General features: G+C 34.6%; 3 protein-coding genes and 5 long non-coding RNA genes across 20 annotated transcripts; 3 read left to right on the plus strand and 5 right to left on the minus strand.

Moving 5' to 3' along the window:
- Positions 1-3,640: 3,640 nt before the first annotated feature.
- LOC136774127 (uncharacterized) lies at positions 3,641-8,270 on the plus strand. 7 transcript variants are annotated; one of them, XR_010822726.1, is made up of 7 exons: positions 3,648-3,966; positions 4,054-4,176; positions 4,295-4,489; positions 4,865-4,950; positions 5,023-5,192; positions 5,278-5,441; positions 5,535-8,270. It is a non-coding gene; the product is annotated as an uncharacterized lncRNA (long non-coding RNA). The 7 variants fall into 7 exon arrangements; XR_010822728.1 differs by having other exon boundaries at positions 3,652-3,966; positions 4,295-4,363; XR_010822727.1 differs by having other exon boundaries at positions 3,641-3,966; positions 4,054-4,191; positions 4,295-4,950.
- Positions 8,271-11,308: 3,038 nt separating this feature from the next.
- LOC136774128 (uncharacterized) lies at positions 11,309-15,732 on the minus strand. Of its 7 annotated transcripts, none has more exons than XR_010822736.1 (7): positions 15,613-15,732; positions 15,403-15,525; positions 15,216-15,284; positions 14,629-14,714; positions 14,387-14,556; positions 14,138-14,301; positions 11,309-14,044 (listed from the first exon to the last, which is right to left on the minus strand). It is a non-coding gene; the product is annotated as an uncharacterized lncRNA (long non-coding RNA). The 7 variants fall into 7 exon arrangements; XR_010822734.1 differs by having other exon boundaries at positions 15,090-15,284; XR_010822737.1 differs by lacking the exon at positions 14,629-14,714.
- Positions 15,733-28,960: 13,228 nt separating this feature from the next.
- Positions 28,961-30,459, minus strand: LOC136774665 (uncharacterized). The gene is made up of 3 exons (XM_066729080.1): positions 30,104-30,459; positions 29,759-29,996; positions 28,961-29,668 (listed from the first exon to the last, which is right to left on the minus strand). Exons 1-3 carry the CDS (start codon positions 30,457-30,459, stop codon positions 28,961-28,963), a joined length of 1,302 nt encoding a protein of 433 aa, XP_066585177.1.
- A 9,326-nt stretch (positions 30,460-39,785) lies between these two features.
- LOC136774286 (uncharacterized) lies at positions 39,786-41,184 on the plus strand. The gene is made up of 3 exons (XR_010822770.1): positions 39,786-39,911; positions 40,159-40,531; positions 40,630-41,184. It is a non-coding gene; the product is annotated as an uncharacterized lncRNA (long non-coding RNA).
- A 12-nt stretch (positions 41,185-41,196) lies between these two features.
- Positions 41,197-41,799, plus strand: LOC136774285 (uncharacterized). The gene is made up of 3 exons (XR_010822769.1): positions 41,197-41,388; positions 41,478-41,576; positions 41,664-41,799. It is a non-coding gene; the product is annotated as an uncharacterized lncRNA (long non-coding RNA).
- A 583-nt stretch (positions 41,800-42,382) lies between these two features.
- LOC136774284 (uncharacterized) lies at positions 42,383-43,670 on the minus strand. Its single transcript, XR_010822768.1, has 3 exons — positions 42,835-43,670; positions 42,620-42,762; positions 42,383-42,521 (listed from the first exon to the last, which is right to left on the minus strand). It is a non-coding gene; the product is annotated as an uncharacterized lncRNA (long non-coding RNA).
- Positions 43,671-52,138: 8,468 nt separating this feature from the next.
- On the minus strand, positions 52,139-54,541 carry LOC136774666 (uncharacterized). The gene has a single exon (XM_066729081.1). The coding sequence runs from the start codon at positions 54,539-54,541 to the stop codon at positions 52,139-52,141; it is 2,403 nt and encodes an 800-aa protein (XP_066585178.1).
- Positions 54,542-56,921: 2,380 nt separating this feature from the next.
- Positions 56,922-57,893, minus strand: LOC136774667 (uncharacterized). Its single transcript, XM_066729082.1, has one exon. It carries the CDS (start codon positions 57,891-57,893, stop codon positions 56,922-56,924), a length of 972 nt encoding a protein of 323 aa, XP_066585179.1.
- Positions 57,894-68,542: the final 10,649 nt, after the last annotated feature.

Below are 68,542 nucleotides of genomic sequence, written 5' to 3' on the forward strand. Positions count from 1 at the left end.
ATGGTTAATTTAAACGTGTTTAAATTAAATGGTCCTAAAGACAAGAATCACTTTATTATTAAATTAGTTCATATGTCTTAACCGATTGAAGGAAAGTTAATACAATGGCAGTAAAAGAACGGGAAATATATAGTGGATAATATGGTGGAATTAAATGGTGAGTAATATGTAGCTATATATTAAAAATTGGCAAATAGTTACGATAATAATATTCAATTTAAAGTTTTATCAAAGAAATAGATTTACCAAGAGGCTCACCGATAGGTGGAATAATTATTTCTTAATCAATTACCTATATACTTCTTGGTTGCCAAATATCCATAGAGCAATTGCAATTGGTTTTGTAACTGATATGTGGGAACTTCCTCTTTCAACTAAGATTGGGCCAATGGTTGCAATTAATATTTCAAATGTTTCTCTATTGACACGAAAATGAGATTTAAAATCTAAAAAAAAAGCATCGAATTCCAAAATAATTTATAATATTAAATAGCTGATAACATATATTTTTTTACCTCTTAAGGAGTTACGTAAGGCAACATTTGTACAAAAACTTGGAATACGGAAATGGTTTTGCCCTGTTGTTCTAATGATAACTCCATCTTCTTCATCGAATGTATCGAAAATGAAACTAATAACAGCAGATGGATCCATAATCCTCAGAATCTACAAATATTAAGACAAAATTTATTATATTTATCTTATTAAGCACGATAGAAAAATAGAATAAATATTTTATTATTTAATTTAAACGATTTCTTGTATTTTAACTGCTACTGTATTAGCTTTCCTTCAATCGGTTAAGACATATGAACTAATTTAATAAGATAAAGTGATTTTTATCTTTAGGATCGTTTAATTTAAACAAGTTTAAATTAACCATCAGCTATAATTATATAGTTCATGTAATGGAGGCTGCACTTAAATTTCAAATAAACAAATGTTGGACAATTCCTACATTTTTCTTCAAATTGCAGTCCTTTTGTCTAATTTCTTATCCATCCTAAATATCCTTGGTAATCCATTTTCCTCATTTGATAAGCATCTCAAACATTGTGATAAAGAAAACTATCTGAAAAAATCATAGAAACCACAAAGAATCTCGTACTTCAATAAATTTTACATACATAATAGTTAATTTATACTCATCTGAATTAATAACTGCATCAATGTGTATTACAACAGCATAAATAAATTCTGTCGCTTGGAGAGCACCTCTTCATTATTGATTGATTGCTAATATTCTGGTTCTTCCATGTACTGATATTAAATGTCATTTTGACACATCACTTTAGCAGACCATGGGCGCCGCCATCTTAATCCGATCCGATCCAATCCGACCAGGAATCAGCGTTGCCAAGTCCGCCATCTTGAATAGTACTACGCTCTATAGTAAGTGAATTTTGATATAAGGAATGCAGACTACACAAAGGGCGTTTTCCATTTACAGACTTTAGGATGCTTACATTGCTTACGTTCAGGGTGAGATTCACCAAGTCCGGCTTGAAGGCTAGCCGGGCTAATATGGTATACTTTCGGACTTAAGTAGTCCGTTACATGAACTGTATGAGTTTAGCCCGGCTAGCTCCAAGCCGGACTTGGTGAATCTCACCCTCAGTGATCTGATGCGGGTTAGGGTTAGACCCAGTTTCAGAGCTGCAACTTTCGAAAAAACTCTAGATGGATCCGAGTCTAGTGAGGAGGCTTCCGCGAGTGGATCTGATCGAATCCGGGTTAAAGGGGATTAAGGTAGGACGTACTCAGACGTGATCGAAATTCAAAACAGCATTGGTAAAATTTCAATAAGCAAATAAAGGTAAACTTAGTTATGAACTTTTATTATTAACATTTTATCACTTAGTTTTTTAATTTCATCAGGTAAAAATAAAAAATTAAGAAGAATTAAATTATATTTAAAATGATAACCTTAATCTTATTTTTATTGTATTTAAATGGCAATAAATTTTCTGTATATTTGCAATTGATTACTAAATTTTTTCAGAAATAAAGATGGATCAATACTACGCTCACAATAGATATGTAGGTATGTAAAGTTTAAATGTAGTACAGAATACTAAAATAGTAAAGTATTCAGTTTTATTAATTATACTTTAATTTCCTGCACAACCCAAAACATTGGAGTGAAAAAAGTGTATTTGCATTAATTATTAAATCTTAATATCATTAGACTTTATTAAAAGGAAATATTTTAATTAATACTTTCTTTTTTTTGACAGATCTGAATAAATATTCCTGGACAATTGGAAGCACAAAATTGTTGTTGGAACATATAAGAAAAAATAAAAATATAATACAAAATAAAAATATTGGTCAAAAAAAATTATGGGAGGTAATTGCTGCAGAATTAGGTAAAAAAGGATATTTAGTTAATGGCAAGCAGTGTTCAAATAAATGGAAATCCTTTAACTTGTTGGTAAAACCTATTGCTATTGGTCACTTGTCCGTTTTTGACACTTCAATCACGTCGGAATACGTCCTACCTTAACCCCTTTAACCCAGACCCGATCACATCCACACGCGGAAGCCTCCTCACCAAATCCGGGTTAATCTAGGGTTTTTTTCGAAAGTTGTATTACTGCGACTGTAGTAAACCCTAACCCGGATCAGATCACTGAACGTAAACATCCTAAGATTGACAGAAGTTAACAGAAGTCGACACAAATATATAGCCTGTGTGACACACATTATACCAGTTTTTCGACTTCTGGACGTTTATTTTCAGGGATTAGATCCAGATCTCGGATCAAACTTACCGCAGTGTCGCAACTTATGAAAAAAAATACTAGATCACCCTAGACTAATCCGGATCTAGTGAGGAGGCGCGAGAGTGAATCCGGATCCAGATTTAAGTAGAGTAATTAGGGCCTATTCAGGTGTGGAAATTTTAGCTGTCATTAGTGGCATTATTCTAATCAACAAAATGTAAATATTAAATTTCCAATTTGTTTTGCTAAAGATAAAGAAAGAAGTATAATAATCATTAATAATTTTCACTTTTTATATAATATATTAATTTTCTTACATAATTTCTCTTAATAACATATTATTTACAGATTAAACAATGGATTTTATGAATTTATGGAACATTTTATTTGAAAATAATGAGGAGGAAGATAATAATACATCATCTTCCTCCTCATCATTTTCAAATAAAATATTCGATAAATTCATAAAATCCATTGTTTAATCTGTAAATAATATGTTATTAAGAGAAATTATGTAAGAAAATTAATATATTATATAAAAAGTGAAAATTATTAATGATTATTATACTTCTTTCTTTATCTTTAGCAAAACAAATTGGAAATTTAATATTTACCTTTTGTTGATTAGAATAATGCCACTAATGACAGCTAAAATTTCCACAACTGAATAGGCCCTAATTATGGTACATACTAGATTGTCCGAAAACTTTTGTAGAAGTGAGTCGACTACCTATATGACTAGTGAATATGGCCGAAATCTAGTAATATATTGCTATAATGTCGTAAGGCATTTATTGTAGTATTCATTTAGATATCAAGATGAGAAAAAGATAATTGAATAATCTTCAAGATAACGTCAATTTAAAGAAGCAGAAGAAAAAACTGCAAAATAAATGTAATTAAGAAAAACTATGGATCTTAGATAAGTAAAAACGTTTGAATAATTTAAAGTATTTATATATTGAATTTACTAGTGTTACTTTGTGGAAATATATTTTGTACAAATATGATTTAGGTGTTTGTGGCTTTCGCAAAGGATTAAAGAAATGCAGCATAAATGTTTATCAGAATAATAATGAGAGACGAGACAAAAATGACTGATAAGTGTAATTAAAATATTCATGCGTACTTTATTGACATATATGTCATCTGGTATAACTTTTACTGCTACGATGTTCATATTAATTATGATTTTATGATGAGAAACGCATGGGTCAAAGAAGGCAATACTTCTTACAAGGTAAATGTAAACAATTTGCAAATGTATTATACTTTCAATTTCAAATATAAAACTGTGTCTTAACTGTTTAGTTGATTAATTATTTAGATATTACTTTTATCGCTGGAATGATATCTTGCTCATATCTACGATGAGCAGAAATAAGAAGATATGAAGGACTTTCGACTAATCCCATCCATGTAAATTGCTTCCTTTGGCACAGAGTTTATGGTTAGTAATCGCAAGGTATATGTAATTTTTATTACAGTGTTTATTAATTCAAAGTTACTTTTAATTTGCTTAGCTTAATGAGTTTATATATTAAATATGGTCTGCTTTGGTTTTTCAGATATTACTGAGCGACTGAAGTGGAACTTTTATCAAATAACCTATTCAAGGATTATAATAAATATATAGAGTATGGATATATATATAATTATTAATAATCATACGCTGCAAGATTTGTACAGATGACAAGTGTCTTTATAACAGTGATTTTGCAATACTTAATTAGAACAAGTTCAAGCAAAGTTAAATTATACAAGTTAATATTGAAATTTTATCATTTTCACTATTATTAAATATATTTAATAGATATACAATATGCAGGGCGTACCACTTAAAATGCTCCAGAACATAGATACAAAAAGACGCGTACCTCTTCAACTATAAGAGATATTCAATGTTTGCACAGGACTTTTTCGAAACCTTTTGTTATTTGCTTCCAAAAGGGTCATATGAAAAAATTGAATATCTCTTATAATTAACGCAATACACGCTTTTTGTATCTATGCTCTGGGGCATTTAAGTGGTACACCCTGTATGTATTTCAATTTTTTTATATCTTTTTATATATAAAGAGAAAATATAAATTTTGTGTAAGCATAAGTTCTATTATTATAAATTATATATTTTTCAGACAAAATTTTACATTTCTCTTAGTTTTCGAAAGACTACTATGGAATTTAAAAATGTTTGAAAAACGGTTAACAAATATACTTTGCTGTGTGTAACTATGAAAGATTCATAACCCATTATATAAGTTTAGGAACTAAAGTCTTATAATTTATATTATAGGAATGCTTAAAGAATATTATTATTTGAAGACCTCAGCTATTGAAATTATTAACTAAGGCAATTGTACTCTTGTTGATTCTTGTGGATATATTATGTATTCTCGTATGCCGCTCTTAATTTACATAGAAATACAACGAAATCCGAATGGATCATATTATTATAAAACCAAGGTATGTTTTGATGATATTTAACATAGATTTTATTCGAATAAAAAGCATTATATTTCAATTAATTTATAATTTTTAATATTTACAGTTCCCGGATCCTTCCCTTTTGTAATATTTTTACTGCTGATCATTCTCCAATCTGAAATAATGAAACATTAAAAATAACGATACACGTAATAAATAATTGAGAGTAAAGACAAGAAATTGTCTAACGAAAAGAAAGCAACGTATAATTAATTAGGGATATAAAAGGTATTGAATGTTACAATGCTAAAAGCATAGTAAAAATCTCTTCTATACTATTTATTAATAATTAATGTTTCAAATTAAGATGATATTTTTTAGGAACAGCTACGAAATTATGTTTTCGAAGAATAATGCATATAGATTTGTATCTCCAACACAAAGAAAATAAGTAGGAAAAGAGAGCTGTGAAAGAAGTTAAAATTTACCTATGATGAAGCCTTTACCACTCACCTTTTTTATTAAGCATCATTTTTTTTACCAGTTTTAAGAAACTATAATTTCTTAATGCAACTTGAACGAGAAATATAGAAATTAATTCCAGTTGGTTTTCATTATTTGTTTCGTTAAGTATTTTTGAATATTGACAAATAATTTCTTTAGCGTTACTCGCTGCATTGTTTCCAAACTTATGAGGAATTTTTTCAATATAATATATCTTTAGAATATATTGAATTTTAGCTGTAAATGCAATTATGTTAGTTATATTCTTTCTTATAGGTATTTATAAATTAAGCTCCTACAACATGAAATTATACTTATTAGTACTTATTATAATGAAATATTTGTCGTTTATTGCTTTCGCAGGCAGTCTCTCTTTTACAATTATTAATAATTCAGTAGGTTAAATTTTGTGCAATTATTTTTTAACGATACATGCATACCCGAGAAACACGCGGTACACTTAACATTTTCACTAAATTTATATATGAAATAATTATAAAACTTTGTAAAGAATAAAACGATATAGGAAGCGTCTTTAACTCTTTTCGTGCCAACGACGATATATAGTAGCTGATGAAAGAGGTTTATGGAAAAATTGTTAAAAGTTTACTTTAATGGGCCGCATTTCTACCTAAGATTTTCTTAGTTCCATCATATGAAATGTCATTTAAGTCCCTCATTTTCATATCAATTATTTTAACAATGAATCATACAGATACTCTAATAAAATTTGCAAATATTTTTTGTATGCAGTGCAGAGGATGCTGATTCTTTGGATTAAAGCATAATAAATATATGTTTCATGCTGTAGGAAAAGATAAGAAAATTTTTATGAGCTGTTGATCACTTTTCAAGCAAAAGTTATGAAAAAATGAAACTATAGAGTTCACCTTAACAAATAACATAACAGTAAAGGACAATATTATTGTAATATAAATTATTTTACGAAATTGATAAAATAATTAGATGGCATACAAAAATCGTGTAAAGGATGTTTTTTCAATAGACTTTTTTTTAATTATATTAAAATTCTTCTTAGAATATATTAAGAAAACTTCAAACGAAGACACGCGTGAATTGTATCGTATGCTCATTTCATTTCTTAGGTTTTTAAGTTTATAGTTCTTTTTATGCTAAAGACAATAAAAAATTACTACAAGCACGGTTAGGTAGGGTCGATTGTGCTCTAAAAAAATGAATTTCACGAAAATGCGAAGTAAGTCTATTTGAAAAAGCACTCCTCATTTATAGATTTGCTTTAATTTATATATAAAATACTTACTAATAAATTTATAAAAATCAGGGTGAGACCCTATTGTGTCCTTAAGATATCGATTGAATCTTTCAATTTTATTATTAGTAGCTGTACGTCTGGAATATATGGTTAAAATGCTACCATCTACAGTATTTATCCAATAGACTTTTATGTATTGAAACAATCGTTTAATTTTTGAATTAATTTCCTCGTTATTAAATGATTCAGCTTTTTTTCTAATTACTTCGAATCCTTTGGGTATTAAAGCTGGCGGTAAAAATGGCAAACAATGAACTTGCGTCAATATAAATCTTAATTTTAAATGTTCCGCAGTAGACAGCTTCTTCATTAGTTGGAAAATCTTTAATTTGTTAACCCTCTTTTGAATAGCCTGAAAAAGGTTAATTTCTAAATTAATACAATTTCTATTAAGGTGTTACAATATAGGAATTATTACTTCTATTTCATTAATAAAATTTATTGAAAAATATATTAAAGTTAAGTAAAAGTCTAAAATATGTTGGTATGTTACGAAGTAACAAGGCAAGGCGTATAAAGACTAATAGTTCATAGAGAAAATATAATTCATATTTTTAGAAGTGTGAAGCAATTAGCTGATTTAATTAGACCGGTAAACTGTTTTTGTTCAGAAGTTGCAATTCGATGATTCTTATTTACTTTATGATGCTGCATCTAAATCCAATAGCACATATTATCACTCTATTAGGTGATAATTTTAAGATATTTAATTTTGAATAGTAAATAAATTACCCTTTTAAGGAGTTTTAAACTCATATATCTCAGTAACAACATTTTTAAACAATTTTTTGAAAACTACATTATATATATAATGCTATTCTTCCCCTTCAAAAAGCATTGTCGATTTTTATTGCGTCTCTGGTTCGTTGCGTTAATCAAGTTTTGAGGTTCGATTGTTTAGTGCATCTCTACAGAACGTTCACTTGAAAAGCAACTGTCCTTCTGTTTCGTCAAAGACACACGATTGTATAACTTCAAGCTAAAGTAACGCATTTAATAAAGAAATTCATAGTAAAACTCGACAATGAATTTTGAAGGGAAATACAAGTAGCATTATATAATGCAGTCCTCAAATGTTACTGAAAGAATTATGTTACTCAGATACCGGCTCGTGAAAAAGTTTGAAATGACGTGTTTCAACTATTTAAACTGAAATATCTTAAAATTATTACCTAATAGAGTAATATTGGTATCGCATTTGAAATCAGCATACCAAATTCCTTTGTATATAAATTAAATATATTCTGTGTGTATTAAACAGTAACTTTCATTTCGTTGACCATTATATTGTATTTATGTCATAAATCTCTGTACCCGGTTAAGGAAAATAATAAAATGTTTACTACATATGAAAAATATTTGTTATATAATACAAGCATTATATAATTATAATTAAGACAATTATTACCTGTGTATAATGAAAATAACAGCCCTGAATTATGCTGCACGGAAAATTTCTTCTGATTGAATTCTGCAATCCTTTTTCGAAGTCTGATACCCATGTATCAGGATTTAATTTAGGGGATATCTTTAATTTTACCATCTTGAAGAAGTCGTTATACGTGGATTCTGCTTTGCCACTCATAAACCCCCATACAATTGGTATAGCCTTTTATTTCGTTAAAAGCAAATATAAATTAATTGCCTTGATTTTAGTACGTAACAAAAATTTTACTAAATTTCTATTATTAAAAATTAGTGAAACGATTACTTATTACTATCAAGACTTTATTATACATTAGAACTTAAGAAAAGAAACTTTCAATTAAAATATTATTCCATAAATTTTATTTCAAATACTTAAAAGAAATAATGATTTTATAATTACTAACTTGATTTTTGTATTCTGCCATTATAATAAGCAATTGGTAAGCATTTTCTATTTTTGGTACAGTTTCAAATGTACCATCGACGTGACACAATTTCGCTTTCTCTGTCAATTTACAGAGTTTCTTGTCAAATATTATGATTAATACATCTTTTCCATTTTCGTATTGAATAACTTTCAATTTATGTTTTTCTTCCTTTATTTTAAATTTTAAAATATTTTGCCATTGAATAGTTTCTAAAAGAGGTCCTATTTCTTCCAGTCTATCAGGAAGTTTTGGCCTATTCTCTGCATTCCAACTTTTTAAAGTCTTGTGGATTTTTGGGAAGCTTATAGGAGCATCTTCATTTCTTTAGTTTGTAAATAATTATACTTTACTATGCATACTTAGCTTATACGGAAAAGTTGACAGCATAATTTTGTAGAAGAAAAACGCTTACCTTAAAGCGCATGCATCGTAAGCTTCTTTTGATGTGCATGGATAATTATGCATATAACTAAAAATATCTTCTTTAAACTTCGCTTCCTTAATTTTACTTGTATCAACATCGTGATTATGGGCCTTCAAATTTTGTAAATTTTCTTTATCCTTAATAAATTTTGCAGTTCCACGGCAACTTTCTTCACTACACCGTAAATATCTTTAGGAATAATAAAATTTGAAATAATCAAACCATATATACTTTGTTGAATATCGTTGTCTCTCTTTAATTAAAACTTACGTTACTTCGCAGTTATTTCTTTTTGTCAATTTCTTACTAATATTATATTTGTGACCATCCTTGTAAATTGTTTGCATACATTTATATGGATTTGTAAATTTCGGCATTTTGTAGAATAAGTATGCTACACTTTCACAAATACACTTTTACAAATTTATAACAGCTATCACCAGTTCATTGAATGCTTTGGTTTAACTTGCATTGCCTATTATGACACAATACTCGTGCGACTCGCACTGCTCAGATGTAAACAAAGACTCCCCTCTCCCCCCAGAAACATTGTTTTTGGCTATTTCATGCAGAAGATGCCTATAAAATGATATGCCTACAACGATTTCAAATTCAATAACCTATAATAATTTTATTTATCAATTTTAAACATTTATATTTAAAAAATTTGTTTACTATTTTTACACACACACACACACACACACACACACACACACATTATTATATAGTATTCATTTTTACGTTTACCATGACACTGATATTTTGATGTATGCAAACAATTTACAAGGATGGTCACAAATATAATATTAGTAAGAAATTGACAAAAAGAAATAACTGCGAAGTAACGTATGTTTTAATTAAAGAGAGACAACGATATTCAACAAAGTATATATGGTTTGATTATTTCAAATTTTATTATTCCTAAAGATATTTACGGTGTAGTGAAGAAAGTTGCCGTGGAACTGCAAAATTTATTAAGGATAAAGAAAATTTACAAAATTTGAAGGCCCATAATCACGATGTTGATACAAGTAAAATTAAGGAAGCGAAGTTTAAAGAAGATATTTTTAGTTATATGCATAATTATCCATGCACATCAAAAGAAGCTTACGATGCATGCGCTTTAAGGTAAGCGTTTTTCTTCTACAAAATTATGCTGTCAACTTTTCCGTATAAGCTAAGTATGCATAGTAAAGTATAATTATTTACAAACTAAAGAAATGAAGATGCTCCTATAAGCTTCCCAAAAATCCACAAGACTTTAAAAAGTTGGAATGCAGAGAATAGGCCAAAACTTCCTGATAGACTGGAAGAAATAGGACCTCTTTTAGAAACTATTCAATGGCAAAATATTTTAAAATTTAAAATAAAGGAAGAAAAACATAAATTGAAAGTTATTCAATACGAAAATGGAAAAGATGTATTAATCATAATATTTGACAAGAAACTCTGTAAATTGACAGAGAAAGCGAAATTGTGTCACGTCGATGGTACATTTGAAACTGTACCAAAAATAGAAAATGCTTACCAATTGCTTATTATAATGGCAGAATACAAAAATCAAGTTAGTAATTATAAAATCATTATTTCTTTTAAGTATTTGAAATAAAATTTATGGAATAATATTTTAATTGAAAGTTTCTTTTCTTAAGTTCTAATGTATAATAAAGTCTTGATAGTAATAAGTAATCGTTTCACTAATTTTTAATAATAGAAATTTAGTAAAATTTTTGTTACGTACTAAAATCAAGGCAATTAATTTATATTTGCTTTTAACGAAATAAAAGGCTATACCAATTGTATGGGGGTTTATGAGTGGCAAAGCAGAATCCACGTATAACGACTTCTTCAAGATGGTAAAATTAAAGATATCCCCTAAATTAAATCCTGATACATGGGTATCAGACTTCGAAAAAGGATTGCAGAATTCAATCAGAAGAAATTTTCCGTGCAGCATAATTCAGGGCTGTTATTTTCATTATACACAGGTAATAATTGTCTTAATTATAATTATATAATGCTTGTATTATATAACAAATATTTTTCATATGTAGTAAACATTTTATTATTTTCCTTAACCGGGTACAGAGATTTATGACATAAATACAATATAATGGTCAACGAAATGAAAGTTACTGTTTAATACACACAGAATATATTTAATTTATATACAAAGGAATTTGGTATGCTGATTTCAAATGCGATACCAATATTACTCTATTAGGTAATAATTTTAAGATATTTCAGTTTAAATAGTTGAAACACGTCATTTCAAACTTTTTCACGAGCCGGTATCTGAGTAACATAATTCTTTCAGTAACATTTGAGGACTGCATTATATAATGCTACTTGTATTTCCCTTCAAAATTCATTGTCGAGTTTTACTATGAATTTCTTTATTAAATGCGTTACTTTAGCTTGAAGTTATACAATCGTGTGTCTTTGACGAAACAGAAGGACAGTTGCTTTTCAAGTGAACGTTCTGTAGAGATGCACTAAACAATCGAACCTCAAAACTTGATTAACGCAACGAACCAGAGACGCAATAAAAATCGACAATGCTTTTTGAAGGGGAAGAATAGCATTATATATATAATGTAGTTTTCAAAAAATTGTTTAAAAATGTTGTTACTGAGATATATGAGTTTAAAACTCCTTAAAAGGGTAATTTATTTACTATTCAAAATTAAATATCTTAAAATTATCACCTAATAGAGTGATAATATGTGCTATTGGATTTAGATGCAGCATCATAAAGTAAATAAGAATCATCGAATTGCAACTTCTGAACAAAAACAGTTTACCGGTCTAATTAAATCAGCTAATTGCTTCACACTTCTAAAAATATGAATTATATTTTCTCTATGAACTATTAGTCTTTATACGCCTTGCCTTGTTACTTCGTAACATACCAACATATTTTAGACTTTTACTTAACTTTAATATATTTTTCAATAAATTTTATTAATGAAATAGAAGTAATAATTCCTATATTGTAACACCTTAATAGAAATTGTATTAATTTAGAAATTAACCTTTTTCAGGCTATTCAAAAGAGGGTTAACAAATTAAAGATTTTCCAACTAATGAAGAAGCTGTCTACTGCGGAACATTTAAAATTAAGATTTATATTGACGCAAGTTCATTGTTTGCCATTTTTACCGCCAGCTTTAATACCCAAAGGATTCGAAGTAATTAGAAAAAAAGCTGAATCATTTAATAACGAGGAAATTAATTCAAAAATTAAACGATTGTTTCAATACATAAAAGTCTATTGGATAAATACTGTAGATGGTAGCATTTTAACCATATATTCCAGACGTACAGCTACTAATAATAAAATTGAAAGATTCAATCGATATCTTAAGGACACAATAGGGTCTCACCCTGATTTTTATAAATTTATTAGTAAGTATTTTATATATAAATTAAAGCAAATCTATAAATGAGGAGTGCTTTTTCAAATAGACTTACTTCGCATTTTCGTGAAATTCATTTTTTTAGAGCACAATCGACCCTACCTAACCGTGCTTGTAGTAATTTTTTATTGTCTTTAGCATAAAAAGAACTATAAACTTAAAAACCTAAGAAATGAAATGAGCATACGATACAATTCACGCGTGTCTTCGTTTGAAGTTTTCTTAATATATTCTAAGAAGAATTTTAATATAATTAAAAAAAAGTCTATTGAAAAAACATCCTTTACACGATTTTTGTATGCCATCTAATTATTTTATCAATTTCGTAAAATAATTTATATTACAATAATATTGTCCTTTACTGTTATGTTATTTGTTAAGGTGAACTCTATAGTTTCATTTTTTCATAACTTTTGCTTGAAAAGTGATCAACAGCTCATAAAAATTTTCTTATCTTTTCCTACAGCATGAAACATATATTTATTATGCTTTAATCCAAAGAATCAGCATCCTCTGCACTGCATACAAAAAATATTTGCAAATTTTATTAGAGTATCTGTATGATTCATTGTTAAAATAATTGATATGAAAATGAGGGACTTAAATGACATTTCATATGATGGAACTAAGAAAATCTTAGGTAGAAATGCGGCCCATTAAAGTAAACTTTTAACAATTTTTCCATAAACCTCTTTCATCAGCTACTATATATCGTCGTTGGCACGAAAAGAGTTAAAGACGCTTCCTATATCGTTTTATTCTTTACAAAGTTTTATAATTATTTCATATATAAATTTAGTGAAAATGTTAAGTGTACCGCGTGTTTCTCGGGTATGCATGTATCGTTAAAAAATAATTGCACAAAATTTAACCTACTGAATTATTAATAATTGTAAAAGAGAGACTGCCTGCGAAAGCAATAAACGACAAATATTTCATTATAATAAGTACTAATAAGTATAATTTCATGTTGTAGGAGCTTAATTTATAAATACCTATAAGAAAGAATATAACTAACATAATTGCATTTACAGCTAAAATTCAATATATTCTAAAGATATATTATATTGAAAAAATTCCTCATAAGTTTGGAAACAATGCAGCGAGTAACGCTAAAGAAATTATTTGTCAATATTCAAAAATACTTAACGAAACAAATAATGAAAACCAACTGGAATTAATTTCTATATTTCTCGTTCAAGTTGCATTAAGAAATTATAGTTTCTTAAAACTGGTAAAAAAAATGATGCTTAATAAAAAAGGTGAGTGGTAAAGGCTTCATCATAGGTAAATTTTAACTTCTTTCACAGCTCTCTTTTCCTACTTATTTTCTTTGTGTTGGAGATACAAATCTATATGCATTATTCTTCGAAAACATAATTTCGTAGCTGTTCCTAAAAAATATCATCTTAATTTGAAACATTAATTATTAATAAATAGTATAGAAGAGATTTTTACTATGCTTTTAGCATTGTAACATTCAATACCTTTTATATCCCTAATTAATTATACGTTGCTTTCTTTTCGTTAGACAATTTCTTGTCTTTACTCTCAATTATTTATTACGTGTATCGTTATTTTTAATGTTTCATTATTTCAGATTGGAGAATGATCAGCAGTAAAAATATTACAAAAGGGAAGGATCCGGGAACTGTAAATATTAAAAATTATAAATTAATTGAAATATAATGCTTTTTATTCGAATAAAATCTATGTTAAATATCATCAAAACATACCTTGGTTTTATAATAATATGATCCATTCGGATTTCGTTGTATTTCTATGTAAATTAAGAGCGGCATACGAGAATACATAATATATCCACAAGAATCAACAAGAGTACAATTGCCTTAGTTAATAATTTCAATAGCTGAGGTCTTCAAATAATAATATTCTTTAAGCATTCCTATAATATAAATTATAAGACTTTAGTTCCTAAACTTATATAATGGGTTATGAATCTTTCATAGTTACACACAGCAAAGTATATTTGTTAACCGTTTTTCAAACATTTTTAAATTCCATAGTAGTCTTTCGAAAACTAAGAGAAATGTAAAATTTTGTCTGAAAAATATATAATTTATAATAATAGAACTTATGCTTACACAAAATTTATATTTTCTCTTTATATATAAAAAGATATAAAAAAATTGAAATACATACAGGGTGTACCACTTAAATGCCCCAGAGCATAGATACAAAAAGCGTGTATTGCGTTAATTATAAGAGATATTCAATTTTTTCATATGACCCTTTTGGAAGCAAATAACAAAAGGTTTCGAAAAAGTCCTGTGCAAACATTGAATATCTCTTATAGTTGAAGAGGTACGCGTCTTTTTGTATCTATGTTCTGGAGCATTTTAAGTGGTACGCCCTGCATATTGTATATCTATTAAATATATTTAATAATAGTGAAAATGATAAAATTTCAATATTAACTTGTATAATTTAACTTTGCTTGAACTTGTTCTAATTAAGTATTGCAAAATCACTGTTATAAAGACACTTGTCATCTGTACAAATCTTGCAGCGTATGATTATTAATAATTATATATATATCCATACTCTATATATTTATTATAATCCTTGAATAGGTTATTTGATAAAAGTTCCACTTCAGTCGCTCAGTAATATCTGAAAAACCAAAGCAGACCATATTTAATATATAAACTCATTAAGCTAAGCAAATTAAAAGTAACTTTGAATTAATAAACACTGTAATAAAAATTACATATACCTTGCGATTACTAACCATAAACTCTGTGCCAAAGGAAGCAATTTACATGGATGGGATTAGTCGAAAGTCCTTCATATCTTCTTATTTCTGCTCATCGTAGATATGAGCAAGATATCATTCCAGCGATAAAAGTAATATCTAAATAATTAATCAACTAAACAGTTAAGACACAGTTTTATATTTGAAATTGAAAGTATAATACATTTGCAAATTGTTTACATTTACCTTGTAAGAAGTATTGCCTTCTTTGACCCATGCGTTTCTCATCATAAAATCATAATTAATATGAACATCGTAGCAGTAAAAGTTATACCAGATGACATATATGTCAATAAAGTACGCATGAATATTTTAATTACACTTATCAGTCATTTTTGTCTCGTCTCTCATTATTATTCTGATAAACATTTATGCTGCATTTCTTTAATCCTTTGCGAAAGCCACAAACACCTAAATCATATTTGTACAAAATATATTTCCACAAAGTAACACTAGTAAATTCAATATATAAATACTTTAAATTATTCAAACGTTTTTACTTATCTAAGATCCATAGTTTTTCTTAATTACATTTATTTTGCAGTTTTTTCTTCTGCTTCTTTAAATTGACGTTATCTTGAAGATTATTCAATTATCTTTTTCTCATCTTGATATCTAAATGAATACTACAATAAATGCCTTACGACATTATAGCAATATATTACTAGATTTCGGCCATATTCACTAGTCATATAGGTAGTCGACTCACTTCTACAAAAGTTTTCGGACAATCTAGTATGTACCCTAATTATCTGTTAACATCTGTCGATCCGAGTCTATAAATGGAAAACGACCAAAGTATACTGCCAGCGGAAATACGTCAGTCGCCATCTTAAATGCAGAACGTAATATATCAAAAATTATATACAGGGTGTATCTCTAACGGCGGCATATAGGAGATTCGTGTTAGTTGACTATAGCGCTCAGGATGATGGTATCTGAGAGCGCTGATTGGTCAATATCATGTAGTGCCAACATGAAATGGTCCGTTACCAATAGATGAATAAGAAAAATGAGACCCATCCGCCATTTTGGAGTGGAGAAGTGTTTACATGCTAGTTGTAGCAGAAAGAGGTATAAAATAGAAAAGTGTCAAATAGTGAGGTTACTAAAGTAAAAATAGAAAATAATGAATGGAAAGTTCGAATATTCTTACTTTCCATTCATTATTTTCTATTTTTACTTTCGTAACCTCACTATTTGACACTTTTCCATTTTACACCTCTTTCTGCTACAACTAGCATGTAAACACTTCTCCACTCCAAAATGGCGGATGGGTCTCATTTTTCTTATTCATCTATTGGTAACGGACCATTTCATGTTGGCACTACATGATATTGACCAATCAGCGCTCTCAGATACCATCATCCTGAGCGCTATAGTCAACTAACACGAATCTCCTATATGCCGCCGTTAGAAAAACACCCTGTATATTATATTCACAGCCTGTCACCGTGAACGGCGTGAACGAAGACAAATGTTAGTATACTGAAAAATAAAGTGTAATAAAGAAATAAGGAGTAGTGACAGCTTTGATCTATCTGACAGCTGAAGTACTTATGTATAAGTGAATGAATAAAATAAAAATGCTTTTTCTAAATTGATTTTTAAATTTTATAAAATGGTCAAATGTAGCCATTAATTAATTAGATTTGGTAATAAATAAAAAAAAATGCGTTTTATTATAACGAATGAGTTGAGGTAAAATAAACTCAATGTTTTTATATTAATCTGTTAACAAATGCACTTTTTTTATTTATTATTGAGTCCAATAAGTTAATGATTATTAAAAAAAAAAGTTCCTTGTAATGAAAAAAAAATGAAAATATTTAAAACTTCACCAAGACTTGAACCCGAGCCCACCGCAATGACAAATGGCAACCTTACCGCCTACGCTACAGCGCTCATTTGTTATACCAAAAGCAAAACAGCCTTTTAAAGACTGAATACAATTCTTTCATTAACTCGCCATAAACGATCAAGAATTGGCTGTAATAATAAATACATTTATCTACTCAGCATTATTGTACCAAATTTATTGTTTTTAATTTGAAGCATACATTTTGCATGAAGATATGATAATTTAAGGGTAACCATTCAGTACTCTAAATATGTACATTAAACTATTCATATGCTCATCTATCATAAATTATACCATTACACGTGTAACATATATTATAATATTATTTAATTAATTTATGACAATGGCGCATATGAACAGCTTAATGTATTTAGAGTACTGAATGGTTACCCTTAAACTATTGTATCTGCATGCAAAATGTATGCTTCAAATTAAAAATATAATAAATTTAGTGAAATAAAGCTGTGTATATAAATGTATTTATTATTACAGCCAATTCTTTATCGTTTATGACGAGTTAATGAAAGAATTGTATTCAGTCTTTAAAAGGCTGTTTTGCTTTTGGTACATCAAATGAGCGCTGTAGCGCAGGCGGTAAGGTTGCCGTTTGTCATGCGGTGTGCTCGTGTTCGAGTCTTGGTGAAGTTTAAAATATTTTCATTTTTTTTTTCATTAGAAGGATTATTTTTTAATAACCATTAACTTATTGGACTCAATAATAAATAAAAAAATGTATTTGTTAACAGATTAATATAAAAACATTGAATTTATTTTACCTCAACTAATTTGTTATAATAAAACGCATTTTCTGTATTTATTACCAAATCTAATTAATTAATGGCTACATTTGACCATTTTATAAAAATTGCAAATCAATTTAGGAAAAGTATTTTTATTTGCTTTGAGTTTTTAGGTAAACGCAGCACCACTTCACACAGATGACACGTAAAAATGTCACGGTTAGCGGTAGTCGCTCTTCTTCTAAAGCCAATGTTGCCTGAAGTCCAAATCACACCTATGCTGACCAGGCATAGCTGTGTTTGTACCGTTTCCCTTCAAATTTTCTATACTGCTGCTGGCTAGCGCTTATCTTTATTTTTGTTGCTAAAAGCTTGATTTTGGCATCACTGCCTTGTAAAACTATTAGTTTGCTGATAATAGCAGAGGCTTAATTTTAAGAGATTGCAACATATAGTAATTAATATAGATACAATTGTAAAAAGAAAAAAAAATTTATTTTACATTTATTAACTTTAAATAAAATCCCACAAAGTACTGTAAAATATCTTACATTTTATATTATATATCTAATCTGTCAGCTTCTTTATTTTAATATTCATTTCAATTATCACAGTTTGATCCTCAGCGATGACACAGTAACCACATTATGGTGAATCTATTCTTTTTTTTTAATGTTCGATCCACATAGCTTCATCCTCAGCAGTGATACAGAAAACACTGTAACGTTGCGTTCCCGCAGCGTTACAATAGCTGCCATCTAGCGCTTTGCTAATCTCAAGCGCTAGATAGGCGGGTCGCGTGCGAACTAGGGAGTTATCAACCGATAAGTATTGATCTAGGATCGATAACTTGTCGGCTTCCTAGTGTCACGCGATGGGTGTAGCGGGGCAGCGGCGGGACAGGCGCAGGGCCTTACCTGCTCCCGCGAACTGCCCCGACACACGTAGTTTAGATGTCAAAGGTGATACTTAGTGCCCGAGATCTTCCCCGCCGCCGTTATAACTTCGCGACCAAAGCCACAGCCGCTACCTAGAGGACCAGAGAAAGTGATAGTGCAGCGACTGCAGCCCGGCCGCGAAACCATACCGGACAGCGGAGATTACCAGCCCCTTTGGGCCAGTGTCGAGGGCGAGAAAGAGAGGAAGAAGAGAGAGCGAGAGCGAAAGAGAGAGAGAGAGAGAAAGGAAAGAGCGAGAGAAAGAGACGAGAGAGATAGAGAAGAGAGCCAGCCCGTGAAGCAGAAGTAAGGGTGATTATTCGTTTAGTGTTAAAGTCCTGTGACGTCCCGGGGTGTGCTACGGCTTTAGGGCTCGTAGCACCGAACTGTTTTATAGGGAACTGCTGGCCCTGCTCACCTGTCACGGGTAAGCGGGCAACTTAGCGGAGTGGTCATTCCGTCGGACCTGTAACGCATGTCATATTGTGTAGAATCGCGAATTAGCCAGAGTGTTCGCGATTACATTGACTCGTGGTGAGTTCGACCGTTAACAGGGACGTTCCCTTCAGTCATTTCAAGGCCGCGGACTCAGGATAATTATCGTGAGGACTCGCGACCTTAGGCGTCCGAAAGTAAACAACCCGGGTCGTTGTTGTGTTCGAGTACGCGGGAACGGAGTGAGTGCGAATAACTGTCGCGAGACGCGCACGCGCGGGAAGAGGGACTTATCCGTGTAGCGTCGCGTAGTAGTTAACCTAGGAATCCGCCGGTGGCGCGCGAGTACCGCGCGACTCGGTGGGACCGCCGCGAACGCCAACTAGTGGCTCGAGCGCGAGGCTAGCTAGTACGTCATCGGGACTTCAGCCGCGTTCGCACGACTTAGGCCGCGTCCACCCGTAGGACCTAGCGTAACTCACCAATACCGTGTAAAGCGAAACGGATATTGTATTGAGCATTGATATTATAATAAAGAGAGTTTAACCAAAGTTAGCGAGTGATTGTATTAGCACCCCATCCCCGACAGTTGCGTACGAGGGTTAGAACCCCCTCTGTATAAATAAATATTCGGGTATTATTAAAAGTACATCGAAGGCGCCCGGGTCTTGTAGGAAGTCGCCTATTGGGACGCGAACGCGATCGGTGAGGGATCACTCCTCCCTTCCCTTCTATACTATCCCTACGGATAGACAGTAGCGTCACAACACACATTACTATAATTTAATCTGAAACAAAACCCCACAAAGTACTATAAAACATCTTACATTTTATATTATATATCTATTCTGTCATTTTCTTTATTTATTATTGTATTTACCCAAATTGCTGACTCGTTTATTTTAATATCTGTCTCAATTAACACAGTTTGATCCTCATCAGCGATGACACAGAAACAACATTATGGTGAATCTATTCTTTTTGTTTTAATGTTCAATCCACATAGCTCCATTCTCAGCATTGACATAGTAAACACTTCACTATAATTTAATCTGAAACAAAATCCCAAAAAGTACTATATAAAATCTTACATTTTAAATTATAAATGTAATCTGTCAGCTTCTTTATTTGTTATCGTATTTACCCAATGTGTTGACTTGTTTATTTTAATATTCATCTCAATTAACACAGTTTGATCCTCAGCGATGACACAGTAACCATAATATGGTGAATCTATTCCTTTCATTTTAATGTTCAATCCACATAGCTCCATCCTCAGTAGTGACATAGTAAACACATTACTATAATTTAATCTGAAATAAAATCCCAGAAAGTACTATAAAATATCTTACATTTTATATTATATATCTAATTTGTCAGCTTCTTTATTTATTATTGTATTTACCCAGGTTTTTGACTCGTTTATTTTATTATCCCTCTCAACTAACATAGTCTGAATCTCAACGATGACACTATAACCACATTATGTTTAGTCCATTTCTTTATTTTAATTTTGAAAATCCGCATAGCTCCATCCTCAGCACAGTGACATAGTAAAAACATTACTATAATGTAATCTGAAATAAAATCCCACAAAGTACCACAAAATATATATATCTTAAATTTTATATTATAAAATTTATTGTTACACTTATCTAAAATGTTAAGTCCTTTATATATTTTTAAAAATTAATTTTATGTACAGTTTACAAATTTCGTCACTGTATTTATTCACTTATACCATCAGTATATCAGCTGTCAGTAAGATTAAAACTGTCACTTTACTCTTTATTTCTTTACAATACTTTATAACTTGTGGTATGTAGTGTAACGAAATTCCCCGTTACGTATGCAAGATACCGAATAAAAAGTATGAAAGCTACCGAACAGTGGATATTATTAATCCCTACGTTACCGACTCGTGAGATAGGCTCACGAGTGGATTATAGCTAACGTCAAGGATAGACCCCGTTGACAGGCAGAGGCCCGGATGAAAAGACTGGCGCTTCAGTAAACGATGTTCAGGTTGTCCTGGGAAGTAAGGCAGGGCTATGCCAAACAACCCAGGCAACCTGAGATAAGGAGAAGCGGCCTCGGGGAGTCCTAAACGAATGACAGTGTCTATAAGTCCCCACGAGGAGGGGAAATAGAACATCGAGTCTGGCTTGAACGCTGGTTACGCGCGTCAAGCAGGCTGCGCGAATGTCGTGCGCAGACTGCCATAGCAGGGCAGTCGGAACGCGACCATGGGACTGTGCTGATGTGTCCGTGCGTGCTGGTGAGCGCGTGACGCGGCACTCAGACAGCCATGGGTCGGTTCGCGTACGTGAGGCGTGTGCTATAGGCCAGCCTGCACGTACGTCACGACTGGATACTGGCCAATGCATAGTGGGTTGTGCAGGGGCGTAGTTAGCCCGTTGGAATGTGTCCCGGTGCCCTCCGTAATCCCATAGGCTTGCGCTATGGCTGGACGGGCCGCGAACATTGCCTTCGTGGTGGTCCGCTCCTGGCAGGCTCTATGCTCGGCAAATGATACCGCATGTTCCCGCACTCCTCACCACCACCTGGGTGTGGGTGGTGAGGGATGAATGTATGCCCCTCAGCAGGTAGGTCTGCGAGGCTCGGACTTCCGTAAGGAACCCTCCCCTCTCTCCACGACCTAGCATACTGAGCGACCCTGGCTACCGCTACCGTCCATGTGCATGGCCGCAGGGCTGTATAAGATGCATAGAGAATGGGGTCGAAGGACCCGATTGATAACGTAGGGTTGTTGGCCACCCAACTGACCAACTGACGCCCTGATACCGATAGAAAAGGACGGGCGAAGGTAATGGGAAAACCCGTAGTGTGAGTGGCCCCTCACACTGACGGGAATAACATTACAAATGGCGCCAAACGTGGTTTCTGATTATAGATTAATTATTCGGCGAACGAATAATCCACAAGTCCGAGAAGTTACAGGAAGTGTTGGAGTTTTTCAGGGAATAGGTGGCCCACTATTTTCTGGAGGCTCGGAAACGCTGAAAAAGCATGAAAAGATCATCTGGTTGAAAAAGGGATTAAATTCTGTTAAGAATTGATAGCCTGATCGAATTGACGTCTTCACGTAGAATTCGAGCAACCAATGCTAAGCTAACGAAAAATTGGATGAGAACCACGGACGCAAATATAATTTAATATTATATTCGCTCGTGTTAAAAGCTAACGCTACCGAAAAGGCTTCTTGATTTGGCAAGTGACAGCTGAGCGCTTGTTTGTAAACAAGTCGACCGGCTGAGATGAGCCATGCTGCCTGGCGGAGCCCGACCGGCTAACTGTCAGAGCAGTTCAATTAGCCAGCTATCGAGATATTGCCAAACATAATCACCGAATTAAGCGCAGAATCGGAAATTTGGCAACAGATGATAACGCCTCGCTAACGCTCCGCGAGCCGGCAAGTCGCCTCACACCTCATCCTACCCTGGATCCCAGTAGAACTATAGTTCTTTCTCTCTCTCTCTCATTCCTTCCTCGCTCTCTCTCTCTGCCTCTTACCATGGCACCTCCGAACGCCTCGCCCTCGACCACGACTGCCGTCGTTCGCGTCGGTCCTGGCCCAGCGCCTATGGCGATGAACATCTTCGACGAGGATGCCCTTCTGGCATCCCCGCCTCCTGCGGGCCCGTCTGAGGGTCCTGCTCCTGTTCCCGCACCTGTTCCCGTGGCGCAGGTTGACGTTCCGGCGGCAACCTGCGTTGCTGTTACCGAGGTGGGCGGTAGCCCACCTGTTACCGAGGGGTTGGCGAAACACCCTGCGGAGTCTGGGCATGAGGAGCTGGGTACGCATGTACTCAGTGAATTAATGCAGCGACACTGCAGGATGCGTTCGGTAACCCCGACGCCTATGGAGGGGAGCAATCAGGGTCTTCCTAGACGTAGTCTAGTGGAGTTGCTGGCTGCTCTCTTCCGAGCGGACCTAGGCCTTTACCACGAAGTCGTGGCAGCGGTCGAGGTGGCCGAGGCACCTGGGTTGAGCACCCCTGTCCGCAAACTCTCCCGAGTGGAGCGTAAGCGGGCCAGGGAGACCCAACGGGAGACAGCGGTAGCTGTTTCTGAGACGAAGCGGCCGTCGTACGCAGCGATGGCGACCGCCAAGCCTCCAAAAGGAGCAAAGCAACCGTTGCCGCCTAAGGTGACTCCGGCACCACCGGTGAAGAAGGCGAAGCCTTCCGAGCCAGTGGCCACGTGCGCTACCGGCAATTTCAGCATACGTGTATGCTGGAATTGCAAGGGTAAGGGCCATCGGTTTTCCGAGTGTCCTACACCAATTACAGATGCTTTCTGTAAGGGGTGTGGGCGCACCGGGAAAACGTTGCGCACCTGCCCTGCCTGTGGGCCGCATTGGGAGACAATCGGTCCATACGTGGCGAAAGCGGGTACGAACGTACCACGTAAGGTGATAGCGGCAAAACGCAGATCCGAGCGTGGGAAAGTACACGCCCAACCACGGCCTTCCGAGGCGACTCCGAAGGGAGTTCCCCAGGTGGTGACGCCACCGAAGGAAAAACCTTCGAAGCCGCTAAAGACGAAGGCGGCTCGTAAGGAGGTTTGTATGGATAGGGTCTCGCAGGTAGTCGAGCCCTAGAAATACTCCTCCTGCAAGTTACCGAATTGTTACCGGTACGAGAAATCGTACGATCCCGCACGCTACCGTACACCTCGGTGAATTTCCCATCAATTTCCATCCTATTTTCCTTCCTTTTCATTCCTTTCCTACCCATCCAGAAAAAAAAAACAGAAATTGATGAGCTTGAGCCAGTAAAGGCCAATGTTTTCAGGACGAGGTGAGACAGAGACCACACGTGGACCCTCTGTCGAGAAATGATACCGGTACTGCCATCTAGCGGTAATCGACGGCAAGACGAATCAATAATTCGTCGAAGTGCTGCCGTCGGTCGGGATCGACGGTACTAGAGGTCGATGAACTCGATCCTAGTGCTGCCATCTAGCGGCCCGTAGATGAAGCAGGGCTATCGAACGCCTAGATCGAAATTCGATTAATCGAAAGGCGATTGTTATCGAGCAGAAGCGATAAGTGAGAATACGAGAATCACTTAGATCGTCTGCGCATGCCCAAAGCTCGGGTGGGGGTAACCTATCCGACGGACGGCTTACGGGGCAAAACAAAATTTTGCCGGATCACTCCAGCGACAACCCTTGGACTGAGCACACGAACAACACACTATTATATTAATATGTAGATGGCTGAGTCCACAGGACGGAAAAGGAGTACCGGGTCGGGCGACTCTGATGAGTTCGTAGAACCGATAGCTACCGATGCTTCCCAGGCAAACCTGGAGAAGAAGATCTCGAGTCTAGACGAGAGAATGGAAAAACTGGAAGGGTCTTTCCAAAATTTCATTTCTCAAGTCCAGCAGGCTTTTGACAAGCTGCTGAAGAATAAGACTGATACCGAGGAAGCAGCAGTGGCAGCTGCTCCGGCTACCGAAAAGCGCGCTAGAGGCCGACCGCGAAAGACCGCGGCCGCTCTACCGGCATCGGCCAATCAGGGTCAACCTTTGTTGACAGTGACAAGGCCGAGCGATGATCTCGAATCTCAACCGACATCAGACGATGCTTCGGCTGAAATATTCCAGGGGGCCTACAGGACGAGGGTCCTGAAGGGAAAACCTGGAAAAGCTACCGGCCAAGGGGATGACTGTATGCCCCGTTGGCGTGTTCTCGAATCTCTCCAGAGATCAAACTTGACCTTTGCGGGCGATGGAACGGAGGCGGTTGAGAGTTTTATTTCTCGAACCGATGCCGTCCTGAACCTTCTCAGGGTAAGAGATTCCGACCTGGTTGACGTCTTTCCCCACATCCTAACAGGTGTGGCGAGGATGTGGTTTGAGGATAATGAATTCTCAACCTGGTCTGATATTAAGTCCGCCTTAAGGTCTTATTTCAGATCACAAACATGGGAGGAAGAACTGGAGACTGAGCTTCTAACAAGAACTAAGGGTGCTAACGAATCTGTGCGAGCCTATTTGCAGACTATACAGTCGTATATTCGGAAAATAGGCAGAGAAAGATCGGATTGGAGCCGAATCGCTATCGCGCACAAGAATATGCTACCGATGTATAGAAGAGGTATCGCTATACACAAAAATATGACGTATCGAGAATTCGAGCATTTGGCGCTCAATTTCGAAGCCGCTTATAGGCCGTCATTAAAATACCGTCCACCTGCCGCGCCTGAAGAAAGCTTAGTTCCTGAGTTGGCGTATACCGGCAGTCATGGAAGATCCCGAGAGTCTAGGCGACACGGTGTGCGTGCCCTAGAAGTGGATAAAACATCCAGCTCTGATACCGACGAATCAACAACGGAAGATTCGAATGATAACGAAGAGCATTTGAAAGCCTTTAAATCAACAAGGAACCGACAAGGAACCAGTTCTAAGTCGAAACCTTCGTTAGATAAGGCAGTTGGCAACAATAACAGCCGGCAGGGCTCAAAACGTAAACAACCGAGCCCGAGCGCTTCCTGCTTTAATTGCGGGAAAGCTGGACACGGTTGGAGTGCGTGTAAAGAGCAGAGAACAATGTTCTGTTACTGATGTGGCAGCAAAGGGGTTTCTACAGCGGAGTGCCCTAAAGGGGCAATTACATGGACGCTGAAAAGCAGCGTCAAAGGCATGTCACGTGACTTCAATTGACGTTAGCGTCTAAAATAAGAAGTTGGATTTTGTCAGCTTTTAGACTCAAAATAACTTATTGTTTCAGTGCGCATGTCACTCTACATATATTTTTTGAACAATGCTACAACATGTAATCTGTCAAATCTGTGATTGTAAGGTTAGAAATAATTTTAAGGTTGGTTCAAATAATTGATTATTGAAATAGTACAAAAATAAGATACTTTGTTTTGTTTTTTCCAGATTATTATAGAGTCATATTTTGCTATAAATAGCAAAATATGCTTAATTACTTATATATAATATTGGAAAAATTGTGAAGAATCAAGAATGAATATTAGGAGCTAAAAAGAATATATGGAGGAGCTGTCAGATAAGTAATCCAGTGATAATTACGTATGATTTGAAGCATGATTCTTTTCCAAATTGTTACTAATTGTTTCAGGTAATAGAATGTATCCATATCTAGTTAATAAGCCTAAACCATGGCCATCACTTGTAGGTGGTAAATAAATAAATGATAAGGCGGGAAAATCAAGGGCATCTTAACTGTCATAAAGTAGGGGAAATTAAAGAATAAATCAAAATTATGGATGAAAACGTAAGTAGCTAATACATTAAACAGAAGGTGAATTAAAGAATTAATATAACTATTAAAAATCAATAATCATATTTATATGCCATAACAATAATACTACATCTTTTAGGTAAAAATTTATATTTCTTTCTGTTTTTGTAGGAGTATCTATTGTCGAAAATCTGTGGATTGTGCAGCCAGGAGGTGTGGAACGAAGACATTCCATATCATGAATGCCTGCAGGGCTTCAATAATTTTGTGGTGAAAGAAAATATCTTTTATCCAATAGATATGTTTAATTGGTCACTAACATATTTCCAGTCAGCGCAAAGAATTCTTTTGGGATTTTATATTATAAAGGGTATAACATTTTACTTCATGCACTATGGTATCTTAATAAATAATCTTTACGACAACAAATTTCAATTATTAAAATATAATTACTCTACAGGAAAAATATATTGATTCCAAAATTAGCATGTTTTCTCCGCAGAGTGATTAAATTTTGATAATAGATATTGGGATTTATAAAGATCTACTTTTTTAAAATGTCTAATTGTCTTAAATTAAAAGTTATATCCTCTATATCTATCTATATATTTCAGATCCAAAAGAGGACAGTTTGTCCGACAATAATATGATCAAGGAGCAGCCGACTTGCAGCAATGAACAAACTTCGTCCAAAAATAATGCATTACAGGGACAATCGTGCAGCTACAAAGAAACTTTGTGCAATATTGGTGCTTTAGAGGGACCATTGTGTAGCTATGAACAAACTTTGTCCAATATTGGTGCATTAGAGGGACCATCGTGCAGCTACAATACTTCTAATGAAGTGAACCGAAAAAGTGAAACATTTTTTCAATTGTAATTTTGAATTAAAACAATTTATTAAAACTGCTTCTTTTGCAGGGCAAATTCCTGCAACATCTTCTTTGCCAAATAAGAAAAGAAGAATGAACTTTGATGATGAGAAATTGCTGATATTAGCAGTGGAGAAAAGGTCACCCTTGTGGGACTTTTCTCTCCCTTTGAAAGAGAGGAATAGCATCACCAAAAGGAAATTGTGGAATGAAGTTGCGAAGGAATTTAATGGTAATGAAGGCGAGTCTTATCACGTCTAATACTAAACTTTCGAATTATTAAAATGATTCAATACCCCTGGCATGAAGTGAATCACTTGGAGTACCTATTGGTTCCAGTGAAAGCTCATGTTACGGGTATTATACCATTTTAATGATACTTAAAGTTGAGAGCGAGTAAAACCAACTCCTATTAATTTTAAAATACTATATTTTGCGTAACATATAATATAGTATAATTAATTTAATGTCAATAGTTTTACTTGCCCTAAGTAGACTTGGTAATTCTCGGCCAAATAAACATAATCATAAAAAAATATATGAAACTAATTTATAATTATATTTATTAAAAATATATATTACAATTTTTAGGAAAATATGATGCTGAATTACTTAAAACTAAATTTAAGAGCCTGCATGACACTTTTCGGAAAATTGTCCAATCGGAAAATTGTCCTAGTGGATCTAGCCGTAAGGAAATGAATAGGAAATGGGGCCACTATAGCTCTATGCAATTTTTAAGAGATTCTTGTCTTGTGAAAACGTAAGACTTTTAAGATTCAATATGCCGTATATCATATTCTTCATATCAATTTGCAAATGCTTTGAATAATAGTAACTTTTACAATTTACAGTACTGTATCAAATTTGGGTAATACAAGTCAAGAAGTATTAGATAATGATCCGGAGACTGATGATGAAGAAAATGTGTGTGTGTCGGAGACTGCAAGTAATGTGGACAAATGATAATATTATCACTATATGTAATGCAGCTACATATGTAATAATTTAAATATTGATTTGATGACATTTTCAGATTCTTCAAAAACAAGAATGAAAAACAAAAAGGCTGAGACTAATACTATGTCTATCTTGGAGAGAATTGCTAATTCGTTTATTCAAAATGCCGAAATAAGATTACCTCCACCACCTGAGCCAGACGAAGTGGATTCTTTTCTGTTATTAGTTGGATCACGCATAAGACGCCTATCACCATCGGAGCAATTGGACACAATGCAGGAAATTTTAGATTTAACCTTTCGCAAATTGAAAAAATGATGGTAACAGGTGTATAAGGTATATCTATTAAAATAAAATATTTTGGTTAATTTTACACACGAATATTTTATTGTATGCATAAGAAATACTATTTATAAATCTTATAGTAATAACATTTGAACATAAATTTACAGAGTACAATGGAAAAGGAAATTATATTTCACATAATTAACAATAATTGAATTGAAAAGGAATAGCTCCTTCATTGTTAAAATAGTAACAAAATTCTTCGCGAATTTCCATTGCCTTTTGTGTACTATTGTTAGCGCCTAATCTATGTATTTCTTCGATGGCACTGCCTTCTATTTCATTTCTCCAAGAACCAGGAGTAAACACAAAATCTTCTCTGTCAATCAGAGTTTCTGGAACATATTGATTTATTTCAATATCTTGCTTTCGAAGGAAGTTGTGCAGACAAATTATGGCCTTAACTATATTTTCTGCTTTTTCCACTTTGCAGATAATTGGCCTTTTTAATATTCTCCATCTGCTAACTAAAATACCAAAACTGTTTTCAATTATTTTTCTGCTTCTACTGAGCCTATAATTAAACACTGTTCTGCTACTATTTAATAATCCTTTAGCTGAGTATGGGCGAAGCAGATAATCTGTTAAAGGAAATGCTTCATCCCCAACAAGGACATACGGTAAAGCCGGTCCATCGACTATAAGAGGCTCCGGATCTGGCAAATTCATTTCTTTATTGTTAAATTTATTGCCTATCATAGAGCTTTTAAAGATTCCACTATCGCTACGACGGCCAAATGCTCCAATATCTACATATGTAAATATGTAATCAGCATCGCATATTGCTAATAACACAATACTGTGAGTTTTTTTATAATTAAAATAAGAAGACCCAGCATTATCTGGACACTAAAAGAAAGAAAAATACTAAATTTAAATATGTATTTAAAAATGATATTATTATGGATTAAATGTAAATTTTTTTCTCCATATTTTTACCTGGATAAGAACATGTTTCCCATCAATAGCACCGATACAGTGATTAAAATTCCACTTCTTTTCAAAATTATTAGCAATTGCAAGCCAATCATTTTTCTGCAATGTAGAAGGAAGTACTTTTTCTTGAAAACACGCCCAAATAGCATCGCATGTTTCATCAATTATATGTGAAACTGTTGTTAGTCCAATAAGATATTGGTAAGAAATGGAGGTCATGGAATCACCAGAAGCTAGAAATCTAACCATATATATAATAATATCAACTTCATATAAAAAAATAATTATGATTTTTCACAAAATAACATTTGTTTTTGTAAATATTATTCATACATTATATATATATACCTTAATGTTAAGCACAGTCTTTCTGCAGCAGATATTGGTACTCGCACCACCGTCTTTTTTGAAATATAAGGTGCTACGACATTTAATATTTCTTCTAATTGACTTTTCGTCATTCTAAAGTAATTTCTAAATCTACTTTCTTCTAATGATAACACTGGATAAATAGCATGGTAAAAACCATGTTGCCTTCGTTCACATAATACAGGGTGCACCCAAAACCGTTTGCTTCTATATTTTTTCTTTTTCATAATTTCATTAACTAACAAAGCTATCAAAACTTTCTGCCTGTCGCTATTTGCTTTAATTTTTAAAGCACATTCTTGTGCCCATTTATAACGTTTTAATGCAAAAGACATTATTCGAATTGATATTTATCAATATGGAACAAATGCAAATTAAAATTAGAGGTTTATACACAAACCGAATAAATGCTTCTTGTGTGAAGGCAGACAAACCAACGACTAACGAAATAACGACTACTTTCTAATTTCTTGACGCTAAAAATAAAGTAGCATCAATTTTTTGACGCTGTTACATCCCTTTTCATGCATATTTTAAAATTCAGCGTCAAATCAAGACACGTGACTAATTTGACGCTGAAAAGTAGCGTCAAGCATCACCATGAAAAGGCCCCTTAAATGCTGTTCAAAAAACGCCAAAAGGAGTCCGTAAAATTTCCCGAGAATGTTACGACACTCCAAGAGCAGAAAAACATGATACCGAAAATCTTGGATGAAAACCAAGATAATGTGATCCCGGATAATTATGTCGAAGAATATTCAGTACAGCAATGTGTGAATATTAACCATAATTATCGCTCCCGCGACTTCTCAGGCCAACATGTTATGTTGGAGACGGAGAATGTAAACAAACACTCAGAGGACACAAGCGCTCGAGTGGTTGCTACCGAAAATTCGAACGATGATCAATCGGTCGATAAGTTACCGGTCGGTGATATTACTGATATAGTAATTACGACGTTTAGCGATAGATCTAGGAAACTAGCATTCTACACCACGATCACCGTACAAGGGGAAAAGCTGCGTGCGCTGGTGGACTCGGGAGCCTCACGCACGTTTGCAGGCAAGGTAGCCATTGAATTGTTTAATTCAATTGGTATACAAGCCAATAAAATAGAACCCTTAAGAGTTACCGTTGGCAACAATTACACATGTAAAGTAATTGAGTCCGCCAAGATCCCGATATTTCTTGAGGGGAAGACAACTATAGTTGACACACTATGGATGCCTTCTTTATCAAGTGATTTTATTTTGGGACTTGATTTCCTACAAGATGCTCATGTTGTCGTGGACTTCTCCACGGGAGAATGGGCTTATAAGGAAAAACCTCAAAATAAACATTGGTTCTCGAATGCCGAATCACTAAACTGTGTAGTGGTGAATAACGGCTTAATGGTTCCCGATAATTATAACGCTAAGAAATTACAAGAGTTTCTAGAAATTAAACTGCCCCCCATTTCTGGAAAACCTGGAATTTCAAAGTTACCGGCAGTCATAATTGACGTGCAAGATCACGAGCCAATCAGACAGCGAGCTCATAGATGCACGGATAAAATCCGCCAAGCTATGTGGCAAGAGGTTGACGATATGCTAACCAATGGCATTATCGAACCGTCGCAAAGTGATTGGGCGAGCCCGGTAGTCATGGCGAAGAAAGCCAATGGCAAGCTCCGCTTTTGTGTGGACCTCCGGCGCGTTAACGCTGTAACTAAAAAGGATGCGTACCCATTACCGAACATGGCTTCGATCCTAGATGAGTTACGACAGGCCAATTATTTAACAACGCTCGACTTGAGTCAAGCGTATTGGCAGGTACCGCTAGCAGAAAAGTCACGTGGTATCACGGCTTTTATTGTTCCAGGCAGAGGCTTATTTCAATTTAAGCGAATGCCTTATGGATTAACTAATGCTCCCGCAATATTCCAGCGTGCTCTGGATAAATTATTGGGTCCCGAATTTTATCCACATGTATTCGTCTATTTGGATGACATTATCATCGTCACCAAAACATTTGACGAACACTTATTATGGTTGGATAAAGTTATCGAAAAGTTAAGGCAAACTTAGCTGACGATAAATAGGGAGAAAAGTTTCTTCTGTAGAACGGAAGTAAAATATCTCGGATTTATCGTAGACAGTCAAGGTCTTCGCGTGGATTCGGCGAAAACAGAAGCCGTAATCACGTTCCCGATACCGAAGAATTTAAAGCAAATTCGTAGATTCTTGGGAATGGCATCTTGGTATAGAAGATTCATTCCAGAATTTGCAACAGCTGCTGAACCGCTAACGAAATTGACAAAGAAAAATCAGTCATGGGAATGGACAGCCAATCAGCAGTCAGCATTCGACGCGCTGAAAGGATGTTTGACAAGCGCGCCAACGCTTGCATGCCCAGATTTTTCGATCCCGTTTGCATTACAGACCGATGCTAGCAATGTTGGCTTAGGTACTGTTTTGACGCAAGTTATCGAAGGTCAAGAAAGAGTAATTGCCTACGCGAGTAGAGCGCTTACGGATCCCGAAAGAAAGTATACCGTAACCGAGCAGGAATGCTTGGCAGTGGTGTGGTGTAGTCGATAAGGAAGTTTCGATGTTACCTTGAGGACAGCGTTGCCAAGTGTAGTATAATTATACTACCGTAGTATAATTTTCCTATAGCGTAGTATCCTTAGGATACTACGCTACAGTTTCTGTTCCCTGCGGGATCCTACGCTATAGTTTCTGTTCACTGCGGGATCCTACGCTACAGTTTCTGTTCCCTGCGGGATCCTACGCTATAGTTTCTGTTCACTGCGGGATCCTACGCTACAGTTTCTGTCCTTGCGGGATATACTACGTTTTGAGCTGCGTTCGTTTATGTACTGCCAGTACTGAAAACCTATATTTTACGTGACATACATTGTAGAATTTTAGTACTCGCAGTTAATAAACGAACGCAGCCTTGGCCATTAATCTTGAGTATTGGCGAGGGGAAGTTAGAATCAGAGGGGCGAGGGGATTTTTAGGGAGTTTGTCCGTAGCTGTCAAATGGCGCGATTAACCCTCAATTTTATATCATCAACAAAAATAATATTTTCGGAAAACGATTGTGGAAAAGAAGGAAGGAATTTAATAAATAACAGAGAAGACAAAATATATCAGATGAGTATAAATTAATAGAAAAAATGAAAATTATTGTGAATTTTTAAGAAAATATACTTTGTGGTTATTTTTTTTTTGTTACAGTTGAAATCCGGTTATGATGACTTTCAATTAAGGAAAAAAGTAATTACAGACCAATAAATGAAAAAGTATTAATACATTAAGCATTTCTGTACGGCCCAGTCATTTCAATAATTGTGACTTAATGTTATAATAGTGAATGTGTAAGCGATTAGTGGATATACAACAAACTCTTATTGTAAATTTAATAATCTTGTATGACCATGTTTTAATTGCTATTATTTTAAATTAAAGCTAGTTTAATTAACATATTTTTATTTCATCCCTTTCTCAAAATTCTAAACACACATGGTAATTACCTATTCTTGTAGTAGTCATATATTCGTTAAATTACATACAAAATTACAACTGTTTTATATTTGTAAAGCATAGCTGTTTGTTGCAATGATTTTTATTATTCAATGTGAGACAAATCGCATTTTGTTTAGGTAAATGTCTTATTTATCCGCCATATCCTTCCATATTTTATGCGACATTTATTTGGCTCCGTTGCACTATTTTCTTCCAGTCTATATCATATAACATTAATTTTCTAATCATTTATACATACACACAGATCTAATAATACTGCTGATCTGCAATTATTTTTGTAATTGTTGAAATGATTGTTAAACCATTATCTTGTTTAATTTGTAAAATGGACATTTGAATGATGCTATTAAAATTTGGCAACTTTTCTGCGAGATATGTTCTGATAATATTTGTGAAGATAAAGTTCTTTAAAAGGTATATGTATACTGCTGAGTTCATCTTGTTTTCAGCTTTAAATAGTTTTCCAACTATACGCATGGATATCTATTTTGAATATAGAATACATATTTCATTACATCTATTATGATATTGTTAAGATTGATAGAAAGATATCAATTCTTTGAAAATGATATATTATATATCTAGTAACTGGATTAATTAAGGTTTTAGAACAGATAAATTTCACAAACAAATAGGACTAACAAAATATGTATTATATATTGAGGAAGGATATCCAAATGTGAATTATTTGAAGCTAAAAGCAAGATAAATTCAGCAGTATCCTTAAATGTATTGGAGAACAACATCCTCTGAAATTTAAAGAGAAGATATCTTATGGAAGAGATGCCAAACATTATAAGTAAAATAATTCAAGTGTCCATTCTTCAACTTTAATAGAACAATGGTTTACCAATCATCTTGACATTTATAAGATTAATTAGTCAATAGAATAGCTATATCTGAGTGTATATAAAAATAGCAAAAAATTAATCGTATATTTTGAAAACTAAAAGAAAGAACTAACAAGCAAATAAATGTTACATAGGATATGGAAGGATGTGGCGGATAAATAAGACATTTACCTAAACAAAATGCGATTTGTCTCACATTGAATAATAAAAATCATTGCAACAAACAGCTATGCTTTACAAATATAAAACAGTTGTAATTTTGTATGTAATTTAACGAACATATGGCTACTACAAGAATAGGTAATTACCATGTGTGTTTAGAATTTTGAGAAAGGGATGAAATAAAAATATGTTAATTAAACTAGCTTTAATTTAAAATAATAGCAATTAAAACATTGTCATACAAGATTATTAAATTTACAATAAGAGTTTGTTGTATATCCACTAATCGCTTACACATTCACTATTATAACATTAAGTCACAATTATTGAAATGACTGGGCCGTACAGAAATGCTTAATGTATTAATACTTTTTCATTTATTGGTCTGTAATTACTTTTTTCCTTAATTGAAAGTCATCATAACCGGATTTCAACTGTAACAAAAAAAAAATAACCACAAAGTATATTTTCTTAAAAATTCACAATAATTTTCATTTTTTTTATTAATTTATACTCATCTGATATATTTTGTCTTCTCTGTTATTTATTAAAATCCTTCCTTCTTTTCCACAATCGTTTTCCGAAAATATTATTTTTGTTGATGATACAAAATTGAGGGTTAATCGCGCCATTTGACAGCTACGTACAAACTCTCTAGAAATCCCCTCGCCCCTCTGATTCTAACTACACATACACAACGCGCCGCGACGCAAGATTAATGGCCAAAACACGTCCGAAAGCACTGAGAGCTGATTATACCTAAAACACTATACTTCGTTTCACACTTACTATACATTTTGCGTGGTATATTCAATTCTCGCCAACAAACTATACAGCGTAGTATCTTCCAACATGGCGGACTTGGCAACGCTGCTTGAGGGTTACCACTTCACTGTAATTACCGACCACAGCAGTCTCCGATGGTTGCCTAATTTAAAAGATCCATCTGGAAGACTTGCTCGTTGGGCTCTCGCCTTGATGGAATACGATTTTACGATCGTACATCGTAAAGGAGCTTTAAATCGGTAGGGGGTCAATTGTCCTACTTTTCTATAGTAATAAAATGGCGGTGTCTAGTGAAGGCGATATTTTAAAAAAGTATCGATATTTCGTATCGATACGTATCAAAAACGGAAGTATCGATACGTGTGAAATATCGAAATCAATGTATCGATATCCGATATATCGATGCTTATCGATTCAGTAGAATATTGAATTGTATTATTATTCAATATATATATATTTCTACTAGCAACTAAAGCCCGTATTCCCATATTTCTAGACGAACTACGAATACAGGATTTTCTCTAACGGCACTTTATAAAAATTTTCATGTTATTGGACTATGACAATTTTAAGTTTTAACTGCCGCAAATTTATCATATTACATTTAAGTTAAAAATTAAATATAACTGAAGAAGATCAGACGAAACAAAATAATATTTGTAAGGAGCTATGGAAGAAAATTAATGTTTCTGATTTTTTCAGACGGATAATGTATAGTAAGTGTCTTTTTGTCAAATAACATAATTCTGAGAGTTTCCGATTTGTAATTGGAATATTCCGATTAATCTAGCTGCAGTGATGCAACCAAAACCGAAGGCCTAGCGCAAAAATCACTAGATTCTCATCATAAACATGCCGCGATTATCACATAAGGATCTTGGATTGAGATTGAAAAGTTGATGGAGGCTTAGGCTTATACGTGGCTCTATAAAATAGCTAAAAAGGTTTATTGTGTTTTTAAATTCGAACCGAAGAGAGAAATAGTAGAAATTTCCTGAAGGTAAAATGATAAACAATTTTTAAAAAAGTAAGAAATATGTAAAATAATATAATTAACTAAGTATAATTATAACTAAATGAAATTAATAAAAATATAATTTATTTCTCATGGTTAAATATTATAGCAATAACATTTTAATTTATCAACTAATTTGAACTTATATTTTACTTCCCTTGTTTAAATCTTATTATTTTTATGATTATTAATTTTATTTAGTTATTATTATACTTATTTAATTATATTGCAGCGCATATTTCTATTAAAAATATATAATCATATTACCTTGAATGAATTTCCATTATTTCTCATCATCCATTAAATTAATTTAAAAGCATGATAAACCAATCTAGTTAGTCTTTAGCTACGAGCAAGCCTAAACCTTCCATCAACTTCTCAATCTCCATTCGAAATCGAATTGTGGTTAACAAGAAAAGTTTAGGATAAGAATATAGGGATTTTTTGTTAGACGTTTCATGTCAATTGCATCACTGCAGCTAAAACAATTCGAATCCAAAATCCGATTATTTCAAAACCGCTCTGATGTACATATGTATCGATTGGAGCATTTGTATCGATACTGTCCTATATCGAAAAGTAAAGTATCGATACAAAAATCGATGGTATCGTCATGAAAATATCGATACCGACAAATATCGATACAATATCGCCATCTATATTCCTAAGGAGAAGCAGTTCTATATTAACCATACGAATGTGGCCAAATTTAAACGACCATGTTGTCTGGGTACACTCTGTACCAAAATTTCATTACGAAATAGATTTTTGACAGATGGAAGATGTTTGAAAGGGCTGGAAGGAAATAATAAGATATATTTGAACGTAACAATGAAAAATAAATCAATTGAAAAAATAGTGGTTCAGTGTAAAAATCTGTGACCAAAAAGAGGATATAAGCAAATTAAATTTTAGATGAGTAATCTATTATTATAATAATTTTAATTTTTTAAAGAAAGGAATGATACTTTGTGGAATTTTTAAATATTTGTTGCAGGTAATTAGAATTACAAAGGTTATTGCAACAAATGCTGTCACACTGGATAGCTCGCAGGAAATGTTATTGCAAGAATAAAGTAGACGAATGTCATATCAATAGGAACATTTAAACACCCTAACAGCCAGTAAGTTCATAGTTCTTGGCATATCTCATGACATTCTGTCACAGATACATAGCTATAGTTGTATAATAAAATCCATTTCAGTAAGCAATACAATATTTTCCTAACTAATGATATGATTAAATTGTTACTCATTTATTTACATATTTATATTAATTTGATATAATATCATTGCAGATACATATTGCATATCTATAGATTTATCTTAAGAGAATTCCTTACTTGAAAAAGAATATTTACCTAGAGCATTGTTCATCAATTGTTTATATGTAGTCTATTGTTAGCAACAATTAAAAACTCCTGAAAATGTATAATTTACCATAGCCAACAACGATGTAGACCTATGACAGATCAGTTGAAAGTACATTTTTATTTGATAAATGGGGCAAGCAAGTTGCATTTTTATTCAAAATTCCTAAAATTTAAAGAAGGCTTGAAATAAGTGACTACTTTGAAGAAACTCCTTAAAAGTACTGTGGACAAACCAGGTCATTAGAAGAAGAAATATTTTGACGAAGAGAATACGGTGAATGAAAATAATACCATATCAATATGATAACGAAAGGTCAAAAATTATAAGTACATAGGTTACGCAAACTAATCAATGAAAGAAATTTAGAATTTAACATTTTGTAACTTATAGATAACAATCTTAAAAGAGGAAGTGTGCAGATATCCTTCTGCAATAAGATATAGGAAAGGAATTTAATTTCCTACCTTACGATTGTTGTCTATAAGTGACAAAATGTTAAATTCTAAATTTCTTTCATTGATTAGTTTGCGTAACCTATATACTTATAATTGTTGACCTTTCGCTATCATATTGATATGGTACAATTTTCATTCACCATATTCTCTTTGTCAAAATGTTTCTTCTTTTATTGACCTGGTTTGTCCACAATACTTTTAAGGAGGTTCTTCAAAATAGTCACTTATTTCAAGCCTTCTTTAAATTTTAGGAGTTTTGAATAAAAATGCAACTTGCTTGCCCCAATTATCAAATAAAGATGTACTTTCAACTGATCTATTATAGGTCTACATCGTTGTTGGCTATGGTAGATTATACATTTTCAGGAGTTTTTAATTGTTGCTAACAATAGACTACATATGAACAATTGATGAACAATGCTCTAGGTAAATATTCTTTTTCAAGTAAGGAATTTTCTTAAGATAAATCTATAGATATGCAATATGTATCTGCAATGATATTATATCAAATTAATATAAATATGTAAATAAATGAGTAACAATTTAATCATATCATTAGTTAGGAAAATATTGTATTGCTTACTGAAATGGATTTTATTATACAACTGTAGCTATGTATCTGTGACAGAGTGTCATGAGATATGCCAAGAACTTTGAACTTACTGGCTGTTAGGGTGTTTAAATGTTCCTATTGATATGACATTCGTCTACTTTATTCTTGCAATAACATTTCCTGCGAGCTATCCAGTGTGACAGCATTTGTTGCAATAACCTTTGTAATTCTAATTACCTGCAACAAATATTTAAAAATTCCACAAAGTATCATTCCTTTCTTTAAAAAATTAAAATTATTATAATAATAGATTACTCATCTAAAATTCAATTTGCTTATATCCTCTTTTTGGTCATAGATTTTTACACTGAACCACTTTTTTTTCAATTGATTTATTTTTCATTGTTACGTTCAAATATATCTTATTATTCCCTTCCAGCCCTTTCAAACATCTTCCATCTGTCAAAAATCTATTTCGTAATGAAATTTTGGTACAGTGTACCCAGACAACATGGTCGTTTAAATTTGGCCACATTCGTATGGTTAATATAGATCTGCTACTCCTTAGGAATATAGTTACTGACGCCGCCATTTTATTACTATACAAAAGTAGGACAATTGACCCCCTCCCCCTACCCATCACTGGAAAGAGTATAGGATGTGTATGTTAGGCTATCCTTTTTTAAATGCCTTAAAGAGAAAGAGAGAGCCTTATACCGCGTTCAACGTGGTTTCTCCAGGCCTTCGTTTCTTATTTTCCTATCTCGGACGTCGCCAATGCTCTTCTCTCTCTAACTAATGGATTTCTATCTGCGTCTTTGTCTAAAATAATTCTACGCCACTGGGTAATTTTTTGGTGAGTCTATACCACTGGACTTATCTGTGAGTCTTGTGAGAGTAGTGAAAAGTGCAGAAATGTCAGTCTGACAGCGCGGATTTTTAATCAAACGAGTGTTAGTATAAATTGTTAAAGAGTTTTAATTTGTTGGAAAATATTAATCAGTTATAGTGAAGTTATACAATTTTTAATGACTTTTCTGGATTATCGAAAAAAACAGGTATAATAAATTTTTTGTACTTCTAAAAACATACATAACGTATTAAGGAAAAATGTAATATAATTCTTATCAAAATTAACTTAATATATAAATCTATGAAACAAATAGATTCATGAATGTAAATAAGAAATACATAATAAAAAATAATATTATTATTTTTTAAATAAAATGCAGATCCTTGCGTATTTATTATCATATATAGTTAATTTGTAAAATTACTGCTAATTATAATGGCTCTTTTTCCCAGGTGTAAAGGTTCTACAAAGGTCCTACCGAGAGTAAAGTGCATACGTCATGCTGATTTCAACCAGAGGAGTTAAACAACGCTAAGGAATGGAACACAGATTCAGATTACGCAGCATGCTCTCCATATCTATAATAAGTCCACCTGTTTTCTTAGATAAGTAATATTATTGATAACCATATATAAAATGTATTCAAACATGATCCTTTGTGGTTTCTCTTATGTTTCGCAGGTCAAATGTTCTAATAAGGCTGATGAGCTTCACCCAATTTGTGAATAAAAATGAGGCCACGCTATGTGTCAATTCTGGTGCTTCAAATTTGGAATCGCCATGCAGAAGTGAAATGGAAATATTAAAAAAAGATTTGTTATTCAGGTATTATTTAAATATGATCTAAATGTATCAATATGGCTATTGCTGGCAGTGATTTTTCAAACTTGTTATATCTAAACTTATTTTCTTTGCTGTTTTAGGTCCAGTAAATATTAGATTTGGCCTTCAGTATTTGGTTTGAATAACTGTCCTGCATTTGAAATGAAGATGGAAGAAAATCTTATATATAGAAACCAGGGTACAGGATAATAAATTAATGTTTCAAAATACTTTTCTTTATTTAGATTACGTTTATATATTGTGCTGTGAATTATAAAAGATATATTGTAATGGGTATTAGAAAAGATACAAAACATGAATGAGAATGGGCAGTTTGCAGCTCATTTGATAAAGTTAGCAAACAACTTCAAGAATCCCTTGTACTAGAGTATGGCACTCCATTAATGACCCATCACTCATTATGGCAGCGTGGTGCTACTTACCCGATACATTGTGAAAAGCAATTAGGCAAAGCAAAATTAAAGATTCTTTTGCAATCACTGCCAATGAGATTTGAATCTGGAATATCTAAAATAATAGATATAGTCAAGGAAAATAACATGAATCATGTTGGTAAGTAATTTAATTTGATATTATATACTGGCAATTAACAGATATTTAAGAAACTTGTATTAATTATTATATATTGTATTGCAAGATGCAAGGAGTTTGGTGCATTAAACGAGAATAAATGGGAAATGTTCTTACTTCGGCACAGAGAGCGCAAGATAATAAATTTGTTACTTACATCGCTGATCAATTCTTGAAGCGTTATGCTGATAATGGCGAATTAGAATGTCGTTAATTACTCGAGAATTTAGGATCCTGTGTGCTGGCTATTGAAAGACTCACATTGTTAGGTTGGTGAATATTATACTTATAGCTAGTATCAAAAATAACGCAAATGAAGTATATTTTGTATTAATATACAAAACTTATTTAATTGCAGGTAAATATTGTGAATATCATCAATAGTATGAAAACGGAGAGGTCAAAGATGCTACGACTTTGTTGGTCAACCTTTGGTTTCTAATTTAAAACCTACATAGTAAGATATTTATATATAACTGGTGTTGTTGAACAATTTGTAATATCTAATTTGAATACTAATAAGCTTTACGTTTCGTTTTCCTAGTTTCTGGCCTATTCTTTTGATTGACGAAATACCATTATTGGAGGCAGAAGACGTTCTTCTTTCGTCGAACGATAGTTTTGAGCTTCACGCTGTATATTGCTATATGGTAATCAATCAAATAAAATTCGAGGAGAAGGCAGATATTTTCAGACTAGTGGCAGCTAGAAATTTGGCGCAAGCATTAAACCTGGAAGGATATCAAGAACAGTATAAAATCATTCCTGAGTATCTTCAAATATATATTAGCTTTTTAAAATGACTCCATACGCGAGCCTTAATTATTTTATAAATACTGTTACTTGTACAAATAAAAGGAATATATTATGTGCCTTCACGTTTAAAGTATATATACCCATTATGATGTATCTTTTATAATTCACAGTACAATATATAAACGTAATCTAAATAAAGAAAAGAAAAGTATTTTGAAAGATTAATTCATTATCCTGTACCCTACTTTCTATACATATATAAGATTTTCTTCCATCTTCATTTCAAATGCAGGACAGTTATTTAAACCAAATACTGAAGGCCAAATTTAATATTTACTGGACCGAAAACAGCAAAGAAAATAAGTTTAGATATAACAAGTTTGAAAAATCACTGCCAGTAAGTGCCATATTGATACATTTAGATCATATTTAAATAACAGATGAATAACAAATCTTTTTTTAATATTTTCAATTTCGTTTCTGCATGGAGATTCCAAATTCGAAGCAGCAGAATTGACACATAGCCTGGCCTCATTTTTATTCACCACTTGGATGCAGTTCATCAGCTTTATTAGTCTCCATTTATAATGCAGGACAGTTATTCAAACCAAATACTGACAGCCAAATCTATTAATATTTACTGGACCTAAAACAGTAAAGAAAATAAGTTTAGATATAACAAGTTTGAAAAATCACTGCCAGTAATTGCCATATTGATACATTTAGATCATATTTAAATAATACCTGAATAACAAATCTTTTTTTAATATTTCCAATTTCGTTTTTGCATGGAGATTCCAAATTCGAAGCAGCAGAATTGACACAGCCTGGCCTAATTTTTATTCACCAATTAGATGCAGCTCATCTGCTTTATTAGATAATTTGACCTGCGAAACATAAGAGAAACCACAAAGGATCATGTTTGAATACATTTTATATATGGTTATCAATAATATTACTTATCTAAGAAAACAGGTGGGCTTATTATAGATATGGAGAGCATGCTGCGTAATCTGAATCTGTGTTCCATTCCTTAAGGGCTTTCCACAACCAAGTCGTACATATGACGCTGTCGGATGCCGGGCGCATGCGTATTACAGTGCTCAAACGTAGCGACAGTCTGCTGTCGTTGTCGCTGTACGATATTTAATAATATCTTTCCACTCACTCCACCGTTATTTATTGTGTTCCGCTCTTTTAATAGAAAATTGATTATGTCTATTAGCATAGACGAAATAATTATTGACGTTGTACGCGATAATCATTGTTTGTATGGCAAGCGTAATAAAAATTATAAAAATATTACAATGAAAAAAGATATGTGGAGAAAAATATCACAGATTATGGAAAAGTTATACAAAGTTAACATGTCAGGTAGTATGGTATACACATTTAATTATAATTAAAACCTCATATAGCTCAAATATTACGAAAGAAAAATGGTTAAGCCATTTTTCTGAAATTTATTTGCAAGTGTTAATTACTATCAGGGTTAAGATTTAATTATGTTGGGACTTTATTAGGAGATGATATTTTTAGTTACAATTATTGTCTTTTTTGTATACCTTTATTATACTGCCCTTTACATTAGGATTAACTAAGTGAGAGTTCAATAAATGTTTTATCTTTTACTTGTAGTCTTAGATTCATCAGATACAAAATCAATTTCTCCTTTACACAACGTGCTGTCGCTTCTTGCGGCGCCATTAACAGAGGAACCGGAACTGCCGCCATTTCATGTACTCGGCACTAGTCTACTCTCAAATGCGCCAAGTTTAAATATTACAAATTCACTTATTCAACATTCTCCCCTTAATTTGTATATATTTTTGTTAAGCTGTATCTTCTAATTCACAATTTCTGCCTTAAATCTATTAAATTTAACATTTCGCAATGCTTTTGTGAACATATCTGCAATTTGAGATTCAGTAGGACAATACTTAATATCTAGAATCTTATTTCTCACATTTTCGTGTATAAAACAGTATCTCACGTCTATATGTTTCGAACGCTTATTAAACACTCCATTTTGTATCAAACTGATAGCACTTTGATTATCCACATTCAACCCTATATCAGGTTTCAATCCTATCAGTTCAGTTATTAATGTTCTTAAGTACAACAAAGTTTTACAACATTCTGCCGCTGCAATATATTCAGCTTCTGTTGTCGACAAAGCCACAATCGATTGCTTCTTCGAACACCAGGCAATTGGACCCCCGCTGTACATAATGACATATCCACTGGTGCTTTTTCTTGTTTCTATGTCTCCAGCAAAGTCAGAATCACAGTATGCTATTAGCCGATTTTTGTCGTATTTCCGTAGGTACGAAATTCCTTGTTGTTTGGTTCCTTGTATATACCTGAAAATGTTCTTCACATCGTTTACATTCTGTCTTGTAGGCTGATTCACTTTTCTACTGCATTTATTTACAGCAAATGACAAGTCAGGTCTAGTTTTGCTTGTCAAATATAGCAAACTTCCAACTGCTTCACGATACGGATAATTGTTTTCTTCTGAGGTTTCTTCAATTCTTTCACCTACAGTCATTGGAACAGCATTAGCTTTGCAATTTTCCATTCCAAATTTTCTCAATATTTTATCTGCATATTTCGACTGAGTTAATTTCAATTTGTTCTCAGTTTTAGTTATTTCTATTCCAAGAAACATATCAGGATCTTTATTTACTGTTATTTCGAACTCAATTTCTAATTTACGAATTAAATTCAAGATTTCATTCTCGTTTTTACCTAGAATTATTCCGTCATCCACATATATCGCTAGAATCAAGGATCTATCTTCATTACGAAATATACACTGCTCTGCAGACAAGGAACACAATTTTTCCTTTTTTAAAAAACTACACAACTTTTTATTCCAGTTCAAAGGTGCTTGTTTTAAACCGTACAGAGATTTTTTTAGCTTGCACACACGCTGCTCATTATTATATCCTTCAGGAACTAACATATATATATCTTCTTCCAAGTCTCCATATAAGAACGCTGTTTTAACATCGAACGTGACAGTTTTTAGATTTTGTTTCACTGCAATTGCCATTAACACTCTTAAACTATCACTATTTATTACTGGACTGAAAGTTTCACTGAAGTCTTCTCCTTTTCTTTGTTCACAGCCTCTTACGACTAGTCTTGCTTTGTACGAGCCGCTGTCTTTAATTTTGAAGATCCATCTCGAACTCAAGCATTTTTTTCCTTTCACTGTTGCTGGGTCTACCAAAGTCCAAGTCTGATTCTTTTCGAGTGATCTCTTTTCGTCTTCAATTGCTTTTTTCCACTTTTCTTTATCTGGCCCTGTAACTGCATCTACATAGGTTAAGAACACGTAGTCAGAATATCTATCAGGATATGTTCTTTTTCTTTCAGATTTTCTTATCACAGTTGGCACTGGTTCTTCTTGATTCTGATCCCTGTTTTCTATTTCACTTGCATCTTCAAACACTGAACCTTCTTCACTATTGTCATCTGATCCATACACTCTTTCTTCTCTCAAATTTGTAGCTTCTTCACAATCAACTTCTCCTTGAAGTGTGATCACTGTATTTTCTTCTTCTTTATTCATTTCCTTTATTCCAAACCTTACATCTCTTGCGGTGATTATCTTAGACTTTTCTGGATCCCAAAGTCTATATCCATTATTTGTATATCCAGTAAAATAACAAATTTTACATCTGGAATCAAGTTTCTTTTTTGGAGTCAGTGTCTTAACACAAGCAGTTGTTCCAAAAATTTGCATTTTTGATAAATCTGGCTTCTTATTTGTTACCATTTCTATTGGCGTTACTTCAGTTGCTGCCGAGGGACATCGATTCAATATATGTGTAGCAGTATAAACTGCTTCTCCCCACATATTTTTTTCAAACTTTGAGTCAAACAGTAAAGCTCTTGCCTTTTCCATTAAGGTCCTGTTCATACGTTCTGCCTTTCCGTTCAATTCTGGCGTATATGGAATTGTCAAATCCAGTTCAATTCCTCTTGAAAACAGCCAATTTTTTAATTTATTATTTACATACTCTTTTCCGTTGTCACTTCTGATTTTAGTAATTTTACTGTTATGCTTTCTTTCCATTTTATTTATGTAATTTATTAACACCTCTGTGACTTCAAATTTATTTTTTATCAAATATACCTCTGTATAATTAGTGTAATCATCAATTACTGTCACAAAGTATCTATTCCTATCCCATGTACTTGGATTGATAGGACCACACACATCTGTATGTATCAACTCTAAAAATCTACTCGCCCTTGACCGTGCATTTCCAAACGATTGTCTCGTTTGTTTAGCTTTATTGCACGTTGTACATCCTTCAATATTCTTCAATGTCTCGGTATCCATATTCATTCCTGTAGACATTCCAATTAATTTTTTCATATATGATCCACTAAGATGTCCTAGCTTTTTGTGCCATACTTCTACACTGGTACTGTCCATCTTGTACGCAACTTCCTTCATCTTCTTAGGATTTAAGTTGACTTCATACAATCCTGCACTTGTCTTTTTTCCTACAGTTACTATTTTATCATTTTTCCATATTTCCACTTTCTTTTCAGTAAACACTATTCTTCCACCTTTATTAGTTATTTCATTTACCGATAGAAGATTAGCATTCAATTCTGGGAGATATATTACTCTTTCAAGCGTGAACTCTTCAAAGCGAACTTTTCCTATTTTATCAGCTAACATTGATTCCATCTCTTTTGCAACTCCTACCTTCATGCTTGTTTTAAATGTATTTTGCAATAACATTTCTTCATTTGTCATGTGAGCTGTTGTACCCGAATCTATAATCCATGTACTAGTTTTACTTAGAGTTGTGGTGAGAAAGGACAGTTCTTGTTTATTATTTTCTTTCTTATTTCTAAAGAAGCAATCCTTCTCTTTATGATTGTCTTTTTTGCAAATTGTACATTTAGTGGCATTTATTTTTTTAAAACAATTTTTAGCTTGATGACCACTTTTACCACAGACATCACATGTTTTAATATTATTACTGCTGTTACCAGTCTTAGCAATTTTTTTAGTTTCACGGAACTTGGCAATATGTCCAATTTTATTACACTTGAAACATTTCAACTCACATGATTTAAATGCTACTGCCTGTTCTTAACTCTGTGTATTCCTCGATTCTTCCATTAACAATCTGGCAATTAAGTTATCCACCGTTTTGTTGCTTTCAGTTGTAGAATCCCATGCTGTTGTGAAGTGATTGTATTGCTCAGGTAACGTAGACAAAATTTTGGTTATTAACATCACATCATTGATCTCTTCACCAAGAACATTTAATTTGTATGTGATATTTTGTAACTTACTTATATGTGTACTTATATCATCTTCCTTTTTATAAGTAAATGCAAAAAAATCTTGCAATAACTTATATTTTTGTTGATTGGTATCTCTATGATAAATATCATTAAGTCTTTTCCACATTTCATACGCCGTTGCACAGTTCAATATATGTAGAAGTGGTTTTCTATCCAGTGTTGTAACTAGAACCTTTTGAGCATTTGCGTCCTTTTTAAACCAATTTTGCGGCTTTACATTTGGAGGCTCGTCACAAACTACCTCAAATAGTTCATTTGCTTTAAGAACTATAGAAATTTGAAATTTCCACATATCAAAGTTATCTATGTCCTTTAGTTTTTCAATCGTGCTCAAGTCTTCGGTTTTCTGCATTTTAATCACTTTTATTTTTACAACTTCACTCAACTTTAGCAGTCTGGGTAGCACCCTGGGCCCATAACCTGTTGGGACTTTATTAGGAGATGATATTTTTAGTTACAATTATTGTCTTTTTTGTATACCTTTATTATACTGCCCTTTACATTAGGATTAACTAAGTGAGAGTTCAATAAATGTTTTATCTTTTACTTGTAGTCTTAGATTCATCAGATACAAAATCAATTTCTCCTTTACACAACGTGCTGTTGCTTCTTGCGACGCCATTAACAGAGGAACCGGAACTGCCGCCATTTCATGTACTCGGCACTAGTCTACTCTCAAATGCGCCAAGTTTAAATATTACAAATTCACTTATTCAACAAATTATAATTATTAATTTAAGTTAATGTAGAGTTTAACTTTTTTTAAAGCTGAAGCAATTGAGAAAAGATGGTCATCATTGAGGGATATGTTTACCAGAGAAAATAGAAAACAAACTAAGTTACCTCCATCTGGTTCTGGGTATGAACCTACAAAAGAATGGGACCTTTATAAAAATATGTTATTTTTATCTTCCCATATAGCTCATAGAACGTAAGCTTATTGGTATAATAAGTTTGCTTACAGATAAATTTTAATAAATTATTGCTATTCATTTCATAAATTCATAACTTTTCTTATAATTTATTTTCAAGAACAAAAACATCATTGATTCAAGAACAACAATCCCAAAGATCATTAGATGGAACAAATAGTATGTCAAATACTATTTCTTTGCCATGCACAACATTAGATCAGTCTGTTCACTCTTCATCGCCTATACATTACAGTTGGGTGCAGAAATCTTGCGTCAGGCGAGGGGAAGTAGGGATCTGAGGGGCGAAGGGATTTCTAGGGAGTTTGTCCGTAGCTGTCAAATGGCGCGATTAACCCTCAATTTTGGATCGTAAACAAAAATAATATTTTCGGAAAACGATTGCGGAAAAGAAGGAAGGATTTTAATACATAACAGAGAAGACAAAATATATCAGATGAGTATAAATTAATAACAAAAAATTTAAATTATTGTGAATTTATAAGGAAATATATACTTTGTGGTTATTTTATTTCTGTTACAGGCTAAATCCTATTCTTCATGAGTTTAAATCACAGGAAAGAAATACTTAAGCAACAATGAATGAAAAAGGACTAATTTATGAAGCATTTCTCTGTGGCCTAGCCATTTCAATAATTGTGACATAATGTTATAATAGTGAATATGTAAGCGATTGCTGTGTATACAAAGAAATTTTATTACAAAATAATAATAATGTATGATAATGTTTTGATTCCTATTATTATAAATTAAAGCTAGTTCAAATAAAATGTATTATTTTAATTTCTAACTTAACCACACTCAAATTCTATACGTACATAGTAATTATATATTCTTGTAGAACCTATCTTTGAGCTACTCTAACTAAATTGCAACTATTTTAAATCTGCAGGTCATAACTATTTACTTCAATGATTTTTATTATTTAATGTGAGACAAATTGTGTAAAATTTCTGCTAATTTCTTATTGATCCGTCACATGCTTCCTCATCTCGTATAACATTTATTTGTCTTGATTGTTCCTTCTTCTTCTAGTTTTCAACACATAACAATAATTTTATTATCATTTTTAAATACACGCAGATAAGATGTTTATGCTGACTTGTAATTAATTTTATAAATATTGGAATCATTGTTAAACCATTGTCTTATTAAATTTGGAAAATGGGCATTTGAATGATGCTATTTAAATTGGGCCTCTCTTCTGTGAAATATATTCTCATAATACTTAGATAGATAAAGTTCCTTAAAAGTTATGTGTATAATACTGAGTTCATCTTATTTTTTAGCTTCAAGTAGTTTTCCAGCAACGTGTTTGAATATACATTTTGAATATAGAATACTCTTATTTCATTACTCTTATTATAATGTTGTCAGGATTGATAGAAAGATATGTCAATCATCTGAAAATGATAGGATATACACATGGCGACTGGATAAATTAAGGTTTTAGGACAGATAAGTTTCATGAACAAATAGGAATAATAAAATAAGTATTGCATATTGGGAATGGATATCCAAATATATAGATTGAAAATATAATTTGAAGCTAAAAACAAGATGAACTCAGCAGTATACATAAACGTATTGGTCGACAATATCCTCTCAAATGGAAGGAAAAGATATCATGTGGATGAAGTGCCAAACATATTTAAGTACAATAAGTCCAGTGTCCATTTTTCAAATTTAATACAGCAATAGTTTACCAATCATCCTAATTAGTATAGAAACAATTAGACAGCAGAATAAGCATATCTGAACATATTTGAAAATATCTAGAGAATTATTGGTATATGTGTTTAAATCTAGAAGATGAAGGAGCAATCAAGGCAAATAAATGTCATACGACATGTGGAAGCATGTGACGAATGAATAAGAAATTAGTAGAAACTTTATACAATTTATCTCACATTGAATAATACAAATTATTGAAGTAATGTAAGCTCTTGTAGGATAGGTGAGATATTAAGTCAGGATTTCGTGGTTACTCGTCGATACTTTATTTCACACTGACTAGGTACAATATTCGTTGGCATCTTCGGCGCTCGGTTGGCTCGTTATCGCCATCTGTCGTCGCGTTACAATTAATTTGAAAACGTCTATCACAGCTCGGCCATTCTGACAATTTGACCGACCTCGGTCACGCAGTTTTAGATTTGTTAAAATCGCGGATCCATCGCTTCATTTGTTCGGGGCCAATGACGCCGTGGAATGGCCTTTGAGTTACTTGGAATCCTTCGACGTCTTTTACTATATACCGGTCGTGATCCAGAACCTTATCAATTACGTACGGGCCTTTGTACTTAGGTATTAGCTTTTTGCTAACTCCCGGCGTCGTATCTACATTTTTTATCATGACGTATTCTCCTTCGCGATACGTAGTTGTGGGTTTATGACGCAAATTATAGCGTTTTGTATTAGCTTCTTGGCTCACCTCTATTTTCCCCGCTGCCGCGGTTCGTAGCGCTTGTAGGTCATCCACGTTATTCGCGTTTTCTTCCAGAAATTTGTGCAATGGGTCGATTTTCTCGCCGCGTTGGTCCCTTCCGAACATGAGTTTGCAGGCCGTTGTTCCGGTCGATTTGCAAACGGTATTGTTAATTGCAAATTCGACTTTTCCCAGTACAGTGTCCCATTTGGCCTTGTCGCTCGCTAATTTGGCCATCATAGGGACGATTACCCTATTAAATCGTTCTACTTGGCCATTTGCACGTGGGGTACCGGTGGCAACCAATACATACCTTATCGATGCCTGTTTTAGGAACTCGCCGAATTCCTTCGACGTGAACGCTGATCCTCTGTCCGATATCACGCGCCTCGGATAGTCATAGACACGGAAGAAATCGCTTAGATGCTTGATGGCCTCCGCCGATGCCGCACCGCGACACGCGTATAATCGAACGTATTTTGTGAAGGAATCGACGATCGACAAGATGTACTGGTGCCCCTTTCCCGTCCTTCCTAGCGGCCCCAAATGATCAATATGGATTGTATCCAGGGGAACAGGGATCTTTGGAATGCTGTGGAGTCTCCCTTCAGCTTTACCCGTAACTGGTGTGTACTCGATACATTTTAGGCAGTTGGAGATGTAGGTCTTGACTTTTCCTTTGAGATTTGGGAACCAATACAGCTTTTTAATACAATCTACCGTTTTATCGAGGCCTACATGCCCAATATCGTCGTGGCATGTTCTTATTATGTTTTCTTCCAGCGCGTTAGGTACGAAGAATAACAATTTATCGTCTTTGTTCTTACGGTACACTAAACCGTCCCTAAGCTCATAGAATTTCTCTTCTGCCTTTTCTAGTCTATTTCTAATGGCGCATATTGCCTGGTCTTGCGTTTGTTTTATTGCCAGTGTCTGTTCGAAAGTATTTCCGGATAAAATTAAAATATTGTGGCAGCGGCTGAGTGCATCTACATGCGTCATCCTCTTTCCCGGTCTGTGTTCAATTTGGAAGTCATACGACTGTAGGAACATAGCCCACCGCGATATTCGTGGGTTTATACTTTGCTTGCTTAATGTGAGCCTAAAGCTTTCACAATCCGTCAAGACCTTGAATGGTATACCGGACAAATAAATATGATATCGTTGGATAGCGTAGACCACCGCTAAGCATTCCAACTCGAAGCTATGGTATTTGCTCTCAGCCGTTGTCGTGCGTTTGCTAAAATATGATACAGGGCGAAGTTTTCCGCAAGGCTGTTTCTGTAGCAGAATGGCACCGAATCCATGTGAGCTAGCATCGCAATGTAGCTCCGTGATAAGTTTCGGTGAGTAGATTGCAAGTACCGGCTCAGACGATAAGCAATTCTTCAACATTTCAAACGACTCCAATTCTCCTGCTCCGAACGTAAATTCCTTTGATTTAACCAGGTCATAAAGTGGCTTCGCGATTATAGAGAACTGGAATACGAAACGCCTAAAGTAGCTAGCCAATCCTATAAACTGCTGTACTTCACGCACACTGCGTGGTGTCGGGAAATTTCAAATACTTTCTACATGTTCGCCGCTCGGTCGAATACCGTTGTGGTCAATGGTGTATCCTAGGTACGTGATTTCCGGATTCAAAAATGTACATTTGTCTAATCGAAATTTCAAATTGTGGCGTTTGGCCAATGTGAAAATCTCCCGCAGGGTTTCGAGATGTTCGTTACGATCTTGGGAACCGACTAGTATGTCGTCTGCGTACAATAGCATTCGATCTCGTTCGATTAGCGATTTAAATACTCTTGATAGGAACCGCCGAAACGTACGCGGCGCGTTCGTCAGACCGAAGGGCATTCTTGTATACTCAAATTGCCCCCATGGTGTGACAAAAGACGTGTATTTAATTGAATCTTCGGACATTTTGATATGAAAGAAGCCATTTTTTAAATCTAATTTGCTAAACAGAGTTTTATTTCGCAATCGATCGAGATGATCCTCGATAAGCGGGGTTGGGAAATTATCCTTTATTGTAATTTTGTTGAGCTCGCGATAATCAACGCAAAGCGTAATGGACCCGTCTTTCTTTCGTACGAGCACTATCGGGCTCGTGTATGGCGACTCGCTAGGGCGAATTATGCCGTCCTTTAATAGGTCATCGAGTATCTCGCGTAACTTTTCTTTTTCAGCAAACGACAATCGTCTGGGCCTAAACGTAATTGGCTGCGTATTTTTTAAATTTATGGACATCTCAAAATCATGCTCAATGCGTGGGGAGTGCGTATTATCTATGTCGCGATGTATTTGCTTTAATCGATCGACTAGTTCTCGATCAGCGTCTTTGTTGATATTTAGCACATCAGCAGTGTCGACGGTTGGGTTTACATCAATCAACATTAATTGATCTTCAAATGAGTCGTGTTCGTCGACACTCGGTTTACCGCTAACGAATAATTCGTTCGTGTTCCCTAATGGAATATTCATACCGTACTTTATAATATAGTCTCTACCCAATAGCGCTTCAAAGGGCATTGTCTCGGTCGGAACTACTAAAAACTTAATATTTCGCTTAATATCGTTCACATAAAATTCCCAGTCAAATAAACCTAAGATTACCAGCTTCGTGCCATTTAATCCGCGTATTTCGAATTCGCTGGTAGTTACGATACGTCGCTCGCTATCCGGGACGTACGCGCTAAGCATCAGACTAACCGGAGAGCCTGTGTTAATAACGGCCATGACGTTAAAATCTTTATTTACATTACTTCCAGGAACGCTATAACTTACAGGAACCATGAAGGGCGGCGGGGTATCCGGAATATATACCAAGCTAGCCGTGTTGGTCTGTGTCGCCCTCTTTGGACACTGCTTGACTCGGTGCTCCGCTGACCCACACTCGAAGCAAGCCCCTTTGGCTCTCCTAGGCTTAGGACAAGCTGCAGACAGATGACCAACCTCGGAACAGTTGTAGCACCTCGATGTAGAGTAGTTTTCAGATGTTGGTGTCGTTGCTGGTGGTTTTCCCTCAGTACTCCTCTCCTGCCGGGGTTTGAACTCTTTTTTCAGCGTGATCTTCCTGAACGCATCTAGCAGCCTCGCAGCGTCACCAAACTGGTGCATTCTCGCCTGATCCTTCAGTCGAACATCGGGGATCCCGTCGATTATGCAGTCTATCAGTTCGGGTTCTTCAATACTGATCTTATTGGCCAATATAACTTTCTCGTGGTAGTATTCGACAAATGATTCGCTAGCTTTCCACGTTCTTTGCTCGAACTCTCTTCTCCTCTCTATTTTGCTCATCCGGCAGTTGAACATTTCCGCCATTTTGTCGAGCAGGTCCTGTACTGGCATTTCTAGGAACTCGGTCTTCGAATGTAGCCATTTTAGGGCTCGCCCCTTCAGTTTGGCGCCTATAAGTACCCTGGCTGCATCGTCGTCTAGGTCGTACATCCTTTTGATGAGCGTTATTTGTTGGCTCCATTTGTCGAACAGGTCGCTGTCTTCTGAGAATTCGCTGACCAAATTGCCAACGGTGTTGATATTCACGTGTGGCTTTCCGTTACCGCTATTTCCTGGTGAAGGGATCGGAGGCTCGAATCTTTGTTCTCTAGTTAGCAGTCTTACCTCCCGCTCCAAAACGGCCTTCTCTCTTCTCAGGAGCTCCAGCTCGCGAAGGATATGTCCAGGGACACCATTTTCACTCGGTCCTGTCCCCGTTGTTTCAGTCGCCGCTGCCGTTTCCATTATTTCACTCACCACTTGTGTGTTTAATGGGGTTTGCGTTTCTTCGACAGTTGCTGTTTGCTCACTCAAGATGTCCGCCATCTTGCCCGTGATGTCCGGATCAGCGGTTAATAGCCGGTTTATCAATTCCGTTTTAGCACCTGAAGATTGCAAACCGTATGCCCGTAGCGCCGTTTTCAATTCGAGTACTGTGTATTCCTTTAGCTCACGATTTGTCATTTTCAACGAATCCTGGAATGCTCTACCTTCACAACTAGTTTTTCGTCTGTTAGTAAACACTTTTTCTTCTCGGTTTCCGAATTTCTCGAACGTTCTCAACCGTTTTCAAGAGTTTTGTGCTTACGTGTTCGATTTAGTCGTTCGTATAATTTCACTAAATTTTATAATTTTGTAGTAATTTGAGAAACTCCAAATTACCCAACAATTTTTACGAAATGCTTAATCACCTTCCCACGATTTCCGATCTCTTACGTACAGGTTTCTTCGTTCCAAGCTCGGATCCCACTTCTGATTTGTAAGCTCTTGTAGGATAGGTGAGATATTAAGTCAGGATTTCGTGTTTACTCGTCGATACTTTATTTCACACTGACTAGGTACAATATTCGTTGGCGTCTTCGGTGCTCGGTTGGCTCGTTATCGCCATCTGTCGTCGCGTTACAATTAATTTGAAAACGTCTATCACAGTAAATAGTTATGACCTGCAGATTTAAAGTAGTTGCAATTTAGTTAGAGTAGCTTAAAGATAGGTTCTACAAGAATATGTAATTAGTATGTACGTATAGAATTTGTGGGGATAAGGAAGAAATTAAAATAATAAATTTTAATTGAACTAGCTTTAATTTATAATAATAGGAATCAAAACATTATCATACATCATTATTGTTTTATAATAAAATTTCTTTGTATAGACAGTAATCGCGGTAATCGCTTACACATTCACTATTACAACATTATGTCACAATTATTGAAACTACTGGGCCACACAGAAATGCTTTGTAAATTAGTCCTTTTTCATTCATTGGTCTTTAAGTATTTCTTTCCTGCGATTTAAACTCTCGAAGAGTAGGATTTAGCCTGTAACAGAAATAAAATAACCACAAAGTATATTTCCTTATAAATTCACAATAATTTTCATTTTTCGTTATTACTTTATATTCATCTGATATATTTTGTCTTCTCTGTTATGTATTAAAATCCTTCCTTCTTTTTCGTAATCGTTTTCCGAAAGTATTATTTTTGTTTACGATCCAAAATTGAAGGTTAATCGCGCCATTTGACAGCTACCGACAAACTCCCTAGAAATCCCTTCACCCCTCTGATTCCTACTTCCCCTCGCCCGACGCAAGATTTCTGCACCCAACTGTACGATAATAATTATTCTGATGAAGAATTCTTAACGGGATCCCTCAAGCCCTCTGTAGCCAATATTACGTAAAGAAAAACGAGGGAGAATTGTCCAGCGCTATTTTTCAACCGATTTCAATGTTTTTGGGCTTGTTGGAATCGTTAGGACTCGCACTTTGTCATAAATAAAGCCGTATTTTCCAAAAAAACGTGAAAAAAATAAAATTGTTTAAAAATTCGCATTAATATTATTTAAACGCAAAACAAATCGAAAAATCGAGCTTCTTTATGACGAGGTGCCAGACCTAACGATTCCAACAAGCCCAAAAACATTGAAATCGGTTGAGAAATAGAGCCGTAGGGGAGACCGGGGCTAGTTGTAACATTTTACGTTTAATGTAAAAATGATCATATAAAATGTACCCATGTCTGTAATTACTGAAGTGAATTTGAGTAAGTAATTATTGAACTATAATGTACAAGAAAAAAATTTCATCAAGAATTGTTCGTTAAAAAGATAAAAGATGTTTCTTCAAATATAAGTAGTTGTTACTTTTTGCCCCATGTTGGGGCAAAAAGTAACAAGGCTGGGGCAAGTTGTTCCACACGTGAAAAACACTTAAAAATCTGGAAAATTGTATATGTTATATCTCCTTTGTCTACCTATTATTAAAGTTAACTAGAATATTAATTATTTATTACTTAAATAATAAAATGAAAGATTACAAGAAGCAATATAACGTGAAAAACTAAACTTTAACTTTATTCCATAACAAAATAAAATTCATTCGAATTAATAATTTTATACATTAATCAGAACAACAGTCTTCACATAAAAACTTTATTTTATCAGTTTTTACGCATTTGTCGTGTGCCCAGTTTTGGCAACTTAGGCACTGAATCCATTCTTCGCCAGATTTACTGCTGGAGAATGGCGTCCAGCAGATTATGCAATAACATTCATTATCGGCATCAGAATTTTCACTTGATTTAGTTTTCGTCGATGACGGTAACGTTTGCCGTTTAATCTTTTTTTCATTGGATGCAGCCACCTCTTTCTTTATTTTTTTAACATATCCACTTTCTTTTTTTTTAGTGGTTTCCTCTTATTAGTAGCATTACTAGATGCTCGCTCCTGTTCTGCAAGTGCTAAAGCATCTCTTTCTAGTGAAGCTGTTAGAACAGCACACTTTTTCCTTTTTCTTTTGCATGACCTGAGTTTTCTAGGAGGTGCCTTTGGGAGCGGTCGTATTATCTATGGGTCAAAAATTTTATTTTGAGAAGCAGCTGTTGATTCAGGTGCATTTGTTGGTGAATTAGGAGGATCAGAATTGCTCGGTTGCTCCATTTCGACCAAATCAGCATTTATTGCTAATGAAGTTGAATCAGGATCTATATTTTGAGGAATCGGAGATTCACAATGATTATCTAAAGACAGACGGCTAGAATTTTGTAGCTCCGATATGTCTCTATTTTCCATTTCAGAGCTTATAGCTGTAGTTGGCATATCACGGTCTGTTACAAACGATGGTGCAAAATCAACATCTTTAAATACATTTGAATTCAACGGTGAAATACCACATTTTTCAAATGCCTTTGAAATATTCATTGGCGTTGATGCCAAAGGCCATGCGTATTTAACAATCTCAGGTAAATCGTAAATCTTCATTGTTTTACCTGGATTTTTTCGCATCCAATTATCTTGCGCTGATGCACAATATTTTTTAAAAGGCCCATACACCCCAACATCTAAAGGTTGCAAACGGTGAGAACAATGCGGAGGGAATGAAAGCATAATTATGCCATTGGCTCGAGCTTTATCTATAATATTGATGCCAATATGAGAGTGATGATTGTCTAATAACAAGAGTATTGGCTGATCTGGAGTAGGTTTAACAATTTTAATAAAATGAGTTAAAAATATATCGAACTCTGTAACCGTCATCCACCCAGATCTGTTTCCTGCTCCTATAGATTCCGGTGGGCCAGATTTTACAAAAACATCGGAATACCGTATTCGAGGAAAAATAAACATTGGAGGTATGCTATTCCCAGCAGCATTGACAGCCATCTCTACAGTAACTAATTCACCTCTTTCCGCCGAAGTCATTGCGCCTATTTGTTTAACACCTTTTTTAGCCACAATCTTTCGTGGTTTTTGCACCGTTGTAAGGCCAGTCTCATCGACATTCCAAATTCTTGATGGAGATAAATTATATTTAAGCATAATATGGCTTAATTTAGAGAAAAATTCGCTGACATTATGCTTATTAAATGATGTCGCTCGGCTCATGCTTGCAGCTTCAGGTGTTCGGATTGATAAAGTTTTACTTCTTTTAAAAAATGAATTGAACTAGTCTACACCGGCTTTCTTGTCTCTGTGCCATGAATTTGGTCTAGTTTTTAGCTTAATATTAATGGCACAATCATATGCCAATTTTCGCACTTCTTCAGGTAGCAGGCCGAAATATATATTTGCACACTGCGTTAAATATTCTGTTATTTTGTTCTTCTGTTCCTCATTAAACACCTGACGTGGCTTTTTATATCCCATTTTAGTATCTCCTTTTTCATATTTACTTAAATATCGTGCCAATGAGACATGGCATAATTCAAACGTCGTTGATGCTTTCCTGATGGAAACCTTCTCGTTCAGAACCATATGTGCCGCTGCTTTATATACTTCTGCAGATTGTGTACCGCGACTAGTCTTTCTTTTATAAGTCCTCATGCTACAAATTGAAAAAAATAGGAGTTTGTCATCAATTTTCAACATACTTATTCAATTTATGTTAAATTATATTTTTGGGGTAAGTTGTAACGCTGTTACAACTAGCCCCTTGAAAGTGTTACTTTTTGCCCCATTGGATATATTAATATTTTTTTAAATTTATAAAAGAACTGCTATATTTTTGTACGAAATCTAGTCGTAATATGGTTATGGGCTAATAACCTAGTTTCAATGAAATGTTAGATTACATAAAAGTGCATTCGGTTAAGAAATATACCAAAACTTAAAACTTAAAATTTTAAACGTACTTGATGCTTTTTAACCTCGAATTAGATTATCGTTTCCTATTACGTTCAGGTAAAACTAATGCTATGAACAGCTCATGCAATGTCTCAATATATGTTTCCTAGTGCAAATTGACACATGTAACGCTTCGTTCATATGTTTCAATCATTAGATACGAGTACTGTTACTATGTGCCCCTGTTACTTCTAGCCCCGGTCTCCCCTACCATTGTCCCGCGTTTTTGAGGTGGATGAAAAGCAAAAATTTTTAGGAAGAAAGCTAGGCTTCAACCCTCTCGCGGCTCACGCTAATGTGTTCCCCCACTCCAGCATCGAAACTTACTGCGAAGCTTTCCTCATATTTACGCTATTCCCCTATCTGTAGCTATACACATATAAATACCGTTAAAATAATGTTGAGAACATTTCATTTCGCCGATATAATGAAATTGCTCAAAATGCAATTATCATTTTGAAATGAAATTGTAGAAAAGGAGATTTCGTAATGCTTGAAATATAGGGCATACGGCGAAATGCGGGACAATGGTACAGTCGTATTTTTCAACAGAATTTGATGAGACTAGTAATAATTAAAGCCATTCTTCATGTAAATTGTCCTAAAAAGCTCGCGCATTTCCGATAAATCTTATAGTTTTTCAGCTATGAGCGATTAAAGTTGCACGGCGCACAAATACATATTTCTTCTCTCGCGTAGATCAGCTGTTGCGCACGTCCATCTTCAATCGTTCATAACTGGAAAACTATAAGCTTTATCGAAAATGCGAGCTCTTTAGGACAATCTACATGAAGAACGGCTTTAGTTATGACTAGTCTCATCAAATTCTATTGAGAAATACGCCTGTACCATTGTCCCGCGTTTTGCCGGAATTTCAGGTCTTCAAGCGTCACTGACTCGTTCATTCTGCTATTTATTCCAAGCAAAGTAAAAATGCACCAACAACTTGGGTAGCATCATTGAATAGAGCGTGAAAAGGGGAGACGCTTTTATGATATTTTCATAATTTTGCAACGCTTCTTTTGGTCATTATAATGCAAACTGTAACAAGATGCGTACTCGGAGTAAATAAAGTTGGCTTCCCCTTTCCCCTCTGCAGCTTGTTGCCTTGTCCAGCGTATGTAAACCAGCATAGTAGGCCTACATACATACGGGTGTGACTGTGTTAATGACTCGTGGAGTGTACTGTAAACAAATACACATAGCGTTTACCATGTATGTACGTGGGTCTTATTTTCAATCGCGAAATTGCCCTTCTAAATTTATTGCATTGCACCTTCTACGACAAGTTTCATAAGATTAAGAAATACTCATAGCAGCATGTACATTATCGAGAGCTTCTAATGTAATTTCTCAATGTGCAATCGTACTTTTATTTGTTCCGAAATAAATAGCAGAATGAACGAGTCAGTGACGCTTGAATACCTGAAATTACGGCAAAACGCGGGACAATGGTACAGGCGTATTTCTCAATAGAATTTCATGAGACTAGTCATAACTAAAGCCATTCTTCATGTAGATTGTCCTAAAGAGCTCGAATTTTCGATAAAGCTTATAGTTTTCCAGTTATGAGCGATTGAAGATGAACGTGCGCAACAGCTGATGTAAGCGAGAGAGGAAATATGTATTTGTGCGCCATGCAACTTCAATCGTTCATAGCTGAAAAACTATAAGAGTAGTGGTAGCTAGGGGGTTCCTGTGACACGGTGGTGAGGGGAGTGCGAGTGTGCGGGGGGAAGTGTCTTGGGTTTTCCTGTGACACGGTGGTGAGGGGAGTGCGGGTGTGCGGGGGGAAGTGTCTTGGGTTCCTGTGACATGGTGGTGAGGGGGGTGCGGGTGTGCGGGGGGAAGTTTCTTCTTAAGAGCTAGGGTTTATTGGGTGATGAGGAGGGTGCGGGTGTGCGGAGGAAATGCTTTGGCTATGGGGAGTGAGAGAGAGAGAGAGAGAGATCCCTCTTACCCTCTCTTTCTCTCTTAGAGTCTCTCACCCCTCTCCCATCAGCCTAGGGCCCGGATGGTTAATTATCCTACGGGTCCACTAGTTCTCTAAGGCTTACCCCCTCTCCCATGTCACTAGGGTCCGGATGGTTAGTTATCCTACGGGTCCACTAGTACCCTAAGGGTTACCCCTCTCCCATCACCCTAGGGCCCGGATGGTTAGTTATCCTGACAGTTACCCAGAGAACTTTTTTTTGTATTTTAGTTGGTGGAGGAAAAAGTTTCTTTTTTCTCCACTAGGTGGCGATCACGAAAATTACTGGGGCAGCTACACCGCTAGGGGTCCTAAGCATCTTACGGACTGCCATTTTTGATTTCTTAGTCCTGCCCTCGGAGGGTCTTTTCTCCCTCCACATACTTATCCTAGACCCTCCCACTATTTTCCTACTATGGACCCGCTATTTAACTTGATTTCACATTTAACCATTTTTCTTCCCTCTCAACCTACCTCTACACCATTGAAGGGTCTTTTTCCCTCCACATACCCATTCTATTCCCTCCTACTATTTTCCTCCTTGGGTCCTTCTTTTAATTTCACATTATACCTTTTTTGAAACTTGGGTACAGATTCCTTTTTTCTTATACAAGCTGTCGATAAATATAAAGTGAAAAAATATGCAGTATCAAGTGATTATTAATTTAGCGTATAGACAGAATTCTCCAGTAATTCATATAATTACAAGAATAATAGATGAAATTATGCAAAATTTATCACAAGCGGTAAATGAAGAAACAATCGAGACGCATGGAATGGAGTATGAAAATAGTAAGTTATTATGAATGAGATTGCATCATACATTTTTCTAAAATCTGATGATTTTTTACAGTAACACGCTGTATACAACTGTTGATGAGAGGTATCAGAATGATTGAGATAGAGGCAGGGATAATTCCGCAGGAAGAGGAGGAGGAGCAGGAGGAGGAGGAGGATGAGGAGGAGACAACGATGGAGGTAGCAAGGGCAGAAGAATAGCTTGATATTTTAAAATATTATATGTTAAAACTCTTTTTAGTTATATATATATATATATATATATATTGAATAAAAGTATTATATGTTAAATCTTTTGAATATTGAATAAAAATTACTGTAAGCATATTATAAATGAATAGATTATTCATTACATCTTCCTGTAAGCATGCTCTACATGTCACATAGTTAACAGACATTATTTTTCCTTTTGCGAAACAATGGGGAGTGAAATTCTAGGGACCACCCAATGTTCCTCCTATGAGCTTTCCCAGGGCTCTCTAAAACTGACCCGATACCTTCTGCCCATATTTTACCCTCTCAACCAGTCTCTAGCTATTTTTTTTCGAGACTTTTCTCACAAACAGGTCAGATAAATGAGCCCACGTGCTAAACAGAGTCACAGTTGTGAAGTAAGATTGTCAAGAAGCCATTGATGCGCTCGATACTTTCTGACCATATTTTACCCTCTAAACCAGCCTCTAGCTATTTTTTCGTGACTTTTCCTCCCTCAAGCAGACCAGACAAATCATTCAGCCTCTAGCTATTTTTTTCTCAAGACTTTTCTCACAAGCAGAGCAGACAAATGATCCCACGTGCTAAACAGAGTCACAGTGTGACGTAAGATTGTCGAAAAGCAATTGATGCGCTCGTAAATTTTAAGCTGCACTCAGGATATGTCCTTAAGATGCTAGTATTCCCAACCCAAGTAATAATGGACGTATATTTCACGACTCGTTTCTAAATAATGAAAAGTTTATATTTTAAACTGTCATTACTTTATCTGAGGAACGTGACTATCTGCACCATCTAGTACGTGTTATGACACGTTTGAATTAAATATATTTGTTTTAGATGACGGTTATTTGATCTGAAGAACGTGTATCTCACGACTTGCTTTTAAACAATGAAAAGTTTATATTCTAGACTGATGTCACTTTATATAAGGAACGTGTATATAATTAAATGGATTTATTTATTTTAATTAACAACTACTTGATCTAAAGAATACATGTATCAACAGGTTTAAAATAATGAATTCTCTTTGAAATCTACAATCATGAGTGAGTAACCCATCAAAAATGTCGTTCGCCTGCAACAGTCCCTCCACTCTCAATTTCCAATAAGCGTGTATATCTTATCCCTTCCTACGATATTATTCAAAGCCACCCAAGTTTCGTTTGCCTGCAACACTTCCCCTACTCTCAATTTCCAAGTGTGTATATCTTATTCCCTCCTAGGATATTATTCAAAGTCACCCACGCTAGCAATTAGGAAATTTCATTCAGTCTCGATTAGAAGCGTGAAGCAGTCGAAAGTTCAAGTCTGTAACGCTGCAGTCATAATATTTTATTGTGGTGTAATAGCAGTATTGAAGCTTCAAGCAGTGCAAAGTACCAGTTTCACGTTGCAGATAGAATATTTTTTTATTGTCACGTAATTGTCGTAGATAATCTTTAGAAGGTAAGAATTATTTTTTCTTTTTTACGTTATTCTCTATTCTTAATATTATTTTATTATTATAGAAATGGATTTAACTAAGATTAATGAACTCGCAACTGTAGAACCAAAAACTTTTATAAAACTGAATACTTTGGAGATTGGGGGGTCATACCGAATAACTGAATTATCGAAAATTAAAACCAAATATGGGGAGAGAATAATAGCAAAGCTGCTTACGAAGGAATGGTTCTTCTTGCCTGCGAGGATGATGGCATTACTGGAAAAACCAGAACAATTCAAGAATTTTCAAGATGCAGCTTCAAATCAAATATTAACATTCACGTATCATGGTGGAAATTACAATAATATGACATTTGCAATTGTTAGTCAAATTTCAAAAGATTAATTTAGAAAACATTTGTAAGGAATAATTTAAACACAAATAAATGATTATTATATCTTATTTATTATTTTTTTCCTTCATTATAATGATAAGCTTAACTATAGTCTATTAGCGATTAACATACATTTCTAACTATTAGCGATTAACTTACATTACTAACTATTAACGATTAACTTACATTTCTAACAATACTTGTAAGCGGGTTATATTCAACAATTTTATCATGTATAATTAAACAATACGCAGTAGTATTACTTGCAATATTTTTAGAACAATCGATCTCTATTTTAACGTCAACTGTGCCAGATTTAATAGATTCGTTTTGATGCGAACAATCAATGACAAAGAGAGGGCCATATTCTAAGAAATTGTTGTAATCAAGCATTGGTTTCGACGGTTTTTCTCCAGCATAATAGGATTGGATAAATTTAACATACATATCATATAGTACAGAAAATCGTGATTTTTCAGTATCAGTATCAAGTCGATCATACGGATAAAATTCAGAATTAAGATAGACTTTAATATCACGAACAAAACTATCATCGAAGTCAAGCACCTTCATATGCTGCGTATTCTTCTTATTTGTTCTAAATGCTAGAATAACGTATCGAGGCTTCTCCAATTGTGTTGCAGTTTTTACAGCCCACGTATGCCTCTGTGTTTCTGGTAGAAGCGGGTATTCGTAGAGTTCCCAGGATCGAAAAGCCATGGTGAGGCTTTTGTTTTGGTCGATAATACGTAGAAATTGAAGTTTTGTGTATTCCTTCAATGATATATGAGGAATTCTCCATTGCACTTTTTGAACATCAATTTTGGAGTCGGTGATTTTCGTTGAAGAATATATCGAATTCGTATCATTACGCGCTCGAATGAGAACGAGCTCATGACGTGCATTTATTATGACTCTTCTATAGTCTTCACAAAAACCCAACAGCATTTTCAGTGGTACGCAAAAATTAAAATATTTCGTAGGCTTATAATCTGATAGAAACCATCCTGAATGGTGTAGACTCGTACTCACCTCCCCAGTCAGAGAAATGAGATTCTTCATGGAACTAGTAATACCCACATTCTTACTGCGGTCAATCTCAATACCATTCAATTCATAGCGAATTTCATCGAACAAGAATGCCATGGAATTGCAGTCAAGTCCCACTGTATCTTGAACTGTTGCACCCTGAGCACGAGTGCCCTCGATTAATTTTCCCTCTATGTATAGGTAACTCTCACATGGTAGAAGAATTAAATCTTGCTGTTGTATTGGAATTCGAATTTCGTCACTATTTCCCAATGATGCATTTGCATACGGATTGTAAGCATGTATTTCCATTTTAGTAATGCGATTGTCGTACACAGGTTGTGCGGTTACGTCCAACAGGTCCATTTTTATTTCTGACCTTGAAACCCAGTGATTGAAGAAAGGTTATATTTTTTCTTGTTAGCGGTCTTCTAACGTAATCCCCACCCAATGTATCTGCTCCTGCAGCAACTGTTGGACTGATGATAGGCTCATCTGGTATCGGTGATTTATAAGTATTCTTGTAAATTAGCATTTTCTAATGTGTAATCGAATTGTAATTTCTTCCCCACCGAAATTTACTAGACGGTTTTCCTGATCGAGAATGCGCAAAGTAAGACGGTCAATTACTTTCACAATGACTGGCAAGTAAATGACATTTTTCGGTGTTTCCGAGATTTTATAGCCTGGTGGCACGCTTGGAAAAAATTCATGTATAACATGTTGAGGTTTGCCGTTTGTATATGCACCAGCAGTAATATTACATTCAATTCGTAAAATATTCACCCTTATAATGTTTACGGGCTGGTCTGATTCGGCTAGAGTGTTCGGCTGAATAATTCGATCTGACGAAAAACCCAATAAAGAGCCTATATTATTAGGTTTTGTAAAATCGATCAGATATTTACACTTTATTTCACTTTTCAACGTATTATTATTAGCACGTAGAATAATGACATCTTCATTATCCGCCTCATGCATCAATGTACGCAAAAGATCATTTATAGCACTCAATTCATAACAACCTGTAGGTATAGTCAGATCTTCAGTATCGTAGTAAAACTTATTGTTCGACTCATCAACATTAGCGATTGAATTGAAGCTCTGAAAGTCTACGAGACCAAGTTCATATTGCTCCTCCCGAAGATTGATCGGTGGGAAAAAATCTGCCTCTAATATGGACTCGCGGTCAGACAGCGTAACCGTTAAAGACATTGTTCACGTAGAAACTTGACACACAACTGACCGCATATGCTTGTATCATACGATTGATATTGATCGTGGTTGTAGTAGATTATAGCAGAAGGACCAAAATAATCTAAAAGTTCAATTGGAGGTTTCAAATTTCCAAAGGAGTCGAAATACTTTACGTAATTATTACGTTTAACGTAGGCAACCCAATGTGTACCAGAACCTTTATCTTCATCAAGATTCACGATTGCACACTCATTGCATAGTACGGTTTGCGGTAGAGATGTGCGCATAAAAACTCCTCGAAAATGTGGTATATCCTGACATGCATGTAATAATTGAATATTACTAGTAGCTCCAGATTTCGGGAGGTTGCTTATTTTTTTTTTTTTGCGAGGTTTTTTTCCTCCTTTTCAAACCCTCTCCCCTTCGTCCGTAAGGGGTTAGGTATAAACCATGTCCACGCCTGCCTTCTATTACACGATTGTGACGCTGTATCTCTTCCAATTGTCTCTTGGATGCTTTCGCATCGTTTACAGCTTTTGTTATACCTGCTGCGCCCCCAGCTAATGCGCCCACTGCACTCAACAGTGGGAGCAGAGGTAATAAACCCCCCCGTTTTTTTTTTTTGAGTAAATTGCTTTTTCCTCAATAAACCTCCTCGTTTCTTCGGTACACGAATTTTTCTTTTCTTCATGCTTCTTCCATGCACTTGTAGGCCTAAGCCAAGTTTTCGTTTTACATTCATGGATGCCCAGACTGCTGCTGCAGCTGCTCGTTCACGTAAAGATGAGTCACTAGCAGTGATACGTTTTCGTGCACGCTGTGCAAGAACTTTATCAGCCTGGTGACGTGGTGGCAGATCCTTATATATTGAATATGCGATATCGTGTTCACGACAGGCTTCGTCTAGAGGATTTATACCAGGATCACCACGTGCTAACCGTTCTCGAAGTCGAGTACCTGGTCCGCAATAATTGTAGCCAGGTATGTGTACTTCGAACGGTAATTTATTCAGTATTTTATTGAAAAAAGTTCCACAACCGTAGCTTACCATGTGGAACTTTCTTTCTGTTTCTCACACAGAGTTTGCTGACAAGCCCAGCAATCTTTTATTGAAGGGAGCGGTCCATCAATGTGATCTGTATTAGGTAGATTATGATGTTTAAAACACCAGCGATATTGTTGTACTTCAGGATCTGCACGAATATGTTCAGGCAATTTATTCCAAACCTCTTGAATACTACGCGGAAAGTACTTTAAAAGTAAAATTTTCGGTATGTATTCAAACTGCTCAGCGGTTAATACCTCCAAACTTGACACATCTAACACTAATAACGGCATGATGAGAACTGATCAAACAATTCATTTCATTGTTATAAATAGGTTGTATGACCACAGAGTTTTCAGTCATGGACTACGTAAAGCAGCCGCTCGGTATTCGTGTTTCTAATATAGATTACCGAACAACCGATAAATGCATGAGACGTCACGGACCTCTACTCCCATCAACCATACGCTGTATAGTTTGTGGCCCTTCAAATTGTGGAAAAACAAATGTATTGCTGAGCCTTATAGAAAGCCCTCAGGGTGTGAGATTTGAAAACCTATACGTTTATTCAAAATCGTTGCAGCAACCAAAATATCGATACTTGGAGCGACTATTATCGGACAATGAAGAAATTAGTTATTTCCAATTTTCTAATAATAGTGAGGTTATAAAAGTAGCTGAAGCACTACCAAATTCAATTTTCATATTTGATGATGTTGCAACCGATAAGCAAGACAATATAAGAGACTACTTCTCCATGGGTAGACATTCTAAGATTGATTGCTTTTATCTTTGTCAGACTTATGCAAGGATACCAAAACATCTAATACGTGATAATGCAAATTTTTTAATTATTTTTAAACAAGATGGAACTAACCTAAAACATATATATAACGAACATGTAAATACAGATATGGCGTTTGAAAAATTTTATGAATTGTGTTCAAATTGTTGGAAGCGTGATTATGGATTTTTAGTAATTGATAAAGACAGTGCAATGCAAAATGGACGATATCGAAAGGGTTTCAATAAATATGCTGTGATTAAAGAGTGATGTTAATGGTCAAAAATGTTAGTTTAACCTTGAACGTTGAACAAGTCTATATATTGAATAGAGAATAGCTTTACAAAATGAAGGAGAAAAAGCTTCTAAAGAAGATTGCTGAGGCAAGTGAAGTAATTCGTCAAAAATATCGCGCACTCAAATCAGACAGAGTAATGATGGAAGACAGTTTAAATGAAACTTTTAAACCAATAGTTGAACCATTAAAGAAGCTCACCGAAAATAATCAAGCAATTTTCGTTGCACCGAAACATGAGATGAAAATGGAACCTATAAAGAGATCTCTCTCACACGAGGAATCTTTCATAATTCCGATGAAACGAAGAAAGTCTTATCTCACATCGACTCCACAGCGGAAAGATTTCATACGCAGCTCCAGAATTAACGTTCAAGGTCATTCATCGGATGATGAGCAGGAATATCCACAGTCGCACGAAACACAGTACCTTTCTCTGGAAGATGATGAAGAGGAGGAGGAGGAGGAGGGGGAGGGGGAGGAGGAGGAGGAGAAGGTGAAGAAGAATAATGAATATGGCACGCAAGATTTAGCGAGACAAATAGAATTACCTGTGCATACATCCATCGAGGATGTAAAAGATGCTAATCGAAGTACGATAAAGTCTGGTTCAATTGCATCCAAATATATAGAATTGTTGACGAATAATGCTAAGGATAAAATTGACAGTAATTTTGGAGTTAAGTTAG

This window comes from Prorops nasuta, unplaced genomic scaffold (assembly GCF_024137725.1).
Source record: "Prorops nasuta isolate Cenicafe-Biocafe unplaced genomic scaffold, Cenicafe_Pnas_1.2 PNAS00006, whole genome shotgun sequence".
Taxonomy (NCBI): Eukaryota; Metazoa; Arthropoda; class Insecta; order Hymenoptera; family Bethylidae; genus Prorops; species Prorops nasuta.

Bases quoted from the DNA above. Each gene is read 5' to 3' on its own strand.
- LOC136774665 (XM_066729080.1), bottom strand. From the start codon at position 30,459: ATGTCTTTTGCATTAAAACGTTATAAATGGGCACAAGAATGTGCTTTA. The intron at 29,997-30,103 runs GTATATATATAT...ATATATGGTTAG, and splicing joins AGACTGTGCTTAACATTAAG to ATTTCTAGCTTCTGGTGATT. The intron at 29,669-29,758 runs GTAAAAATATGG...TCTTTCTTTTAG, and splicing joins GGAAACATGTTCTTATCCAG to TGTCCAGATAATGCTGGGTC.
- LOC136774666 (XM_066729081.1), bottom strand. From the start codon at position 54,541: ATGACAAATCGTGAGCTAAAGGAATACACAGTACTCGAATTGAAAACG.
- LOC136774667 (XM_066729082.1), bottom strand. From the start codon at position 57,893: ATGCTTAAATATAATTTATCTCCATCAAGAATTTGGAATGTCGATGAG.